Source organism: Odontesthes bonariensis, chromosome 22 (genome assembly GCF_027942865.1).
Source record: "Odontesthes bonariensis isolate fOdoBon6 chromosome 22, fOdoBon6.hap1, whole genome shotgun sequence".
NCBI classification, from domain to species: domain Eukaryota; kingdom Metazoa; phylum Chordata; class Actinopteri; order Atheriniformes; family Atherinopsidae; genus Odontesthes; species Odontesthes bonariensis.
Window position 1 is genome coordinate 16702379 of NC_134527.1, and position 70898 is coordinate 16773276.

Below are 70898 nucleotides of genomic sequence, written 5' to 3' on the forward strand. Positions count from 1 at the left end.
GCAGAAACTGTGTAATGCCACCAGTCAGTCTCAGCTCAGAAGCTAAACATCATAAGCAGGTTATATGATGTTGTGTGGCCCAGCTAGGAACAACAAACCAGCAGATGTAATTTTTGATTGTCTTGTGTCTTCAACTGTCTTACAGATGTTTATGTGATGCAGAGGAAGTAGAATGTGAGGATTACCCGAAATGATCATGGACCATAATGCCACAAAAGGTGGACAACCTCGATAAGCTGGTGACTGCTTACAGCTGCAAACGGAAGACCCTACGATGGCCTCTGGTGATATTCTTTGATATGTTGGATATCTCCTTGTACAACACCTTCGTCATTTGGATGTCACTGAGCCCAGAGTGTAATGGGCGAAAGCTGCAGAAGAGGCGTCTCTTTCTTGAGGAATTGGGGGAAATGTTGGTGAGACCTCAGATTGAGAGAAGACGACATCTTCCAAGAACCCCAATCTCTGCAGCCATTGTGAGGAGGATTCAGGGGGAAGATGATGGTGCCACATCCTCCCAAATTACAGAAGCACCATCTGCAGAGCCTGAGGTAAGTGTTTGATGCTGTTGCCGTATAATAATTCATGTTTCTGAGAGAGAGAGAGAGAGAGAGAGAGAGAGAGAAGTGTTACTAAAGATCCTTATCTTTTCATTATTCTAGATGGCCGGCAACAACAAAAATAAGCACTGTGAAGTGTGTGGACCCAAGAAGGACAGAAAAACACAATATACATGCACCCAGTGCAAGAAGTACAGTACACAAACACAGTGAAACTCAGCCCCTTATGTGTGGTATGGTCTGGTATGAAAATAGCTGTGTTCAATGGGGCTAATGTGTTGTTCAGACAGATGTTATGTGTAAACTGACCTGACTAGGTTGAATTTCTAATGAAATTCAAATAAATAATACTTGCTTCATTTGTACATTTGTTGATTACTTTCCAGTTATGCCTGTTTTATGATGCTTTTTCTTATTTTGTTACATTTGAATAAAAAAATGAACAAAAACGAGTGGCATTTTTATTCATAAATTTAATTTAACAAAGGTAAAGGGAAAAAAATTTAACATATGTGTAGTTTATAATACTTGCAATTGGGATGAAGTAAACATCTGCAGAGTATTTTAACAAAAAAAGGTTTGATTATGTTGAATTAAAAGCCCCAAAAAGCAATGGGTCCACCAGACCCAGCAGGACTCCATGTATAACAAAAAGACGAGGACCCTATGATGGTTAAATCATCCTGCAAGGGTGATTGGCAGTTTCATCTGAGTAGCCGGTCATTTTTTGTCCAAATTTATGCCACATTGGGGTTGTTTTGGTCACATTTTGATAATAAGAAAGAATTAAAAAAAATCTCTTAATTGGAAGTTTAAACTATTATTCCTGTAGGGCAGAAATTCTGTCAGAAGAAACTGTGGGAATCTGTCATTGATTGTGCCATTTCGAGGAAACAAATTTTTTTACCTTTGCAACCAGAACAACAATGAACAAGTAATATGTTTTACCTTTAGTTTAAAACCTGCGAACATTTCAGAACACTTAGATTCTTACAAATGCAGAAAATTACATAATTTTTTTTGTAGGAGGTTACACGTTTCATTAACAGACTAAACCAGTCCAGCAGTTTCATGGATGGCCCAAACACTGTAATCATATTACGGTCTAAGAAAACAATAAAATGATGAAGTATCAGGTGAATAATGTTTACAAACTTTGGTTAAATTTGTGCAATGAAGTATTGGAGTATTGGAGTTAAAAGTTAGTTCCATTATAAATCATATCAGCTGTGTCCCCCGTGTTTGAGAAAATATCATTACCCATATATAGCTCCAATATGCTATTCATTTAAGTTTGTATTTTTTAAGATTTATTGCATTGACATAAATAGTTTTTTCAATAACGCAGTTATAAATGTCCTGGAGAATCCTAGTGAAAATCAACCACTAGGGGGCGATGGTTGCGCTTGCTTGGCTCCGTGCTTTGCTGACGTATGACGCTCTGAGCCGAGCGGATCCAGCCTACACACTGCCCTGCTCATTCTCAGGCCGGGTAAGACCCCAGCAACATCCCCGCGATCGGTTCAACCTATGAAGATTGGGCTTTACAATCGCAATCCATCCTCTGAATTGGCAACATTTTGTGGAATTATATCACTATAATTGATCAGAAGACATACTTAAGTTGTTGAATCCGGTGAGTTATGAGTGCTGTAATGTGTCAAATCGTCTGTTTTTGCTTATCTTCTCCGCTGCCCAGTTTTATTGTTGCTTTGTTCTGGGCAGCAGCCATTTTTAATCGCCTTGTCCTACATTCCCATCGCTGTATTCTACCCGTTCAGAAAGCCAAGCAAGGTTGAAAATGATGACATGGGTTTAAGTGTTTAAAGGTTTAAGTGAAAGAGGAGTGTTTTGGAAGGTAACCGTACATTTAAATGCACTGAAAACCCCCTGGCCTGTAGAGGGTTTTTTTGTAATAGTGTAGTGGAAGTTTAACGGGATTATCGTTTCGCTAGTTTTCCTCCAAGCTACGACTAGTGGAGGCAGTTAGCTAACACGAAATAATGACATTTGCTTGTTTATTTAAGCTTGCACACCCCAGCAAACTAAAATACACCAGTTTGCCTGTTTTAAAACGGTCTGAAAGACGCGTCTGTAATTATGTACGGCTCCATAGGACATGTAATCGTTAGCATACGATGTTTACATAGCGATTTCGGATTAGCCACCAGTTAGCATGTTAGCCATTGTTGTTTAGTTACTACGTCCAGGGTTTTCCCCATCTCTTTTGTTGAACCTTGATAAATATATCTTTATATTGCTAAAAAAGACCACCTTTTGTTAGGTTTCTCAAGATTAAAAGGGCTGTTTTTGCTTCCGTGCAGCAAAGTGACTGTCAGTTTCATGTGCAGGAATTAGCATCAATGCTAGCTACGTTGTGGGAGCTACTAAGAGGTCAAGAGTTTTTAATTGTTATGTTGCTGTAAGATTTGAATTACGTAATCATGGTTAAAAGTCATGTCAATTGATTTTTTTTTGTTAAAGGGGCTTTGAAGTATAAATTCAAATCTGGAGATTAAATGCGTTAGCTGTCACGGCGTTAGCTCACCAATTAGACTTACTTACATGTATAATTATGTAATTTGGATTATTTTCCGTAACTTGGTAAATTCAAAAGACTGTGGCCTTTTAACACATATCTAAATACATCCTGTATATTTTTCGATACAAGTCCCAGTGAGATGCCAATGTGGAGCTTAAAACAAGTAGCCTATGGTGTTAAGGATTGGCGGATTCTTTTCTTAAAGTGTACACTTTCCCGTTATGTGTTGAGCTTTATAAGAGTTAAATTAACCAACAACTGATTGCCGTTGGTTTAATATGCTATGTGTTTGTACACTGATAAGGCTCTGTTTAATTGAGAATTGGTATTAATAATTTGAAAATGATAACACTTTCAGGACATAGCGGACCGTGTATCGTTTAATTAAATTTTTTGTGTTGTTTGTGTATATCACCTAATTGGATTGCATTTATAACTTTCACTATGGGTGAGCATGGATTCCAGTGGCTTAATTGATCACCATTCTTTTGTCTTACCAGATCCAATTGTATACGAATCTGAAAAATCAGAAAATTGCTTGAAATTGTCATCTTGGTCATAAATAATTGAGGAGTCCTCTGGAGACATGAATTGATTAATTTCTCCTGTACCAGGCAACATTACCTTTTCATCATTTTGCGCATGCATGAACCCTTGTGTTTTTTGGTTATTAGGGTAGTATTTGCTGTATGTTGTTGCAATTTTATTGGATGCAGGTTAGCATATTGCTGTTTTGTATATAAGATTTTTGAAGGTAACAATAACACTGTATCTTGATATGTTTTTTTATGTTTGTCAGATGAATAAGCTTGTAAGCTTGCTTAGAAATGATGAGATCGAGATTTTTACAAAATATGTGCGCTTTTTTTTTGTAAACATATGTCTATAGAGTAAAGAGAGTTACTCTTAAGATGGCAACATCGTGACACTGTTTCTCGTTACTGGTATATATGTTTCTTTAAAGAAATGTTTTCAGCATATTCTTGCTCTGGTTTTCAAATAAATTCACTCGGTTTTTGGTTTTTGAAAATCTAGCCAAAGACAGGAGTCTCCTGAGAGAGCACGTCCTTCTTGGACGCTTTGCAAATTGCATGTGACTGTCCATCCCTAAAGGTGGCGAAAGGCCTTATTTGATGGTGGAAATTTTTGCTGGAGAAGTTTTCCAACCCAATAAAAAAGAGGTCTTATATGTTTTTACACCAAAACTGGTATGCAGTGAAATCTTTTCCCATTTTTTTCGTATTAGCATGTTTACCCTGAGTGCGCTTGGGGCTAAACATGTACTTATAGGACTCGAGTTTCATGTAGTAATTTTATCCTACATGCTGATGTGGACCTCAGTTTCTCATTAGCATGACTACTGTTGAAAAATATTTGATTAGCCCAGTCTAGCAACCCAGAGTGCAGCAAAAGGGGCAAAGATTTGCGTTAAACTGCTCACATTACTTTCATGCTATATTTTCACGTGTTGTAATGGCGAGGTTTCAAAAACTACAATCGAAACATATGATAAATACTCGTGATTTGGATTCTCTGGAAACAGGATGAGTCTATTGGCCTCAATTTTAGAATTAATTTTTTAAGGTCTTGAATTGCAAAAAGTTAGGGTCACTTGAGATGTATACATCAGTTATACATTTTACACAGTATCTGGGTAAAGCCTTCCACAAAATTTTGAGTTTTAGGTCATTGATAGCTTTGGTGATGGCAGGTTGGTGACAGTTTTTTTTAGTTAAACAAGTTAAATACATGTTCTCTAGTTCATCTTACTTATCGTCTTTCATTATAAGTTAGCCCTGAAAATGTTTTCTTTGATCATTTTAACCAGCAGGAGCTTTTAAGGCCAAATCATTGTTTAAATGTACTGCCTTAAATTTTGGATGCAGGCACACAGTACTCTGTACTGGTACTATGTAGAATACACCTTTTTCTGCTACCTAATACCATTCAATTCACGGACATGGCAACCAAGAGTCTACATAGCTCTGTATATGACTGAATTTCTATCAGATGGAAACCTGAAGGAGAACTCCTATAACCCATATGTCTTTAGCAACAGAAATTTGCCAGGGTGGAAATCTGACAAATAGTTAATAAATTGAAGCTGTCACAGACCTCAGAAATCCAGTCTTAGACTGAGTATAAGACTTTGAAAAAAAGTGTTGTGCGGAAACTGTTCCAGCAGGTCTGGTTGAGCTGTTTTCAGCTGGTTTTGAGCAGTGTGACAAAGTCAGTATTCACGTCTGGAAACTAAACGCCTCACTCTGATGAATGAACTTTTCCATTAGTGATGTCTTTACTTACACTCTGAATCCCCTCCTCTGTTTTAGAATCAGAAGGCACTGGGAAGAGGCGCAAAGAAAAATTTTCATACTCGATGACATTACATCGCAATGTCCGATCGTTTGGGGCAAATAACCAAGTCCAAGGATGGGAAAAGCAAGTATTCCTCACTCAGCCTATTTGACAAGTACAAGGGAAAATCAATAGAAACTCAGAAAAACACAGGTAAGGTTGATTTGGTTGTGATCCTCTCTCATTATTTTCTGATCATCTGTTATCTTGTGTCCTATATTAATTTGAGCTCCCTGTCTTTAAGTGTCTTTTTTTTCCCCTTTTTTGTCTCCCAGTAGTTCCACGACATGGCTTGCAGAGTCTTGGCAAAGTGGCCGCAGCCCGGCGCATGCCCCCACCTGCTCACCTGCCGAGCTTGAAGTCTGAAAACAAAGGAAACGATCCCAACGTGATTATAGTGCCCAAAGACGGTACAGGATGGGCGAACAAGCAGGAACAACCCGATCAAAAGAAGTACGGAAGAAACTTATGATAACTCATTTTATATCTTTGCTCAGGTTGATCAGCTATGCTACAAGTTCTTTTGTTTTATTTAAAAAAATCTGGCCACTGGTTTCCTCACTGCTGTAGCAGTGAAAAGGTTCCCAGCTTTCTTGGTTTGTGGTTTTGAAATGTAAATACGAGCAAACAAAAATGTCTGCGAAACACTCCGTGTAAACAAGATAACTACGCCGGGTGAAATCGATATTTACGTTCCTAAGAAAACAGTGTCAACGTCGCACTCAAACATTCCTTTCAGAACGAAGCATGAGGCCAAAGTAGAGCTTTGAACTTGGTAGCTGTCAGCTGTTCACCAGGCCCACATGGTCAAAACAATAGTGTTGTGGCTTTTTGTTCTTCTGCATTGAATCAGTCACAGTGCATTTTCCTCTCTTTTGTAGTTCTATTGCATCAATAACACAGCTGCCGGAGTTGCAGCCGCAGCTGGCTTTACCGAAATCTGTCTCCAATCTTCAGAAGCCCTCACCAGTAGCCAGTCAGGAGGTGTGTATGCATGCTTGTGGTTAATTTAAACCTGTAGCTGTTTCTTACTAGTGTAGCAGCTGTGTTTTAACTTGTGTCTTGAAAAATGCCTTAATTAGTGCAATATTACTCCCATTCCAGGATAGACAAGAAAAGTAGTCTATACGTTGACTTGATATTCATTCTTTGTCTCAAATGACACCACGGCTATGTTGTTCTGTGACTTTAATACAAATTTTATTTCCACAGAACACAAACGCAGGTGGACCAAAGCAATGGGCCCAGCTAAATGGAAAGGCAGTAGAGCAAGATGGTGAGTCATCGCGGACCAATCTTATCATTCATTATCAGCGTGTTGCATAAAATCCCTTACCAACGGTGTTGGTCCACTGACTTTGCCTGCCGCCACAATTAAAAGAGGGGGATCCACCACTAATTGTGCTGTCCAAACTTAACTACTTACGAAGTTTGACAAAAAAAAAAAGTTGACTGAACCAACTGTTTTGGCCGATGCATTAACCACCTTTTTCCATGTCGACAGGTTTAAGGGCCTCAAACCGACTTCAGCCCTTCTCTCACGAGGAATTTCCCACGCTGAAGGCAGCTGGAGAACAGGACAGGGTTGGCAAGGAAAGAAGCGGCTTCGATCCGTCGTATGGGCCCGGACCAAGCCTCCGCCCCCAGAGTAAGTTCTGTTTCTTCCCAATTATCAGGAAACAGCTGGCAGGCTAATAGATACGCCATTGCTTTGTGGAAAGCAAATTGTTAAACTGGTGGAATTTTTATGTTTTTTACAATCTGGGAGCCAACAATGGTGTTGGAATATATTGATAACAAACTGAAGCACAGCAATTCCCAGACTACAGAGAACAGGCACAGTTCTTTCCATGTTTTTGTATCTCTGGTGGAGGTAGAAAGAATGTGATCATTGTGTGTGTGTTTGTTCACAAGATTTAGCCATCCCAGTAGTTAGATGTGAAATTCAACCATTCTCTTGGCAGAGAATTCTCTATGAAAGCTCTGTGTTTTTTTTTTTGATGGTTGTTTGAAATTGTGTAATTAGTTTTTATTTCTTTATTTCAGTAACTGACTTAATGTCAGTTTCAAATGGGTCCTATACTTAGCTGCTTTTCAAAATAAAAGCTTCCCTTTTGCTACTTTAAGATGTGACGAGCTGGAGGGAAGGTGGTGGCAGGAACCTTCAGCCCTCATCCCTGACCTTCAGCCTCCCAGCAGATGCTGAAGGTAAGCTCACTGCCCTGGGTGAGTCTGGCACTCCTCCAGCCTCATCTCACCCCTCCTCTGCCACCGGCACCACGTCCTCTACTGTAGTGACGGCTCAGTCACCAGGCCTTGACCCAAAGGAGCCTTCCCTCCGACCCGCCCAGCCTGTGCGCAGAACAACCGTCCCTACTGCCCTGCAGTACCAGCTTCACCACACTTCAACTGCTGTCTACCATGACATGTTGCCTGCATTTGTAAGTACTTACTGGTTTATGACTTTACTGGTCACTAGGGGAAAAACACAAAAAAACATTTTATCCATTTATATAAATAACCTGTGTGATCCTGCTTTTTTCAGATGTGCTCTAAAGACACTCGTGAAGCTACGGGTACAGACAATGTTCCTACCACCGTAGCAGCCCCAGCTCGATTTGAAAGCAAACCCACTTTTAGGCAAAACTACTCTAAACCTGAACTTGTCAAGTAAGTACATTCTGAATATCTTTGCAGATGCTCATAACTGAGCGGCATCGGTAACATTCAGCAGTTGTTGACTTGTCGTTCCATCGTGGATTACAGTGGTGACGCAAGAAGAGAGAACCGCTTTGTCCGTGCTCCTCCTCGGCTTTCTTCTCAGCCTATCCGCAGGCCTGGTGACAGGCCTCAGCGCCCAGCCATTATTAATCCAGAAGATTTGAAAGATCTGGATGAGCTTGACAATGACTGCGAGGATGGATGGGCCGGTCAGTATTGCTTTTTTTTTTTTTTTTTTTTTTTCCCATTGTGACCAGAGAAGACATGTTGTTAGATTTTGCTCCTGTAAGTTTCCTCTTCAACTTCTGCTTATTCCTTGCCATAACAACGTGTATACTAACTACTAACTAAAAATATCACATGCTGATCACCAAGACAAACACTTGTTGATTAAAAATCAATTTTTCTTAGTTTTAAGTCGGTAAAGCCTTTTAAAGTGAGCAAAACATACATCTAAAGAAGTTCAGCCTAACCGTAACTGTAAGAGCTAGAGTAGACAAATAAGATGACTCGTCCTATCTGTCCTGAAGACCAGAAGCAGTCGGTTACCCTCGGTCTCATCGATAAGTTTAGGCCCATTTTTCAAACAAAGTCAATTTAAATTTGACTTGTTTTTAACTTTGCATGGTGTTTAATGTCAAGACCAAGTGCTGTTAAAGCGGCTAACTGTTAAGCTAACTGCTTAAATGCATAATGTACAACAAAAGTCTTGTTCTTTACAGTAGCTGCTGACAACATTCATGTGATAACTGTACTCCTTTTTTTTTTCTTTTTCTTCTAGGGCTTCATGAGGAAGTTGATTATAGTGAGAAGCTCAAGTTCAGTGATGATGAAGAAGAACACTCAAGTGATAAAAACAAGATGTGGTAAGAGCTTTTTCTTCATTGCTCATTCCTGCTCTCATTCACTGTCTCTGTTATCATATTAAGGGGTTCTGGTTTATTTCTTTCTTTTTAGGACTGAGTGGGAGAGGGAGAGGGAGAGAGAGATCCAGCGGGACTGCCAGTCCTCCCTTAGTTCAGGGGAGGCGTCTTACCCCCAGGAGGGCCCAGAGGAAAATTATCCCTACCAACATCACCACCACGAGCCTCCCAGGAAGCCCAACAGTAGATATCTCTCTACGGACAGTCAGGTAACAATACAAACTGCAGTGTTTTCCTACTTTAATCCTCTTTTAGACTACTTAGAGAAGATTAACTTATTATGTTGCTTTCCACAGTTAAAACGCATTTTAAATCCCTCGGTGACTGGTGCATGCAAACCTATACAGCGCACAAATACCAATGGGCCTGAAACACCCTTTAAACGAGGCTGTCATTGACGGAGATGACCTTGCAGTAACCATAGCAATATTCATCTTATAAACACTCTTTAAAAGTAACTATTGGCATAAGTTTAAAAAAAAAAAAGAGAATAAGCCAGTGGTCTAAATAGTTAAGGACTTAGTTTGCTGCCTGTTTTGAACTCATGAGCCTGCATTAAACAGGAGCACTCCCCTTTAAACTGCCTCTGTAAAAACTCTAGGTCCAGCAGAAAAACCACAGCGAGCCACTGGCTGAGCACGACGATCACCAACGGCAGTCTCAGAATCAAGCGCCAGCTAGGGCTAAATATGTGTCGCCTGAGTTGTCGGAGGCTGTTGAGAGAGCCCGCAGACGGCGAGAGGAGGAAGAGAGACGTGCCCGCGAAGAACGGCTGGCTGCGTGTGCTGAAAAACTCAAAAAGTTGGATGAGAAATTCGGGAAGACTGAAAGGCCGACATCAAGGACAGAAGATGTCCCGAAGGAGGTAGAAGGCAAAAAACTCTCAATGTCCCCAAACAGGGAACAGAGTAAAGCTCATCATGATAACTGGCAGTACAGCACTAAAGGTATAAAAAAAAAAAAGATGTGCATGTGAAAGTATATTGTAATACTAAAACCTATGTATTATATTTTAAATGGGAAAAAATACAGGAAATTAACAAATTCAAATTATTTCCAGAAGGAAGTGAGTGTCTGCCAGACAATTCCCCTGGCCATAGTTACCAGGAGGAGCCTGGCTTCTCCACCCATCGCAGTAGTGAGGATGATGGCCAGGAGCCCTTCTCCCCCCCAGGAGACTATAATGGACGTCATTCTTCTAAACCAATCCCACCCCGCTTTCAGAAACAGTCACAGCAGCACCAACAGCAGCAGCAGCAACAGCAACAGCAACAGCAGGTGAGAACTAGCTGATGCTGCTTTCTACCTGTTAATTCTTAATCTCAGACTAATGTATTAGTGGCTTTGTTCTGAGCTGGACTTTTTTTTCAGGAGCTCAAGTAAGCAGGGATTTCAGCATAATGTGAAAATCTTTGAACCATGACCAATTTCTCTTTGATTGTTGCAGATAATCTTAGTTTATTTCAAACTGACATACAACCAAGCATCCTCTGAACCATGAAGTTTGAAGCAAAAACATCTTTCCCTGGCTAACTCAGACTGCCAAAATCTATTTAACTTTTACACAGTGAAAGGACTTTGGATGGATTTCTCCCAACATTTAAAGTGTTTATATCCGCTCTTTAGGAACAAGTGCTCAAGTTGCAGCATTGGCAACAGTCGGGTCATCCTACTTCATCAAGCTCAAGCCATGCCCAGCGGGGGTATTATCCCCCACATGTCCTTGGGTTTGATCCCCGCTGGATGATGATGCCGCCTTTTATGGATCCCCGCATGACCCAAGGACGATCCCCTGTGGACTACTACCCTGCTTCGGTTCACTCTTCAGGTACACACTAAAGCCATGTCTGAACAGATGATCTAGCCTTAGCAACAACATAATATTGTGGAATCTTGTCACAACTTTGCTTCAGGTTACTGAGGTTTAAACAAAGAATATATGCAACTGCATCTGAAACTTGCTTTGGGTTGCATATACAAACATACTGCAAGTCAATTTTGTATTTGTTGCCTGAGCAGACAGCTGGATGCCCTGAGATTTTTCTATTACAGAAAAAGTTTCCAATCTAACCATTGTGATTGATTTGATTTAGGGATGGTAAAACCGTTCATGCATCCAGAGCACTTGAACAGTCCTGGTTCAGATGATGGATGCCATTCCAACCTTCACCAAGAGAGACGAGCCCCATCCACGGAGCCTTACCCAGTGTGGAACCAAGATGGCTACCCCTTGCGCAGCTTCACTCCACCTTACCAGAGACAGCACGAAACTTCAGATAATAGCCAGCCAGACAGGTCAGTTAATGTGTTGGTAAAAATTGGAAAACTTTACAGTTCTTAAATTGAGGCACAAGGTGTTCTTGTATCCTGATAAGTTCCTGGAAACTGTCATGCTTAGCAGAATCTAAGGCCCAATCCCATTTCACCTCTCACTTTCCAATATGTCTCGATTTTGCGCATAGATATGAAGGGTGTCTGTCCTGATTCATTCTAGGTTAGAGGGGTTGGGTGAATTGATGACTTTGTTTTTTTTCAAAGGCATTCTTCAAATGGAGTCTCCACACTGTTCATCCACTATCAGCACCTAGTGCAATAAAGTGATCATGTTATGTGTTTCTTGCACATATTAAACCAACACAAATGGAAGTTACTAATATTGTACATAACTAGCAAGTGGCTGAATGCAGCAAACTTTGTCTCTCATACATACCACAAAGTGATCCACCAGCATTTCCAGGTATCCAGGAATAGTGTTTTTATTTGCAATGCACATCCCTTGTTGTTACAGCACATTAACACATAACCAGCAATAAGAATGGACTTAATTATTAGGTGGTGCATCAGTATGTTTTGGTTAGTATTTTGTTCTAATTTTGGTATAACAATAGTAGAAGGGAGATCACAGCAGTGCATGATTACGTCACATCTGTTAGCAAAAAAAGAAGTCTGTGACTACTAATATTGGGTGTCCAATTTCATAGGGGAATATTTTATCTGATGCTCCACTAATTGTTTCAGGGTGGCAAGAGTACTTAAATTGAATAGGTAGCACAAAGAAAGAGGGCTTGAGTCATTAATTGCTTTAGATTCCCCTGAATGCTGTCATAGTTAAGGAATAAAAGATATGTTGACATTTTTCTATATAAGAGATTACTACTAAGACAGGATGGAACTGTGTAAAGTGTTGAAGGCGTTCATTTTTAGCATTCTTCTGTTTTTTGTTACTCCTAATCTCCACAGAGGTGATATCGCCCCTTCTCAACAAGACTCTTATGAAGATGGTGCCAATGAGTGCTTGGCGCACACTCAAGATGACCTCCACCATCATGCTTACCAGAGCCGGAGCTCAGACAAAAAACACCATGACCAAGGACTGCTCACCACTGCACAGAACCTTTGTCAAAATCTTTCAGAGTATGATTACACAAAACAAGACTCAAGAGACAAGCATCTGAAAGATGGTCCTGAATCTTACAATGAGACTTTGGACAAGGACAACTGGAAAAGAGATGGAAGCCAGAAACAAGATGGGGGGCTCAACAATTCCCAGAACCAGTGGTCTGAGGCCAGTTCCAGTTCCAGCAGCGTCAGTCAGCCATCTGAGACAAGTGGACGGACCTTGACTCGCAGAACTGGTCCCATCAAGAAGCCAGTTCTTAAAGCTCTCAAAGTAGAAGACAAAGAGAATGAAAAGCCTAAATCTGAACCTGAGGAGAAACCTGTCCCCTACCGCTTAGAGAAAGAAGTCCTAACTAATGTTTATGACTTGAAGAAAGATAACCAGCCTCCCAGCAATAGACGTTCAGCCTCCCCTATTGTTGAGAAACAGCCTGAAGAGAGGCAGCGTCAGTCCCCAGCTCCCAGCAAAACTGACAGGCCTCTAAGCACCCATATTGATGACTTTCCCAAGGAAAGCAACTGGGGCAGTGCCAAGAGCCAGTCACCTAGAGATGGCATTGAAAACCGAGAATCCCAGGCACCACGGCGCAATAACTGGATCTTCATTGATGAAGAACAGGCCTTTGGTGCAGTCAGGGGTACAGGTAGAGGCCGCAGTCGGAGCTTTAGGGAATTTAGCTCTAGGGGTGGAACCCGTGGTGGCCGAGGTGGAGATAATCTTAGAGGTGCATATAATAACAACAGTGGTGCTCAGCGGGCAGGTAGAGGTCGAGCACCACCCAGGGAGCTTGTAAAGGCTGAGGAGTTCCAAAGAGGCAAACCCCGCCGACGAAATGTCAGTGAGACCTTGAGTGAAGCCTCTGAGTATGAGGAACTTCCCAAAAGACGGCGTCAGAAGGGATCTGAGAATGGAGAAGGTTACACAGAGTCTGGAGAAGTCCGTAAGGCTGATAGAGACTCTTGGAGATCTAACAAGGTCTACACAGATGAGCAGACTGCTTCAGATGCCAGAGAAAAGACCAAGGCTGGCAGGGGCTTTGGAGGTCGTGTTCTGCCTCCCAGGCTCAACACCGGTGGTAGCTACAGCCGAAACTTTGGAGGAGCCAGGGACATTTCTACATGGAGGGGCCGTGGACCCCAGTTTAGCGGCAACAGTGGCTCCATGCAAGAAAATGGTTATGGCCCTGGAGCTGAGACTACTTACTCCCGCAGAGCCCTGATTGAGCGTGACGCTCTTAAGTACACTCCTAAATTTAGTGGCTCCTTCACGGAAAATGGCACCGAGGACCGTGAAGGGGAATACTACTTTGAGAACGACAACCCTGACAGACAGATATTAAGGAGACGACGTCCTCCACGTCAAGACAAACCCCCCCGTTTTCGACGTCTACAACAAGAGAGAGAACCTGGTTCAAATCAGTGGACGAGTGATGAGTATGTAAATGGAGATTTTGCAAATCCCTGGACGGGTCGCCCCAAAAGCAGTGGGGATGACAACTGGCCCAGTGGCCACTACTCTGGACGTTCCACCCAGCATGCTCAGACGGAGGAATGGGACACAGGATCAGATAATAGTGACTTTGGTGACTGGAGGGAGAAGCGAGGTGGTGGGGATATGGCTGCACAGGGACATGGCGACATTCCCTCAGACTCCGGCCACAGTGAGCCAGGCACTGGTGAGAAGAGGGAACTTTCCAAGAGAAGCTTTTCCAGTCAAAGACCTCTGGTGGAGCGGCAGAATAGGAAAGGAGAACCATCACTACTGGAAGCGAGCAAGATGGTGCGCACACCAGATAATCCCCCTACTTCCTCGTCTAACAGGACTGATAGTTGGCAGAATGGAGGGACTTCTTGTAAGAGGTAAGAAGAAGAATAGAACAATGTAACAGTTGGTTGTATTAACCTATGTCTTGTATATGTTAACTTTCAGTTCTGCAAACAGTTTGTTAATTTTAAAAGAAATGTGCCTAATTAAAACATTTTTGTTTTGCTCCATTCTGTTCCCAGCAGGAGTCAAGATGACTCTGGCCCAGTCTACAGCATAGAGCCACCACCAGAGGACATGGAGCCCAATGAGACCTCTGGGAAGAAATCAGACAAGGAGCTCAAATCAGGACCTGTCAAGACGAACATTGATGAACCTCTTTCCCAGTATGAGCTTAGCAGCTACCCAAGTGAGTCCAACTTTTATTTTTGAATCGACAACTATTTTGTTGATTTGAAAATTGAACAAAAATAGCTGTTGGTAGAGTGTCAAAATAAACGTCTATGCTGCAGTCTTTTAGTTTTAGGGTGGACTTGTTGATCTAATTTGCTACTGCCTCATACATTAACATAGTTTCTCAGAGTCAAGATTGCTTTCTTGGTAGCATTAGTCCTTCAAACTTTCCTTTTATCAAACAAAAAACACATAAATGAACAGCCCTAACAAGTTGACATGGGTCATGGGAACTCCCCCTCTGTCAGTTACTCTACACACAACATATTTAGCTGGTTACCATCATTTATGTCAGCAATGTATGCTTTGCTTGATCATATTACAGTGCTAACAACTTTAGGGTAACAGCAATTATGGGGAAAACAAACATGCATATCACATAACTTTACATTCATAGTGAGCCTGCATTGATAAATCTTTTGTTTGTGGCAATGCAGAGCGCCCTTGAAATTTCACAGAAGACCACACTGTCTTTCATATCTACAGATGTTCTCACTGATGGCACATTTGTTTTTTAGTTGAAGGAGACACAGGGGGACCGGGTCAAAATCCAGATGGATACCAGGATGCTTTGTCCAAAAAGCAAAGACGCCCACAAGAAGATGAGAGAAGGAGGAAAGAACAGGTAGCTGCTCTAAGTTAAACATGTTCAATCTGAATGTTTAGTAATTCTAAGGCTTCTTTCTATCATTTGACTTTATTAACTTTCATTTTATTATCTTAGTCACTTCTGGAATTGAACACACAGAATAAAGAATAGATAACAATAGAATATATAGCAATTTGAGCACTTTTAGCTAAAAGTGCTCACCTACAGCTAAAAGTGTTTACTATCTGTTAGTTTCTGACTATTTTCATTAAGCTCACTGTCAGGTGTGACCGCTAATTAGTGGTATTGTTCTGACAGGATTAGTTAAATCCCAAGCTTAGCTGTGTATCTCTGTAAGCAGGTATTACAGGCAGCCATCCCACCTTTGTAGTTTGACAGCTCACTTCCTCTTTGCTGTTTGCTTTCCACCCATATGTAGGTGATAATAGAAATAACAAATCACACTGAAATGTTTCTCTATGTCTGTTTAAAAATAGATGCTGTGGATGTGAAAATGCTATCTCTTTTTGAAATGTAGTGAAATTTAGGTAGAAAAAAGCCATGGAAATATAAGTACCTCTAAATTGTGCCCGAGTAAAAGCATTCTGTTGCATTTCACCACTGCTCTTTGCTTGACTTGTGCACTAATCTTTTACTTCAACTTTATTAGGTGCCAGTGAAAAACCGGACAATCACATCCAAAATACCACCGCGCTTTGCTAAAAAACAGGGAAGCATGAGCATGGAACAGCCTGAGGAAGCAATTTCTTCTTCCAACAATCTGGGAACTGAAATCTGGGAGACCAACAGCTCAGGTAATGTCAGACCCAGTTTTCTGCTTTTGGTACTGTTAAGCAGAAACCTTGTAAGACACTTGTAACTTGAAATAGAGAAGGTATATGCACTGCAGAGAACATATTTCTTAAAATGAAAGTTCAACTTTAGGCCTTGAGATGCAATTTATGTTCTTTTTTTGTGTAAAATTCAGCATTTGATGTACTCTTTGTAGCTCTTTCAGTACAGTCTTCAGCGGGAGACTCCTGGACTAAACCGTTGTCTTACACTGGAAGTGAACCCAACTCTGAGGTAGTTCGAAGCTCATGGGACTATATATTTTCTTTTGCTTTAACAGTTATTAAACTTGATGCATTATTTTTGTTCTATGCTCGATTGTTTAAAAATTACTTCAAGACTTACTGGATTACTTTGAGAAACTCAAGAAATATGCACCTTTTTCCTCATCATGCTCAGGACTCCGATGCTGGCCCAGAACAGAATAAAGAACAGCACAAACCCGGGCCCATCGGAAATGAACGCTCTCTGAAGCACAGAAAGGGCTCAGAAGGTGTCGACAGGCTGGAAGGTGGCCCCATCACACCAGTCAATGGTGTGGACCTCCACGTGGACACTGTATTGCCTGTGCCGCCTATCGAGTTTGGTGTCAGTGCCAAAGACTCTGATTTCAGCCTACCACCAGGCTCTACTCCAGTGCCCGTATCAAATCCCGTTAAGCTTCAGGATGCACTTAACACCAACGTGAGTGACGTAAACCGCACTTTTGTGGCATCTTGTAAAAGGACAGAACTATCGGTAATGTAAAGACATATAATGATCCCGATTATTTGTTTATTTTTTTTTTAATGAAAATTGAGTCTTTTTTTTCTTGTTGTTGTGAAACTGATTAATTGTATTAAAAAAAAAACGTCTTCCCCACTCAGACATCTCTAAATCAGAGCATCCCCATTCTGCGTTCCAACCACCTGCAACCTGGCATTAACCTCAACACCATCTCCTTCCCCAGCGCTGATCTCACTCTAAAGGTATTTGAAATGAAATCCTTTGTAGACATGGTTTGATGTCTATTTTCATCTAACAAATAAAGAATCATGGTTTTGTTTATGAAACCCTTTTTTTGCACAGAAGTAATTACTGTATTTACTGCCGTTTAAATGTGCAAATGAGCTCAATATTTTTTTTCTTTCCCAGATGGAATCGGCACGCAAGGCTTGGGAGAATTCCCAGTCCCTCCCCGAGCAAGGCTCCCCTGGTGGAGGTGTTTCAGGTGCTCAGGCTCCCTGCAGCTCTGGTTCATCCACTGGTGTCAGTTATAGTTCTTTTGGAGTTTCTATGCCTCCAATGCCTGTTGCATCTGTGGCCCCTTCCATGTCCATGCAAGGTAGAATTACATTCTTCCATCCCTGTTTGACGAAATGCTCAGTCTTGGAAGACTAAACAAAAAGCTTTTTTGTTGCTGTCCCTAATGTAGGTAATCCCATTCCCCCTTTGTATCTGGATGGTCATGTCTTTCCAAGCCAGCCACGCCTTGTTCCTCCTACCATGACCCAGCAACAGACCTATACACAGGTAGAAAAATAGCCCACACACCTACATACACTTGTTTGTGCATCATCATGTTGTTGTAATATGACATGTTCTTGTCTTTCCAGGCAGCTGCAGCCCAGCAGATTCCCATCTCGTTACATACGCACACGTCTCTCCAGGCTCAGGCTCAGTTGGGGCTTCGGGGAGGTCTACCTGTCTCTCAGTCCCAAGAGATGTTCAACTCCATGCCCCCCTTTAGGTACTGGCAGCTACATTTTTTCAAGGAATTTCCGATGTTCAAATCAGTTTATATCACAAATTCATGATTGTCCGTTTCCCGTATATGGTTACATATACATATCTTCCTTCATTCACCCTTATGTCCTCTCTCTTTCTCCTTTCAGATCCCAGGTTTACATGCACCCCAACTTGTCACAGCCCAGCCCCATGGTGCTGTCTGGAGGGGCCCCTCTGAAGGGCCCTTACTCTGCTTTCCCTGGCATGCAGCCTTCAGACATGGTGAAACAACAGTCAGGCTCACATTACCAGCCTATGAATGGCAGCCAGCAGTTAGTCTATGATAGCCAGATGAACCAGGGGCCTGGTTTGGGTTCATCACAATTAATGGACTCACAGCTCATTCAGGTGAAGCTCAGTTTCATTATAGCTCAAGATACAGTTTTCCTCTTGATGCGTCTCAGATTTCAGAAGGATTTTGAATTGTGCGCACCATTCATTTAAGGTCCTGGTTTTGGAGGATTGTCGTTACAAACTATCACAATGTAATATTTTATTTCATCAGGTTACTATGCCCCTGCCTGGCTCTCAGCTGCGCTATGGTTCAGCTCAGCAACATCTCATTCTCCCACAGTCCATCCAGCTTCAACAAGGACAGAACCTGTCAGTGGGAGGGCCACGTCGTATGATGCCACCGGGCTCCCAGCCAGGTGTCATGACTGGCAGCAGAGAGGTGAGCCTTGCCAAACTGATGTTATTAACCTATCTGCGATAACCATGTTAGCCCAGCTGTATACCCAATTTATTATATCTCAATTTCGGCGTGCTGTTTTGCAGGTTATATCCTCTTACATCCACTTCTAATTGAAATAAACAAGCCACAATTGTCTGTGTATTGACAATGTTCTTCTTGTTTTTTTAATTGTCCCATTTTCAGGGCTCACAGATGGAAATGAAAGGTTTTCAGTTTGACAAGCCCAGTCATTGCCACGGCTTATCTGGAGGGTCCTACAGGTGGGTGGAGATTTGTTTGTGTAGTAGAATTTAAAAGCACACGATGCACTCGATTGTATCTGTACGTTTATTTGAGATGGAATCTAACTTAATTTTTGCTCATGCCTTTCCTCTATAGGCCTGGCTCTGCAAGCCCCAGTGGGAAGCCATCTGGTCCAGGGGGGCCTGTTGGACCTCTGCCTACACATTTTACTCAGCAGGCGAGTAATTTCACAAATATGTTGAGACGTTTTTATTAATCGGGTCATTTTTTTTAAACTCGGGCCAACACTTTTGGCTGTTAAAATTTTGAAGTTAATGTATGCTGTCAGAAGTGCATTCTAGTCCATTTCAAAATGGTAATCCAGAGTTGACCTCGAAGTATTACCGTTTATTCACATGACTGGTCGATGATCTGTGTTCCCATTGCTTATTGGTGTGTAGCTGGAATACAGTACAAACTGATAGAATAAGATTAGAAAATAAAACTGAAGAACCTGGACCAAATCTGAAACTGCAGTAAGATATTCAATGCGAGCATGCTGATTATTCATGTTTAATTTATTTCCCACCCCTTCATCCCCTCCCCCCACCCCCCTACCTCTCCCATGACCAACAGGTCCCAACTGCTCAAGGCAACATGGTAATGCACATGCGCCCCCCCACCACAGGCCCTTTCCCCAACCCTATCCAGAGACCTGTCATGCAGGTCAACAAACCTGTCATCATCCGTTCTCCCCCTTACCCTAATCCCTGCCGCGACCCCTCCCACTCTGCCCCTCCTTCGGTCCCTGAGCCCCCAGTCAAAGGGCCAGAGGATGGCATGAAGGTGAGCCACCCACTGTAAATATAGGTAATTTGATTTAATCTACTTTCTTTTTTCTATTTGAAATAATGTGTGTGTTTCTGTCTGTCTTTGACCTCAGATGTGTAGTACTCGTTGTCATTGAATAGATATTGAATACATTTCTTAGTGATGCACGACTTATCTGGCAAAGTATAGATTTATAGTGTTGATACTGGTAACCATTTGTTGACAGAGTAAACTATAGTGTTTTTTATCAATACCGTATTTTCCGCACTATAAGGCGCACTTAAAAGCCTATAATTTTCTCAAAAAACAAAAGTGCACCTTATAACCCGTAGCGCTTTATATATGGATTTATTCTTGTTAGCTTACGGACCCCGAAGCGATTTTGTGTTGTACACGGCGCTCTGTCAAAATGTTTTAGTAAGACTTTGGTAAACTACAAAGCCGCACCGCAGCATTACGGCTACAGTAGTCATGAGCGTAGCGGAGTAATATATATTGTGATTCACCATAATAATAACAAAATTGAACAGAGAGCAGCGGGTAGAAGCGTCTCTACAGTCTCTATTCGACTGAAGGCAACAGCGTTAGCACGGGACATGAATATCAGTGTCAACAGGGCGTTCAAAGTTAAACTGCGAGCTGCGTGTGAGCAGGGGATGACAGAAGGCGAACACACATTCACCAAGGGAGGGAGACAGCGCCGGGCGACTTTCGCTACTATCTGCCAATGGATCGTGGATGCCTGGGCTAAGGTATCAGTCTCAACTGTGGTCCGAGCTTTCACGAAGGCCGGTGTTCAGTCGATTTGTGCTACTTGTTGAGAATTGCTACTTTGTGGTTTTGCGCATGCGCCGAGCCGATTTTATAAGTTTCGTTTTCGAATCATCACTGAACTGCCAGGTAACAGTAACGACACTGTTTTGTTTCGCTTAATGCGCCTTATAGCCCGGTGTGCTTTATATATGAAAAAAGATCGAAAATAGACCATTCATTGACAGTGCGCTTTATAATCCAGTGCGCTCTATAGTGCGGAAAATATGGTACTTACATTTTTTCCCAATGTAATATTGACTGTAACATTTCTGGATTGTCTAATGCTGATAAACAGTTTGATTTGAATGATTTTGTGTTTGATTAAAATTGAGTAAGAGAAAATTGCTCAGTTAAATTAGTTTTTGATCCGGGTGCATTTGCATTTAAGTGTCCATAGATTGCTCTTTTCTACCTCATGTAAATTTTGAAAGGCCAACTGGACCATTACAGTAAGAAGTCATCAAAAATTGTAAAAAACATGAGAATCAACTAATAACAGATGTACTTTGAAGAAACCCCCAAGATAGACAGCTGAAAATCAGCTTTGGACAGTCTAAGCACTTATCATTGAGTAATCGTATAGCTTTTCGGGCACTGTTGTAGGCCTTAGTAAGTCTGCCTTTTCTTTGTGCAGAGTAAAGCATTGCGAGAAGTGCGCCAGGCAGTGGGGGAGGGCAAATCGCCATCTGGGGGCATGACCAGCAAACTCCAGGAGCCCTTACCCTCCGCCGGTCAAACCAAACCAGCACGCACTGGAGCCATCAAACCCCAGGCTGTCAAAGTAGAAGAGGGCAAGGCATAACAATGGACCTTAAAATCCTCATCACCACCGAGCCTGCCAACACAAAGCTCCTTGACCAATGTCCGAGCCTTCCACCTTATCCCAAGGCACTAAGGCAAGGGACATACACATGCAGATATCATAATGAATTACCCTTCTTGGACTTCAAGAACTGGACACTTCTTTCACACGCGTATAGAGATATATAAATATATAAAAAGATATATATGCATACACACAGACCGTCTTTTAAGCAGATCTCTTCATGGTCCTCTTTAATTTATTATTAGTCACTTTTAAGGGGAGATTGGTTAAGAGAAATGATATTTGTGTTGTGTTTTTCTTGTGAGTGGGAGGAAAGGAAAGCGGCCAACCCAGATGGTTAATTTTTCATACTGTTTTGCCAAACTGTATTTACTCCCTGTATATGGACTCTAGCCCTAAAGACCATACAAAACACTTGATATAACTTACTATGAAGCAAACTCTGTTTTTATTTTTAACAAATTTGAAATGCAGTGGGGCACTTTTGTCATTTTCTTTGGTATTTTGCCAGTAAATAAAGGTTATAGTCATGACCACCCATTCAAGTCACTGGTGAAGGACTTATTTTATTAACCCAGAAAGTTAAAAAAAAAAAAAAAAAAAAAACGACAACAAAAAAAAACACCTTACTCTAGTTTTTGAACATCCCTGCATGTCCACATGAAAAAGGTCAAGTACATCACCCCAGAAATTGCTACCACAGCCCGTGAACTGTTGAAAAACTGCTTAGATTGGTAGAAACTTTTCTTCTTTTTTTTCACCCCCAACACTGTCTTTTGATTTTTACATTCTGCTGCTCACTTTCTTCTACTTGTAAATTCAACAGAAATGACGAACACTTTACCAGAATCATGTTGCTTCCATGGGAAATTCACTGGCATTGACACAGCGTGTGCATGTGATGTGCTGAACGTGTGTAAACTTGCAGGACTCCTTATTTAGAAGCTAGCAACATCTCACAAAGACTATGTCTGAGCTCAGCGTTCATTCCGCTGACATCACCTGTTTGGATTTTGATCAACCCAAGCTGGTAACAGTTTTGGACTCATAAAGTTCACGGGAGTTTGGGGGGAGGGGCACATTCACAGTCGCTGTAAAAGACCCTCAAATATCTCAATGAAGTGTTTGCTTTCTTACTGCTTTGCTTGGGTTGTAATGAATCAAATTGTTAATGGACATGTTATGTAAGTGATCTTCTTTTTTCTTTCTTTTCGACATCCCTCAACCTGGTATTTTATTTTCAAAACTCCTTGGAGGATACTCTCAAATTGAAATCCCACTAAAACAATACTGTTAAGAATTGAAGGAGTTTAGGATTATACAACATCTGGTCTCTGAAGTGGCACGAGCAATAAATGCAGCCAAACTTGTAATCGCAATCAGGGTCCAAATCAATCTGTTTTTCTGTTTAGGGGTTGATTATCACATTTTTGTGCGAGCGCATCAGTTTCAGTGGACTTGGAAGGACTTTCAAAGTGTTCTGTTTGACAATGTGAAGCTGTTGGGAGTCCTCCTTCTCTGTTGATGGACACTTCTTTTGAAACTCACAATACCAATGTCAGAACTGGGTAGATGTTTCGATGTTACCGCTTACTATAAATGCTCCATGACACTACAAAATGTTTATCTTTATGACAGTGTTTCACTGGTATACGTGTATATGCATACTCAACTGTACAGTCGAGCCTCGTTGGTGAGGAGAGGCTCAATCCTACATTTCATTTTAGATATTGTGGCGCTTTAAAGGATTTGATGTGGAAAAGGTCACTTTGCTCTCCGAATGGACTGCTTTCACGTGTTGGTAGGTCTGTTGGGCTTGGGAGTGTTTTGGCCTCTTATCCTTTACTGCAGGAGATCTTGATGCTTCTCATCAGTGTATCTGCACCATGTGTCCCCGTTTATTTTCTTATTTTCTTTTCTTTCTTTTTTTTTTTTTTAAACTTGTTAAGGTGCATATTTCATCTTTGTCAGAGGACCAGTGCTTTCTACATCTGATCCAGCATTCTGTTTATCCTACCTGACCTTTTATCCCTTCAGGTATTTGGTCATTACTCTCCCTTGATTTAACAAAAAAGAAAATGGGAAAAAAAAAAGAGCTCATTGGAAGAAAATAAATAAAGCAGTTGTGATTTCTTAAATGTACTGTTGATTCTATATTCTCTTGTTGGTATTAAAAAATAACGCTTTCACTTTTTTTCTTTTGGGGGGGCGAAAGCAGGAATTCTGAGCTGGAAACTTGAGGTTTACGGCAATCTTAACAGTGTACCTCTTTACCATCGTTGGATTTTGAGCCTTGGGTATTAAATTAGTGTTTTCTTAACATCTAATGAAGGAGCTAATAAGCTTGAGTCCACACACCAGCACCCCACTCCCAAACATCTGAGTACTGCCAGCTTGGAAATGTCATCGTTCTTGTCCTGTGTGCAAGCAGTTTGCTTAAAGAACTGCTGAGGAGTTAATCAAAGTTGAAACTTTTTGTCATCGATATGTTGTGTTTATCATCAGTCACTGCCTCAGAAATCACTAAAATGTTTTCAAATGCAGAGTGGGGTTTATTTTTCCTTTTATAAAAGCTTCACTTTTTGTGTACCTTGTTGTCAAACAAGCACTATTAAAAGAAAGTTTACACATTTAATCAATTTTTAATCAAAGCACATTTGGTCTGCTGTAGATGGTTACGCCATGGAAGCACATTTGGAAGCAACCGTTCCCTGCTTTTGTGTGTCTTGTGGTGAACACCATAACATCCTAAACACCACAGGGTTTGACAGAACAGCACACGTTTCTTCAGGTTTTCAGTTCAGTTGGGTTTACACCTTTGGAGATTGTGTGGAAGGAAAGTTGCTATTGGATACCGCACTTTAATTTCAGGGTTGCCTGTATCCAGATTAAAACCTATTTAAGGCTTCATCACAACACTTAAATATATTTATACGACACATGAGAGCCAACATTTGTATTTGATTTAAGAATGGACGAACATGAAGTGTTCTAAAATAATGTTAGATTCGTCTTGGTTTGCTCATTTGACAACAATTTTCTTGTTAAAGTTACTGTAAAAACAGAATAATAACGCACCTGTGCAACACAGGCGGTGTGACGTCAGAGGCGTCATTCCTCGCATTTTTGTGGGACAAAGAGGCGAGTCTGGACGAGTAAAGTTTTTTTTTTTCTTTCTTTCTTGATTACGGACCGTAAGGAAGTCGAGTCCTTCGCCGCATGATACATTTGCGGTTACCCTCGAGCATTTTCGAGCACCTCTTACGTGAGATTGATCAGGTAACTTCGCTTTTGTTTACGTAAGTTTTCGACGCCTGCGTCAGCCTCGTTTGCTCAACCTAAACGAGGAAAGAAATAAACAACATATCTTCGGCTGCATTCGCTGCCTTGCTGCACGCAAACGTCCACAATTGCACTTGGAGAAAAAAAAAATCGTCATTAAGTGATAGAAAAATATTTCTTATTTTTGTTCTCACCGCAGGAACACAGTGAAGGACGTCGACCAGGAAAAACACTTAAAAATGTATTCATCAAGAAATTACGTAGTAGTTACGTATTCACTAGGATTAATGTTACTTAATACTTACTTATTTATCAAAGCAGAAAACATGGCAGCCATTTTACCGTCTTACTTTTTTGCCAATTCCTTAAAAAGTTTCATCCGTGGACTTTTTTCTTTTTTTCTTTACCCTTTGTCACCACTTCTTACACTGGTCGTGAAGCCTCTTACAAAACGTTTGCTGATTCACTCACGGCATGAAACAACCTGGAAAAGGTTCGAAAAGTTTAAGCACTTGTCAGAGCACAAAATGTGCTTCATATGAGCAACCTCTTTTCATTCCTTTAAATAGGTTCTTCCCGACAAAACAAGAAATTAGTGTCGCCTGGCCTGACGATCACATGACCCGAAAGAAGAAAAAACAGAGAATGATGATTTTACTACATAAAAAAGGCCCGTTGATTCCAAATTTCTTTATCACTGTGCTGCTATCACGTCAGTTTCATATGAATGTCACCAAAAGTCGGGATTACTGCACACAAAAGAAAGCTTCATTGGTAAACTACAGTCTATTAGTGGAAACCAGTATTTCTGCTGTTGGGTACAGTAGGGTTTGTCGTGTAGTTATCCGATGTTGCTAGTGTTCAAGTCACGAGAGAAATGTACAAATGTACTTCTTTAAAATGATGTGAAAAAGAGAGCTGTGTTTCTGGTTGTTTAGAAGTCAGTGGAAATTATCCGGAAGTAAACGAGCAAAAAAAGATTTTTATCCCTGAAGATGTGCCTAAATCTGAGCAAATGTTTTGTTGAAGGACTATTAGGCTCAAATGAATTGTCTTGGTCAATGTCAGTACGTTGTTACGGATGTAATGCCATTAGCTGCTGTTTGTTTTTTTTTTCCTTCTTTCTTATTAAAAAGCAGATCTGCGCGTGTCACCAAGGATGGCCACCAAAAGTGTCAGGCCAGATGAAGGCCTGATGATGATGCAGGAGCTTGATGACCGGCTGAAAGAGCAAATTGGCAAACTGGAGCATATTCGCCTGGCTGCCGTTGAACTGAAGGACAATTTGTCTGGGGTATAAAAGTTAGAACCATCTTCTACAATAATAATAGTAAAAAAAAAAACGATTGAAACTAATTTATATTAATGGTCTGCTGTGTTTGGCATGATGTTCTTCTAACACAGAGCAACAGTGATCTAAGCCAGTCAATCAGTGACCACGTCGAGTGGTTGAATCACCTGTCTGAGCGAGTGGAGACTCTTCATATGAACACAAATGTTTTCATTCAGGTGGGTTATTAGTGCAGTTTTTATTTTTGTCTTCCTTTTCGGTCTTCGTGTAGTCTAAATGTAGGCGATGATCTGCACTTTTAATAATCTGTTATTGGTGCATATTACCCATGTATACATCGAACTGTGTGGGGTGCACTGGACTTACAACTGATTTTTTAAAAAATGTTTTCAGATGAATCCAAAACCTCGCACATGGACAGGAAGACAGGGCTCCAGACACGGCTTCCGCTGGGGCCGTCCCCACCAAGCAGATGATACCCTGTCTGAGTATGGCTGGTCCCCCATTCGTACACGACGCAACAGTGACGCTGCCTCTGAAATGTCCTGTAATTGGTGACCATGAAACCTGTATCATATGTCAATTATTGATGCATAGTAATGCTTACAAGAAAAAATCTTGTCATTGTGTGGAATTCTATTAACATTAGAAAAGAAAAAAAACGTTTAAATTGTCAAGCCCAGATGGTATTTGTTTCATGTTTTCAAAAGCAGTTTAAAGATGCTGCAAACTTGTTGTTTTGTAACAATTACATAGTTTTTCCCCCTCTCTGATGTAATGTACGTTTTAAATCTGAAATTGTCGTTCAGCCATGTCACGTGATGTGTATTTTTCGAGCCCGACCAGCAGAGGGCGCTGCTGAAAACATTATGTCACTGTCAACTAGACGGTTATAAATAAAGCTTTGGCAGAACGCGTGGGTGATAATTCTGGAAGGAGCTAACTCGATGAAGTGGCAATACCTTCTGTAAAAGATTCGCGCCCAACATATTTAGTCAAAGTTATATTGTATAGATACTGAACATTACGGGTATTGTGTGAACCCTCTAAAACATGGCAGAAAGCGACTGGGATACGGTAACTGTCTTGAGGAAAAAGGGGCCCACTGCTGCTCAGGCCAAATCCAAGCAGGTTAGTATGAGCACATGAATTCGTTGGTGTGGTTTGCACCAAGTTGCACTGCTATGGGACCCTTAAAATTTGCTTGAATCGAGCTTCACGTTTTAACCAACCGCCCATTACAACGTCACTGTTAATTCTATATGTAGGAACAGCTCTTGTTTACAATTGTGGGTCGAATCGAGCAAACCTTGCCTATACGTCGTGGTTTAGGTTTTAATGACAAAAGATGCGACCGTTTGTTTCTATGAGTTGACCTTTCATAACGGTGGGAAGATTGCTAACTGAACCAAACGATTCAAATTGGCGTCTGAAACATTTGTATCGCTTTTTAAGGACTATTTGTTTTAACAAACAGCTCGTAACGTTACTGTAGCTTAGCTAACATGTTCAGTTAGCCGAGCAGCTGCGTCAAAAGACTGAAACTGAAAACGTGTTTTTAAGGCGTCACTTAGGTAATGTCTGCTCACCAAACCACACACGAAGTAATAAATTGTTAGCAGCTATTGAATGATTCTCACCAAAAATAAGACGATAAAGTGACTCGGTGGTGGAGCATGTCTGGAAACGTGTTGCTATTATTTTTTTTGGAATAGCATGACAGTGTAGCCTAAAATCACAAAAGTCATTACGAACACTCAAGATGATTTAGTGATTTTAAATTCTAAAGTTGAAGTAATAGACAGTATCCCACTACAGTGAGAAAACCTTTTTCACCTCAAATGAACACTTTACATTTGTGTAAGTTGCCTTCCTGGACAAGGACTGGCTTTGAAGGGGTTTGAAGTCGTCACACTCGTGAAATTATAAAGGAGTTATTACCAGGCAAATAATTTACCTTTTATTATTCCGTTGTGTTGATTTCATATACTGGAAGCAGAGCTGTTGGCTGAAGGGGGCAGACGTGGTGATATGGAGGAGGAAATGTAATTTTTCCGTTGGTTTTATCTTTGTCTTCTTTTTGTAGAAGGGAGTGGAAATCATTCAAATCAGTGAGGAAAAGACAATCGTGGTTAACTCCAATAATTATAAAGACGATTATATATGGGCATTTGTGGCATAAATTTGTCATCATCTTGTACAGTGATGAAACACCAGCGTAATATTTTTGTGTTGGATTAAAGCGTGCCACAGTTGGATATGTGAGTGGAAACCAAATTATTGACAAAGCAGAAAGATAACTGGTCAGCCTGTCGTAAACGTGAAGCTGAGAGTTCAGGCAATATTGGTAACCATGCTATCATTTCACATTGTTTACTGCGTCGCCATTCTTTGGTAGGCAGATTAGGTACTTATTAACTACGTTGTGGGGAAACGAGCTAAAATCGGAATAGGGTGTCAAAGTAAGCCTAGTCGTAAACGCTAATATAACTGGAATTTGTTTTTGATGCTTTATGATGTCCCATGTTTTCTCCAGGCGATCACTGCTGCTCAGAGACGTGGAGAGGATCTTGAGACAACAAAAAAATGTAAACTCATGCTTTTTTATTAATAATTGGAAAACCACGGTTGACTTTTAGAACTTAACAGTCTCTTAATGCACTTTTTAGATTGCTCTTTGCACCACACAGGGAACACTACACAGGCCTTAAAAGCCTGTGTCGTGATTGAGCGGAATGTACATGCATGCCACCCCGAATGTGTCGTGACTTTGATTTTTCACTGCTTGTCTTGCAGGGTCTGCGGGGCAGAACAAACAGCATCTCGTGACAAAAAATACAGCCAAACTGGACCGAGAGACAGAGGAGCTTCACCACGTGAGGGTTCCGCTGGAGGTGGGCAAGGTCATTCAGCAAGGCAGACAGGCCAATGGCCTGACCCAGAAAGACCTAGCCACTGTGAGTTGACGCACCTTTCATGTTGTCATATACAACACAATACTAATGTGTTGTGAAGTGTCCTTGAGCGTTGAGAAAGGCGCTTTTTTTAAAATTAAATGTATTATTATTAATAATGCTATTGGACTTTTCCTGAGGCACAAAGATAACATTGATTATGGATGATATCCGGCTAATCAATAAACTGGGAATAGTTTTGAAAATTGTGGTGAAATAAGATCTTCTATCTGGAATGTTTTAGAGGTGTGTGTGTGTTTTTTTTTTTTTTTTTTTTTTTTTTTTTTTTTTTAAATCAAGTAAGCAAAGCCTTTCCCTCTGCAAACCTATCTATTGTGGGGATTTCTTTCTTTCTTTCTTTCTTTCTTTCTTTCTTTCTTTCTTAAATCGTTCTTGTTGTTTCAAATGTGTTGTCGACACTCAACGGGAATGCAAATAATTCAGCCTACATATGGTTCCATCCTCAGCTGTTTGAACTTTTTAGATGCTAAAGGGATATATTTCTTCTTCCTTCTGTTAAAACACAAGTTTTAACAGATTTCCAATGTGTTGCAAACTCTTCCTTCAGAAAGTTAACGAGAAGCCTCAAGTGATTGCTGACTACGAGTGTGGAAAAGCAATACCCAACAACCAGGTGATGGGCAAAATTGAGAGAGTAATTGGTAAGAATGCTGCTTGCTTCCTTTTTAATGAAATGAAATAAAAGGCTTTGTCACACTTGTCTAACCTGCATGTTGATCTTCTGGCCAGGCCTCAAGCTGCGTGGGAAGGATATTGGCCTACCTCTGGAGGCAAAACCCAAGACGAAATGAACATAAAGCCTCGAAGTCAGCCCTCCCCAACCCCGTCTTTACCCTGTAACTGATACCTTACCCTCTCCCCAACCCTCCTCCAAGACCCCTGAAAGATTCTCCTTTATTTGTTCTCTCTCCTTTCCCTTCCCCTACCCGGGCTGATCTCACCTGTGTCCTGCCTGAGGACCTGGTGCTCCCACTGCATTGCAGGCTGCATACAAAAGTCATCTGAAACACTCGGTTGACAACCTAAATGAATGATTGAATGCGTTTTTCAGTATCACAAATTGGAAGTTCCATGAATTTCTTTTTCACCCGTGTCTGTTTAGGCTTTGGCATGACGAGATTCAACTTTTTTGACAGTGATGGCAAATCATTGAAAAGGTGAATTCTTTCTCATGATCAACCAAGTTGGACTAACTTAAAATCTGAGCATGACGTTGAACCAGAAGTGCTTGATTGCATCTTTGTTCCACACTTTTTAGACAGTAGGTGGATGATGTAATTAAAGTGTTGAAATGTTTTAATGCTGCGCTTTGTTTTGATCTAAAAATAAAGTTGGGCAGTTTTGTGCATGTGAATTCATAGCTTCAGTAGCTCAGGATTTAAATGTTTTTTTTTTTTATTATTATTTTTGCCTTTGGTGAAATAATATTCAATGAGGTAATTAAATTTAATCAAACACAATCAAACTGCCTGTGATGCTGTTTTTATGAAGAAAAACAAACTGCATGTTGTACCAATATCGACCACTAGATGTCAGAATAACATAAAATACTGCAGATCTCAGTTGTCACTCAAAGTACCATAAAACTGATCATGAGCATTATACAGCTTTGTTGGAAACTTTATTTTCCATATGAATTTATGTGCTCAGAAATTTTTCAACTGGAAAGGGCCTCATTCATTTACAAAATTTTGAAAATGAGCCACACCTGTCAGCTTGAAATATTTAGCACTGGAGGGTACAAAGAAGGGACTTCATGAAGCTGTGATCTTTAGTGGTTATCATTTCTCCTTCACACCACATTTCCTACCACTTTGGTACTGCTATAAGGATTACATTTGCCAGCAGTGAGGCTGCCTTCTGTTTAAATGAAAGATTCATGGACCTTATTGTTGCAGTATGGCGAACGAAGTGCAAGTGGGACAGATCACATTCCAGTTTGTTTTGTTCCTTTTTTTTTTTACATGTCAGCTTAAAGGCTGGTGGAGGGTGAAGCGAAAGAGGTCAAGTTCATCGATGAGGATTCACTCCAGCAACGTTTTAAGTTGGCGTTGCTGTGGAAACGGTGAAGGCTACAAGCCCTTCAGCTGCTCGGAAGGAAACGTCCGTAGGAAGTTGCCGCTGTGTGCGTCATCCACTTGTTTGGGGAAAGATGGCCCACAGGATGCTGGGTGACTGAAGCGTCTTTGTCTTTCTCAATTATTAGAAAGCAAGACTACCACATTAGTTACTGTTCCTATTCACTTTCATAATGGGCTTTTTTTTCCTTTTTTTTTTTTTACAACAGACAGAAGGAAGTGCTACTTCCAAAATTAGTGATGGCTTTGTATATTTCAACCGTCTCTGAACAAGGACAGTGAGTCAACATGCACGTTAACAGGATCCTGAAACTGGAACTTGACCTACCGCAGCATGTCAAAGTGTGTCCTGTGACAAAACTGGCCCCCCGTTTCTGGGTTTCAGCTAAGTTCTCAAGAAAAACGGCTTCCGAGCAGCACACGGCGTGTTCCTTTCTCCACTGACCATTGATCACTTCTCCCCAGTGTTTAGGAAGCATACTTCAATCGTGTGCTAATGAAGCAGGAGCTCTCTCGAATCAGTCTTGGCTGGGCTTTGACAATGTGAATGGAAATTTCTTGGCTTGGAATGGGGTTTAGGTCAGGATTCTTTGCCGGCCAGTTTAAACTGGTCTGTGCTGTTGGATGTGTGTGTCCGGTCTCTGCCTTGCAGTAAGATCAAAGACTTTTCTGACACTGGGTGACACATTTCTCTCTCATGTGCCTCTGTAATCTCCTTTCATTATTCTGTTAATACAGTCAGTGTAGTCATCCAGTAGCAGAGGCACCTGTGCAGCCCCACAGTATGATAGGACCTTTACCATGTTTCACAATATGGAAGGTGTGTCTTTTACTTAAGGGATTTGTTCCTTTGCCTCGAAACAAACCGGCGCATTACGTTCCCAAAGAACTTTACTTTGGACTACTTCCAAAACTTTTGTGAAAAGTTCCGGAGAGTCTGGGAAATCTCAGTGCGCTGAGGCCAAGACTGGAAGCCACTGTTGGAGACCCTCTGCATGGAAAAACATCATACAAATGTGATCACCATAGCCACATGGGCTGGGAGGTACCCTGGAAAATGATTTTCACTCAACAAAGTTCACTTCTGAAACCTGAAATTGTATTACACAAGATGGAAGCCATGTAACAACATGGTTTAATGGACACAGCGTACTTGGCAGTCAAAACTGATTGTATCCAGAAAGAATTGGGACAGATTTCTATATTTTCTAAAGGCGACTAGGTCGGTCAGTGAAGGCTATTAAATTTTTTTCTTTTTAGGTTTGTGTCAGTTAAATTATGGTTCAGATTTAGGTTTTTGTTTTGTTTTAGAAGTTTTTCTGAATATGGGGTTCATAATTCAAAGAATCAAATCATTTGAGTTGCTACTACCAATGCAAAGATTTGTATTTGGGTTTTTGGAAATATCGATAAAATCTGTCTCATCTTATTTTGCCCATTCTTCTATGGGAACAAGAAAAAACATTCAATACTCAAGTCAATTGTTAAATTTCTAAAGCGAATTAAATTGCTTAAATAATGCCCTTGAAAAGCTATTTCATCATTACCATAATCAAATTGTGCTAAGTGTGCCATGTCTGTTTTTGTGTTCCTTGATTTTGAGGCATAGACAGTTTGGGGAAATGTATTATTTTCTCAAATAAAGTGTACAATCTCCTAAGCAGTGTTCACAGTATAAACAAAGACGGGCCTTGCCGTTGTTACCAGGGGGTTATTTGGATTCTTGCTGAATACTGTGTGTGTGTGTGTGTGTGTGTGTGTGTGTGAGGGAGACAGAGGCTGACTGCGTTCCTGGAAATGCCATTCCATTGGTCAAAGCACCATAGCAACATAGTTCCACCTATGACAGGGGAGCAGTCGGTGGTTTTTAAGGAGTGATGTGAAGCAGAAAGCTGCATTGAGGTTGGAGGCTGGAGGGGCTGGGGGCTGCATGGGTGAAAGATTAGGGTGGGGGAGAAGTCTCGGGTCTGTTTTGGCCGGAGGCTCCAAACTCAAATTGAGATTCCACAACACGACCAACCTGTTGTTGACTGGTACATTGTACCGCATGTCTTTCACAACAGCAAAGGCATCCGCTTTGGCTGACTGGAGATTTCAGGCTTCCTCTCTTCATTAGTTCTGGGCTTTTCAGAGCCGAATTCTGCCTTTGCTAAATAAGAAAAAGAGTTTGAACACATAGTTGTGGGAAAGTGACAGAAACACCTGAAAGACGAAAGCAACAAGCTTCTCAATACTACACAAACAAAAATCTATAGACTGTTAACTGTTGTCACGGACCCTGCCCTGCACACAAATAGAAGTAAAATGTTCCATCAATTGTGTCCAGTTACACTTTGTATTGTTTCAATCATCTACAGGTGTTGTTACATACGTGTAGTGACTTTCTGAAGATTTTATAGACCTTGCACTTGAGATTCAGGGTTTCGAATAACTGACCAGGCCTAAGTAACAAAGAGCAGGCTGCTTTACATGGATCATGCTCCTTGTTGTTCATGAAATGAATAGAAGCCTTCTTCTGTCACAAGACATTCCAATTTTACTCAATGTAGGCCTTTGAGTCCTTAGGAACAACTAAAAATTTTTATAATTTCTGTGAATATGTTCCCATTCTTGTAAGGCTGTAATTTTACCATCGGGATTAATGAGCATTTAACAAGTTACAGGCAGTGCGAGCACCACCTACAACCAAAACACTATTAGTCTATTATCGTTAACATGGACATCTACAAAAAAATGTTCAAAATTCCAGATACTGTGAGAAAATATATGCACAGTTTATTGATAGATGCAAAAAAAGCAGAGGCACACAAAATAATTCAAATCAATTCTGCATTAGTTCAGGCCATGTTTTCCTTCTCCTCGTTAATAACAGTCAGTCATGGACAGAAACCGGCATGCGGGCAGTTTGTTTCTTGCAACACTAGTCTGCATTAGGAAATTTCTCTGTTGAAGATGAAAAGTTGGTAAATTGAAGGTGTCTCTGCAACTGAAAAAAAAAAAGAAAAAAAGAACCACAAATTCCAGTGACTGATACAGGGAAAGAAATGACATAAATATTTTTGAACTGCTCCTCCTGATCATGGCTTTTGAAGACCTTCTTGGGCTCTTTTTTTTTTTTTTTTTTTTTTAAATAATTTTTTATTTTCATTTCTTAAAAATCATCTACAAATCACTGTACAAGGTGGGAACTGGAACGTTCTGTGAAAGGCCAGTTTCACAAAGAACGAGTCGTCAGTAATATTTACATTTGGTTTGAGTCACTGTAACACATACGAGGAACAAAAGGCACTGTGACGAATGACAGAACATTTAAATATGTGACAAAATTAAGCAGGGCAGCGAAAAAAAACTGGGCATCCTCCTTTCAGTAGAAGCGATCTATTGCTGCCAATTGTTTAGCTGGTTAACACTTGAGGAAAATCGCTTTGATCGTTCTGACGAGTAAATCAGCATCCAAAGACATGAGAGAAGTTTGTGTTGGTTACACAGTGCAGCATTATGTGCCCATGACTCAACACAAGAGAGAGAAGGTGCAAAACAAGATTAACTCTACAGGTGAGCCCATATTTTCTTTATCAAGCAATTAACCATATGCTGTAATACAGAAAATGTTAGCTGCACAATTAGACACAACATTACTGGCAGACACAGACTCAGGGTACGAATTGTTATTCTACCTCAGTGTGTAAAATGTCTCCACTGTTATTCAATAAATACAATACAGTGTCAAACAGGGAACTTTGGTAAGTATATTATGTGATTATGAACACTCCGGGCTTCCTCAGCGTCACTGGTACAAAATGATTCTAGCCTTTCTGTTTTCTCCATATTTATGGAACTATTGAATGTACAATTGAGAGTTTTTCACTTTTTTTTTTCCTGTTTGATGCAGAACGGCAAAGGGTAGGCGGCTAGTCTGATTCACGGCTCTCATGCACCATGAAGTAACACCGACGGGTTCACAGTTCTTTGAGAGGATCACACTATCTGGACCAATCCGTAGTGTCTAGACATTAACTTTGACATTATTGGACTTTCGCATACGCACATTCACAAGTTCACACGCGACCTTAGCTCCGCTCAAATATGCTTTGAAACCTTTGAAAGTGAGCCGTCACTTCAGTGAGTAGAGCAGTTCAGCAGTGTGGCAGAGAGACAGAGGGTGAGCTGAGGAAAAGTACTGACAGCACAGCCAGTCCTCCAGCTCTGCGTTCCTCTCTGGCTCCAGGGAGCGCTCAGCGAACTTCATCATCAGCAGGGCCCTTTTCACGTCTAGCCAGTTGAGGAGGCCCTCGTGTCGCGATCCGTCGACAAAGCCTCCCCCTCGTCGGCGTCTCTCCCACTGCTGCTCCATCAGGTCCTTCCTGGGGCCCCAAAGCAGGCTCTGCAGTATGCGCTTGGCCTCCTGGATATGGATGCGTTTGATGGGGTCCGGTTGGAGGAGGAGCTGGGCCAGCCGCTGGAGGCCCAAAGAGTAAAGGGAGACGGATGGGACGGGAGGCAGGTCCTCACAGCGGTAGTCTTGTTCCTTCAGTGCTGGACTCATCTCAAATGGGTTGGGCTGGTGGAGGAGCTCATAGATCAAGATGCCTGTCTGGAACTCGTCAAATTTACGGTACTGAGCTGCCGAGACAATCTCAGGTGCCAGTCTGGAGTGGTCACGTTTGATGCGAGGGTCCCCGCTGGTTGAGGCCGCGTCCTCGGAGGAGCGACGCTTGGCCTTGGCAAAGTTACTGATGAGGAGCCGGGGAAGGTGGCGTTGAATGTCTACTATGCTGGCACCATTACAAGAGCTGCTGTCAGTGGTGGTCTGCTGAGTTAAATGAGAGGGCCTGCGCTGATGTGGCACTAACAACAGGTTTTCTAGGCACAGGTCACGGTGCGTAACCCCATGCTCCTTCAAGTGCTCCAGGCCGTTGCAGAGCTGCAGTAAGAGAAAGCATACGCGGCGTTCGTAGATCTCCGGCTGTATCTTATGGAACCCTTCCCACTCCCGAACAAAGTCGGCTGCCGTCTGCTGAGGAATCTCAGAAGCGATGACCACCACTCGCTCTCGGTCTGTCTGTTGACCCTGCACAGATGTTGAGGGCTGAGGCAGAGAAGGACCAGTTGCGTTGGGTAGAGAGACTTCATCTGAAGGCAGCATGCTTTGGGGCACACAGGCAAGGAAATGGCCACAATCCTGCTGGAGGTTAAAGTGAGAAGGGATGCTCTGCTGCACTGACAGACCATACAGATGACCCTGCTTGGCCTCGATGGACGGACTCTTGCAGATCTGGAGAGGCATGCAGAAAATCAGACACTCATTAGTTAAGTTACAAAGTCGACACCAGTCCAGTTCCACGTCTCATTTCAGTGAAATATGCATTCTTGATGTTTAAAGGTTTATACAAAGAAGGCTGAAAACCACTGTAAGATATGCTCATTTCAACTACTGTGCTAGGTATGGATCAAAGTAAACGACTAGTAAAGCCCTTCAGCTTTCACAAGAGTTTAAATAACGTTTAGTTTGCGCGTTAGGATCAGATTTCTAATCTTTATGACTACCTGAACTGAAACAGAGAAGTTCAAGTTTTAGGAATCAACACCCTGGAAGCTTCAGAAAAATCAATACATTCAGTTATACAGTTGTGCTGTATAACACGATCGTACATCATGACATTACTAGCATTAATATAGAATGCTTTCATACTCCACTGCTTGTGTGTGTGTGTGTGTGTGTTGGCCTTGACAACGAGGAACTGTCTGACTGTAAATCCTTCCAGGAATGTAAAGATTAATTGGGCCAAAAATTATTAAGCAAGAGTGTGGGGAGCCAGACTGTGGCATAACACATAAAATACAAACAGCTGCTGCTTTGTACAGCGGTAATAATTTAAGCACAAGGTTCAGTGAGACTGTATCCACACCCTACTCCCTTCATTGTTTACACTAGATGCCTGGAAGGTTTGTGCTGTAAAGGGACCCTCCCATCAGAAACTGTCTGATTTTTACATCCTCATTCTATTTTGAAACGGTCAAACTCTTGTTTAACAGGCAGATCTATAGCCAGGAGGCAAACTGTTCCCAAAACATCACAAGTGCAAAGCTTCAACAAAGCCAGGATGCACAACGGTTAACAGTGTTAGACCTGTTGACATCTGCACTACGGGGTTACTAGATTTAAACATCAGAAACAGGAAATTCAATCACTTTCAACATTCAATCAAACAGCAAGGAGACAGAAATTTGGATATGGTTGGTTTTCTTAAAAATGAACGATTCTTAAGATCTATAAAAGAAAACGCTCTTTACATTTATACATCGGAATCTGTCATTCTGCAGGACAATTTCCTACCTAATTTTTAATTCCTCCTCACACTTTGCGGTTTTGCACAGGCATGTCACGTGCAAAATCTGACATCAACACAGCATTGTGTTCTTTTACGTGAGCACTAAAAGCTCGCCCGACTGCTCCAGTTTTACTACAAGTTAACACTGCACGATGCCTTTAGAGATGGGCTGACTGAGCATTTACAAACACGTGCCTCCACCTCATCGCTTCCGTAAACGTTCCAGTGTGGGCTAGGTTACAAAAAGTGCATGACCAGCCACAACGTTATGAAGGCACACCTGATGCCAGCAGAAACGTCATTTTTTGCTTTGTGCCACCATTTGTGGAGAGGTTACCTTAAACTTTGCCCCAGAGCGGCATTTAATTACCATCTAACGAACTAACGAACTAAATATTTCCAGCAGCTGCTGGTTTAAAGTGGACATGTTCAAACAGCACAGTGGCTTTCACTGCGAAACCATCACAGGAAATGCAAGGACAAAAGACCTGAAACTTTTAGTCACGTAAACAACTAAATAGCTGTGTGGAAAATATTAAGCAGATTAGATAAAAGGACAAATTATGTCCTGAGATCTCTTTATTAAACATCTGGTGGTAAACAGATGCTCTTTTGTTTTAACTGTGACACTCATGGAGTGCTGGATGGGACCCGTTCTATATTAATACAAAACTTCTTATAGCTCAGTTGTATGGGATTACCTTCACAGCGTAGGAGTTGCTGGGGTCTGAGGCGCAGGCAGCAGAGTAATACACAGCATCTCCTGCGTTGCAGCTCGGTTTGTTAGATGTGAGCCTGAACAGAGACCAGTTGCTCTCCTCAAACCTAAGTGGGTTCTTCTGGGAGCGAGTGAAGTGATCTTCGCATTTTAAAGCCAATCGCCGCAGAGACTCAGCATACAGGCCTCCCAGTTTGGAGTACACCCCTTCTCTGCTGTCTATGTTACTCAGAAGGGTCTGGAGCTGCAGGCTTGAGCCGAGATTCAGTGCTGAGCCCGGCTCCGAAGCTGACAAAGGCGCGCTGAGCTGGGGCGAGGAGGAGCTAGTGATGCTACTTCGGCAGTGCACACCCAGGCGCCCCTGTATTTTGTGCGGCTCATCCAGCGTGCACGACCTCGACGGTCGGCCCAGCGGGGAGTTACAGCGCTCCAGAGACTCGTTGGATGAGAAAACGGGCCGCGGATCAACAGGGCTGGATGGTAAACTGGAGCGGGAGCTGGCATCGACAGAACGGCAAACGTTGTTCTCTGAGCCAGTGAACGGGAGGCGTGGGTAGGCTCGGATGAAGGGTTTTCCATTTGCGCTATCTGGAGCGGACACAGTCCGGTTGACTATTTTCTTCTCTGGGAGAGGAGGCGGCTGGTTACTTGAGCTGTTAAAGGAGGGCGGATGAGGAGACCCCGGGGCTGAGGCCACTGGACTTCTGGGAAATGGCGACGAACAAGACATCCGTGTAGCATCCCGAGAACCTAAGAAGGAAGGAAAAGTTCCATTAGCAGATTTACTCAGACCTGGGTCTGTATTGTTTGTGACAGATCCAAATTTCTTTAAGCATTCTGATTTGCATAAAAAAAAAAATTATAATAAAATAAAAACTCAATTTTGCCTGACAAAAAAATGGAATAACATAAAAACATGTTAAACATAAGACATAAAATTCACAGTATTTTGCTTCATGTCTCAGAGTCCTTGCAGGTAAACATCTCTTGACTTAACAGGATCTAAAGATTCACACGTTCCTGAATGACATCTATGCATGTGACGCATTCACTACACCCATTCTGTCACTGCTCAGCCACAAAACATACCTCGTTTCCAAAAAAGAGCTGGAAATATCCGCAATCCTGAGTTCAAGTCAACACTTAAAACATCTTCCATCCAATTATGATCCATTTATCAATTAAAGACTTAAAGCTGGAACTCGACATTACACTAAAAGAGACAGGCACTGGGATAATTGTGCGGTGCCGTCTTCAATAACTGCTTTTACAGTAAGGAGGAGACTAAGGGGGGAAAAAAAAGTACTCCATAGGATGTAGCCAAGCCCTTTTTCCCTCGTTATCAGAGTCCATAATTATCTCTTCAAACAACATTGCCCAGGAAGTTGCAGAAATTACAAGCATCTGAGCACCACCGAGGTTTAAAGCTGATACGCCAAGGAGAGATGCCACTCATTCTGAGCCACGTCTCAGGCTTGTAAAGTGTAGGAATCTTGAAGTCTCAAGTTTTAAGAGTGGAGAAATCCCTAAGTCTGTTATGAAAATGAAACCCAGTCAAAACAAATTGTGCGAGCACTCCATGAAAGAGGAACAAAAGAGATAAGCAGACTAACCTTGCAGCGCTCGCTTGTTGCTCAGTCTCATTCCAAACTAAGAGACTTCTTTATCATTTAAATCTTAACAAAGAGCAAGACAACCAACATTCACAAGGTTTATAGATGGTAGATACTGCAGTGGACTCGCAGTGCCTTTTTCTGTTGGAATAAATCCCCTTAACTGGACTAAATTCGGTGAGGGACTTACCATTGACAGCAGTCAAGCTGTCAGTGGAGGCAGCTGGGAAGCTGGCGCTGCCCAGGCCCCGTAAGGATGACGTAGGGCTCTCTACCGACCCTCGTTGGCTGCAGCGGTCCAGCTCCATGTTGCTGCCACTCATCTTAGTACTCACTCTGTAAAAGGAAAAAAACAAATCATGGGTAAATTAATAAAAATGAAATCCGCTCCCCCTCCCGCGTCCTGAGGTAGCTGCTCTGTAGGTTTGCTGCAGATACACATGTTTTTTTTGTGCATCTGTTTTTAAATGTGGAACTGATTCACTTCCTCTTGCTTATTCCATCTGCATTGTGCTACTGATAATTCCAGGGGAAAGAGTATATTGTTTCATCTCAAATGATGACGAAGCACTGTCAGGAGCGGTTTCACTTCCTTGTTAGAATGGTGCACTTCTTTATTCAGAGCTGATTTATTGCTGCAACAAACAAGCCCTTTTAATAACAATGCAATGCACAAACTGGTAAACTTGATAAGGCGACCAGTCACATCTCAACCTACAATGGGACAGTTTAACGTCTGCTGAATTTTTGACCAAAAGTAGCAAAACAAAACAAAGCATAGCACATTGCACATTTACTACAATCCAGTTAAGCTTCATTTCCTTGTTTTCTGTATGTGGGTAAGGGCAGCCACAACCTTAAAACCACTAAGAACAAATGAGAGTCCTTATTTTTGAGTATAAAACACCATTTTCCTATGTGACTATGGAACAAGGGTTGTTATTACTTTTCATATGCAAGGGGGAAGCTTTGCCTTTCTTGTCTTTAACATCCTGGCTGCCACGATGGTCTCTTGTAATGCCAATGAAAACTGTTCATGAGTAGAGTTTCAATCAAGGTGACCAATTAGGCTGAGTGACAGCCATTCACTAGTCTCATTATACACGTTAATGGCCCGGGGAAGCAAGGTCCCACTCCTTCCCTTCATCTCTCATTCCTCTCTTCCATCACAAAATGACTCCTCTATCCATTTGTCCGCGAGCCTTTAACTTTAATTCCAACATAAATCAGCAGAACAAACAGACGAGGGGAGAGAAGAAGAGGAGCGCGCGGGAAGACAAAGGGTTAGGTATTCACTGTGGGCAGTTAGCTAAAGGATCCACTATCATTTTACAGACAAAAGAGCCACGATGAAAGGCAGTGGAAGTGCTGAGACATGGGAAAAATTGTAATGGGTGCAGGGATTATGAGTTTCTGTGCATGTGTGCGCGCCTGTCTCGGCTCTAAATCTCGCAGATTTGCATCCAAAACAAGAGATTTTCCTTAATGAAAAAAAAAATGTCTGCGGGAGGATGTGCTGAGATCGATGAGTTTTCTAAGGAAAGGCATGAAAAGACAGATCAGGATAGTTTGATTAATGTGTCGGTTAAATTCACAATTAATTGACAATTTGGTCTGTTCTTCCTGTGCTCGGAATGTCCAGTTTCAGCCTAAACATCCTGTCAGCCAATTTCCTCAGAAAAGATGTAATCACCTTCTTTCACAACATGTGATACCACGAGCTCCCCGGTAAACTTGTCAGACGGGCTACGACAGCAGCCGAGATTTAGAATATAAACAGTCATGTTACAGTAAGTAATACCCTCCATCTGTTTACACATGCTCTACCCTGATGTTGTACTAATAAAGTAGTATTGCAGGAACTGGGCAAGCTTTAAAAAGAGACAGGAGTTACATCTAACTGGTAACAGATAGCAGAGCAACAGCGTTAAAAGAGTCACAAACTAAAATTGCAGTAGAGCTGTTGTTGTGAGTCACACAACTGGTTTCACTTACTTATTTAGACTGTTTTTCTGTGGTGTATGTTTATTTATAAAATGATGCGATCTGAGAAGCCCGCATCTTTTGGGTGTACAAAAGTTCACATACACCCATGCAAAAGTACACATTAAATTCCTGGTGTTATTGTGACTTAACAATCTTTTCTAGTTATATCCTAAGCTGGTTATACAGCATTAGGCAGAATAGCTGATGCAAAATCAGAATTCAGCGTTTGTTTTGGCGAGCTAAGCAGAAAATAAGGCTGGCTCAGATATTACTCTGCCTGTGATGTACAGATGGTTGAGATGAATACCTGAAAAAAATGCAATCTCCTGACACAAGCTCCTTATGAGACTGTGTCTGAGGAACTGAGTGAAATGTGCCTTCTGATGCCATCACATTAGATATGATGTACACTGTTGTGTTCTTTTCATATAAACACTGACAGAAGGTAGAATTAATTGCATGCCTGCTGAGCTGGATTACATTTTATCCTTCTTGTTGTGCAACCCCTATACATTACAATACAGTGTAGAGAAGAAAGACACCCATTGTTTCTTTCCCCTGACTGTAGGACAGTTACCATGGCTATGCAGTCATATAAACCAAAGATCCATTAATGTTTGACACAAATCCTCGTTATCTTTTGCAAACGGCTCCAGGCGTGCTTTGTTATCTACCCCTCCAACAACCATCCCCTTCTTCACTGCAGCCCACTTACATTTATATTCAATTTATACGAGTCCAACATCTATTTTACTGATCATACTCTTCATCACTATTTCAGTTATAAAGAGCTAAAATAGGAAATAACTGAAGCAAGATGGAAAAAAAAATACTATAAATTTCAAGATATGTAAAGGTACAGGTGTGTTGTAGCTACTTAGAACCTGATAAAAGTGTGAAAAAGCAGAGGCCTCTGCTTACCTGAAAAAAACAAAACAAACAAAAAAACATTGTAGTTTAGTATAATCTTTCTTAAGCACACTCTCTTACAAGAATGTCATCATTTCCATTCAAGAGACAACAGAAAACTATTTGTGTCAAAATCTGTGTCCAACTCGAGCCACTTGTTCGAAAGTAGCCGTCAGGTGCCTACCTCATGCTGCAGAAGCAGATGTCCTTGTCGGGCAAGTGGGCACACAAAATAGTCCTGGATCAGACTGGCGGCTTTCTACAGCCCTGCCATGTGTAGTAACACAACCCTGGTTCCACACGAGTCATGTGTGTATTTAAAGTGTCTCAGCAGGCAACAGCATCCATTAGATGCAGGGATTTAAAGCTCTCGTTTTTTTCATATTTAGCATTCACTGAAGCAACTCCCAATTCACTTTAGAGTAGCTTGAAGTCTGTCAGGCAGCAACAAGATGCTATCTGCTGTGCTGCAGAAAAGGGATCAGGACAGCTCTGCAGAGGGAGGGGCAGACCATCTTGGAACACTGGTTTATAGAGCAAAAAGCAGTTCAAACCCAAGTCAAACTCTGTGGACTTGAATCCACGTGGCTGATCTATAAATTCTACTTCTATTGGTGGCAATTGATTGCCAGAATGGGACAGTTTGGGAGTTGCCAGGGGCAACAATCTGTTCACTTAGGCCCCTCCTTTTGGCAATCTTCCGTGTCCTGTTGGCACGCCTTCCGTGTTAAAAAAGAGGGCTTGAACACACACTTGAGCATGACGTAGGCACATGTAGAAGCATACACTGAGGTTGATCTGCCACATGCTGTGGTGGTTGACCTGCAACAGTGAATAAAAGAGCAAAAATGTGTCTCTGGGAAGCAGAGTTTTTAAACCATATGTGGCTTTTAAATGATTCAGAGAATCAAAATGCTGCTTCACAGGGGGGTGGGGTGGGTGTTGGAGGGGCATGTACTGAGTCTTATTGTGACAAATGTTTTTCCATTCCCCAAGCAAATAAGAGTCCAATTTCTGCCAATCATATCTAAATAAAAAGCTTTGACAGCGTCACAGACAATATTTAGATTCCCTGCAGTATTTGGTCTCCTGTGGACGCCTGGTGTCTAGGGACACTTGTTGATTAAACACAGTAAACCCACTGATAAATCCAGAAAGCCAAAACTGTCGCTGGCTGGCTAAAGGCATGTTCCCACATGTGTCTCAACACGGTATTTTTATCAGCACAGAATGCTGGCAACACATAGCAGGAGAGATGAGTCCGTACTAGAATTACCACAAACATAAGGGCCCTTGAAACGTGATCAGCAATTTGACAGTTAGATGTACTCCAGTAAGCTTTTGCTGAGTGTACTGTAGCTCGATAAAACATCTGTTTGTTTTGAGGAAGTTGCAGTGGTGAGTTACAACTCATCCCGCCGTCCCAGAAAAAACAAAGTTTATTTTCAGGGGATCATTTGTTGCTGTAATAACTCCAACAAGCTTCTCTTTTTCTGCTTTAGGTAGCTGACTCACACGGCAGAATGTATTCTTAGCCTCATGGAGACTCAGTAAAGGCTAGATTAAATACACATAACAAGTTGCAAATATAAACAGGATGTACATTTCAGCAGTTAGACTTCAAGAACCAGTAGAGCATGGCAACAAGGCAAATATGTTAACTATTTTGCTCATGGAGGCATCTAGGCACATCAGTCAATAGCAGTAAATAAGCTTTTTTCCAAACAATTGTGTCTACTGCACAGCAGACAAAACTAAAGCCATGTGACAAAGCAGTGGACCATCTACCAGATCCATTTTGTGTGATAATTAGAACTGAAGAACTCACATTGCCAGCATGAATAGAACAAGGCATGCATTGAAGATTATGCCCAACAGTATGAATGATCACAAGGCGTTAGAATGGAAGCTGATTCATGGCTGAATAACGATGCACTGAAAAGAGAAGACACTAAGATTCACGTGGAGATGGCCGCAGTAATGTCCAGCCAGAGGCAATGCACTATGACTTATTCAGTAAGCAGCCCCACTGCCACATATACACCATATGCACCCCCCCACCCCACAGTGTTGTGGCTAAGCTACTGTCTATTCAAGCTCATGCTAGTCAAAGGTACAGAACAGAACAAAATGGTCTCAAATGTCTGCTAATGTCTGATATGTGTTTATGTATCCATTAGAGTTTCTTTCACAATGCTGCCTAAATGTAAACAATCATTTAGACCCTCCTCAGTATGGGGTGTATGCTGCGCTTTGCACTTATTGAGCATAAAGGGGATTATGTTGCTCTCTTCTGTAAGAATTTTAGAAATTTAAAAGCCAGTTATCTGGTCATTACACCAACAGAGAGGATTTTGCATCTGTCATTGTTTTCAGTTGCGCCGGATTATTAAAAAAAATAGCATACGTTTAAAACTGCAAAATGAATATCTTTATAACTTGTGTTTATTAGTGATAATGGGCACGCAGCATTACAGCCTGAAATGGCCTCTGTTAACTTATACTTGGCTTTTCATCTTTGCCTAGACATTTGACTACAACACGATTAACTTAAAATGAAGATTTCTTTGAGTTTTGTTAAATATGGACCCCCTGAGATGCTATGTTAGTATTCTATCCTGTCTGAGGGTTAATAACAAAGTGTAAATGCCAGACAAGAAGTTCTTTGTTATCCTTACCTGTAGAGTTTAGGAGGGGGAGGTGGTGGATTGGGGTCATTGTTGGCAGCTCCCTTTCCTGCTGCCAGCAGCTCTGATGAGCCACCATGCAGCGGTTGCTTGGCCGGCATGCTCCTGTTATGCTTGCCCTCCTCCTCTGTACTGGTGCCCTTAGTTCCCCCCTGACAGGCATCATTGTTCGGGGCAGCTGGGGGGGCCGTGCCTGGCTCTGTCATTGGAGGGGGGCTGCTGTGGGCCTTCCAGTCCCTGGCCTCCTTCCAGACAGCGGCACTATTGACCATTCCTGTCACCAGAGAGGTTGCCCCCGGGCTGGCAACTAGCTGCTGCTTAATCTCCATCCCTGTTCGCCCTCTCTCTTCCTCTTCCTCTTCTTCCACAATGCGGCAGTTCCAACTACGGTGACTGGGCTTGTGCCAGGGTTCAGATGCTGCACTCTGGTTTTCAGCTGGGACCTTGAAGTGGCCCTCATTCGCAGGGACAAGGAAAAGCATGGGGAGTTCGGGGAGAGGGATGGGAGATGAAATGGACGGTGAGAGGCTGGAGGTGCCCAGTTTAGGAAATTCAGGAAGAGGAACTGGAGAAGACATAGATGAGAGACTAGAGGTGCCCAGTTTTGGAGAGCGGATGCTCCTTTTCGGTGGAATAGGTGGGCTAGATTGGGGTTTGGTGTGCTGGGTGGGAGGTTGGGAAGACTCTGTGCCCAGAGAGGATGTGCTGCAGGTGGGGCTGGGCCAACAGAAGGCTGGGTTGCTGGCGTCTTTATGTGCTGTAGGGCTGAAGTGACACTGAGTGCTGATGGCTGAATCTGGGCTGCTCAGATAGAAAATTCTGTTGTTTTCCTCCGTGTGAGCAGCCACTACAGTAATGGTGGCCCGTTGACTTTCTTTGGACTGTTCAAGCTCAGAGCAATGGGACTGCTGAGTCTGGTTTGGGGACTCTGGATGGGATTTAAGTCCATTTCCTTCCGGCCTGCGCTTTTTTTTGGTGCTCTCAGCGTAAATGGGTTCTGAGACCACCCGTCCATCGGGAAAATTGGGAATCGACTGCGGGCTTCCTATGGCTGGTGAGCCTTGTGGGCTACCCGACCCGCCTCGTCTTGCTAACGAGTCTTCGGGCCCAGTAAGTGAATCCGTACTGCTACGATAAGAAGAGGAGGAGTCTGATGAGCTGCTCTGTTTAGACAAGACAGGAACAGAGTGGAGGGCTGTCCGGCTGGTGTGGTTTGTAGTGTCCACACTCGAGGCTGTTGTGTAAGAAGTGGTAGAAGTGCTGAATGTCTTTGTGATAACACTGGTGGCGCTACCACTGCTTACACCATTGCTAAGAACCTTGGCAGGACTAGAGGGAACAATATCCACTGACAGGGGTATCTCCACAGATCCCTCACAGCACTCATAATTTGCCCTGGTAGTCACAACACCTCCATTGTAAGTGCTCTTGGTCCTAATATCGGCTGTACTATTCTGCTGCCTGCGAGAGTCTTCATTGGCATTTTTCTTTAAACTCTGAGAACCCCTTCCTTCCTCTTGGCTGACAAAGATATTACTGATGATCATGGAGTCTTTGGGCAGGATACTGGGGGACAAGGAGATGCAGTTGTTGTAGTCAATATTGGCATCAGGACTCCGAAGAACAACATCTTTATGGGCCTTGTTACAGCCATTGTCATCGATGTAAAGTGGTGGCAGGTTCAGGAGCTTCTTCAAGCCCATCCGCTCAGCTGGGCTCTTTGGGTTATCCTGCAACAAAAAACAAGCACCCATTAGGAAAACTCATGACACAAGGTTCAACAAAAAAGCAACATTCTAGAAACTCACCTGCTCTACGTTCATGTTGACGTCTTTTTGCTCGTTGGTGTCGAGGCTCATCATGGTGGGTTTGACAGCGATGGTCGGCTTGCTGTAGGGTGAAGGTGCAGTTATTCCAGCTTCTTCATCACCTCCTAGGGTGCCCTTCAAAAAAGCAGCAGGCTTGCTGCCATCTGGGACGCCGACAGTCTTGTGCGCGCTTAGAGGGTGGAAGCAGTTCTTACAGGAGCCAGGTTTCCACACGTGTTCTGCAAAGTCACTGCACGCTGACATCTTCGGTTTACTAAAGAGTGTTTTGTCAGTGGTGGCTGCGAAGGTATCTGGTAGATGGAGGATGAAATCTCATGGCTGGTCCACAGAACATCACAATATGGCGATAACAAAAGAGAGAGAAGAGGGAGGTGCGTTAATAGTATCAAGTCAGTAAGTCAAAGTAACTATTTTTGTGGCATGCTGTACCAAAATCATGTGTCTGAATTGAATTGAATGAATTGAAATGAATTACATATAAACAATGACTCATCTCAAACTGCTTGAGAGACAGCTCATTTAGCCTAGCGATACAGCAATCTGACAGACTGGATCATTTTCATGTTAAGTGAGAGAACAGGTGTCAGATGGAAAATAAATATTCTTGTTTTACAAATCTGAGATTTTAACAAAAAAAAATGAAAATGCTTAAATACCCTACACTACACAAAGACATTGAGAAAGAAGTTGAGGGTGACAAGTGTTTTCCAAGCTCACTGAAGGCCTCGAGATGAGGATTTAAGTGTCGTCCATGGATGTAATTCTAGAAGACCTAATATATGCTGTGCTACATGTTCCCATGGCCTCCTAAATTAGAGGGCATGTGGTATCTGCTCAACCAAAAGGCTTGCCGGTGTGAGCCCAGCAACATAAAAGCCCTCAAAAGAGTCCTCTGCAGCCCCCGACGAGCTAGAAGAAGACGGAGGAGCCTCAAGCATCCCGGAGGTCGGAATGTCAGGAATGTCTAAAGGCGCAAGTCTCACAGGGGTGAATCTCACACCCACGACAACCTCCCCTCCCCCTTTTTTGCGCACAAACACGAACCCAAATCTCCCACTCCACATGTGTGTCCTCCTACTCTCACAAACAAAACTGTGCCACACACGCACACACACTCTTCCTCTGACTCTCGGTCCTGTTTAACTCGACTGACAGCAAGGTGATCGACAGCATTTCAGAGATAATTTGCTTCCTTGCAACTAGTGGTCCCTTTAATGGTCTTTACACAGTGTTAATTGACTCACAACAAGGTGCTGCAATGTCGTGCACAAGATTTACCTCCTTATGTAGACTGACCGTCTGGATAAAAAACTGGAAGAGGCAAAACAAAGACAAAAACAGTTCACATACTTCATTTTAATGGAGCATTTAGGCTCGGTGACTCAGGATTCGCTTACAAAATATAAATTACATGAAATAATATGCAGACTTGTGTATGTTTGCGTGATTTGACCCCTGATAATTAATGGCACCAGTAACACAATCTTGCGATCGACTAATCCTTTAGTGGACATAAGGAGTTTTCCTGTTGGCAAAGATAATGTATGTTTACATTTTTCTTTGTTCTGTCTGACTTAGTTGGAGCAGGAAAGCACCCACCAGCTCACTGTTTGTTTAACCGTTCCTGCGACAACAGAGGAAGCTGAGCCTTGCCTAACACCTTGTGGCGTTGTGCATGAGTCATATCAAAAGATGACTGATGAGAGAGGCACATAGATTATTAGGAGAGCACTGCCTCTGAGAGCAGACTTCTGCCATTCGTTAAGAAGAGTGAGAGGACTTACGAAAAGTGCGGCATTCTAGCACCATATGCATTCGCCAGACAAGACCGAGACACACTTCAAACTGTACTCGAGCTTTTGTTGACATGCTCAACCCAGCTTGTTTGAACAGAGATAGACCCCCTCGTCTACATTCCCCACTCCTTCTCAAGCTCAAGGTCCAATATTTCTCACTTCCTCTTGTAAAACAGCAACACACACACACACACACACACAGGGCAGAACGACCCAAAGTTCCACCAGAAATCAGGAGCTGAGGGTGGATGTTGGTCTGGTGTAGAATTTACAGTTTTGGGCCACTTCTCGAACCTTATGAGCCTGGAAGTGACCAGCGCCTTAACCAGATGACCACTAGAGGTCTCAAAACACGTGTAGTTTTAATGGGAAATAAAAACACTACCTTATACCGGGGATTCTCTATATTATTTCCACTGCTTGAATCCAAAGTTCCACATTTCTTACCCTTAATTAACAAGCAGATGGTTTAAACGTCCCACTGATAGGGTGACCAAAAGACGAGATTAAGGTAAAAGGTTAGAGCTCTTGTCTTAACGTAAGCGCCAGACGCATTGTGATGCCCATGTTAACAGGCAACAGACGCCAACCTTCATGAAGTTTAGGTCATCTTATAGTCGCTGGGATTCGCCGCACTTTTTTTTTGAAGGGAACTGCTGAGCCACGTTAAAGTAAAACTTAATTGGATGCCATTTCCGCTGAAAAACAGTCCAGTCATTCATGATCACAATAATTGGACGACCCTAGTCCACGTTACAGTCCGATAAGCAGGCCACATCAGTGTGCAGGCACTCACTTAGAATTCTGTTTTACGAGCTGCATTTGTCACGCCTGCTCGCGCACACAGCCCGTTCATTCATTTAGGGGGTACAACCTGTTCTTTGCGTTACAGTTTTTTTTTTTTTTACACATGTGGGGTTTCCGCGAAAAACTTCTCGCTAAACTTCCAGCCCAGTTTATTCTATCTGTTTGGGTTGTTCATTAGACTTAAGCCCAACAGCCCCACATGTTTTGGCTTGAGCCCCAGTTTTTAGGGGGCGAATGTTTGGTTCAACATTTTGTCTTGGGTGTTGCCAAATTTCATTCAAGTGAGTTATTGTTGCAGAAAAAAAACAACAACACATATTTGTCATTGTAATCAGAGGCAATTTGTGGGAAGATATTTTCACATATACTGTGATCTGCATTACCTAAACACATTCGTTAGACGTATAACGCTGACAAAATTGGTTCAAACCTGCACGACTGAGCCAATAAATCAGGTGTATGAGAGGAAAATAAAGCAGAAAAGACGCCTGCTACAATGTAATCGTTCGGCCAAGGTTATCTACTGCCTGCTTACCTGCTCGGACTTTCTCCTCCCTGGCAACACAAAAGCTTTCTCCCAAAAAGAAAAAAAAATATGAACGGAGATAATCGACACAATTGTATCGTGACTGCTGCTTTGATGCCCGTCTGTCCTCGCGTATTCCACAGGCGACAGGTTCCAGACACGGGAGTCTGTTATTGCAGGCTGGGTTTGGCTCCTGCCGGGCGTACTGCTGTTGCTGCTGCTCTGTGCAGAGGTGGAGTGCTGCTGGAGCAGAGCAGAAGTCCTCTGCAGCAGCGTGGGGAGAGCGCAAGGAAGGTGGGAGGAGCTCCTAACCAGCCGTGCAGTCTGGCCAGTGTGGCTACTAAAACTCACATGCTGCTTTGCTGTCATCATTTTGAGTTGTCCAGCTCACCAAAACATACAAGATGCAACTCTAAACTGCAAAGCATACTCAAAAGAAAAATGTAATACTTCTTGGTTAAAAAAGCCCATGGACATTTGCAGGTTTATTCTGCATGCCATCAATCTTGATCAGAGGGCCCTTTGAAGTGGCGTGAGTGCATGTATACAAGGTCCCCCTTCCCTCCTGCTCCCCCTCCCAGGACTGCTCCTGCTTCTGTGCATCATGGCAAATTGGTGACAGTGATAGAAAAACACACTGGTGCTGCTTCAGAGCCAGGCTGGACCCCTGCTGGTTTCCATTACTGGCAGCAAAAGGAGAGGCAGAGCTCAGGGACTGAAACACAGCCGGAGTGTTGGATGAAACCAGTCATGCATGGAAAATAACCTTTTGACTGGGCTTTTTTTGTGGTCTGCTGAGAAATAACACCAAAACAAAATGTAATCTAATTTGATATAAACATCTGAAAAACCTTTCGAAAAAGGTCTGTTTCGTGTCGTCTTATTTGTCTTCTCATAAGTTCACCATTTGGGTGGCAAATAAGGCTTGCCCAAACAGTGTGGAAAATTCTTGATTCTCCAAATATGTCAGAAAAACTCAATACTGGATCGTTACCCTATCCCATTGATGTGGTGTACTTCCTGTGCATGGTCACATCCATGCATATGAATTGATTGGACACAGAACCCATCAGTTTCCTGAACGTCATGCAAAGATTTATGGAGAGCAGAGACAATCAGCATAAGTGGCACAGCAGAGACTCGATCCAGGAAAAGTGATATCTTTTACACGGCCACCTGTTGAATTTGAAAAGAGCTGCAAACCTCTCAAGAGGATTAAAGATTTGTTGCATTCCATCTATTTTTGGCAGCACAGAGGACGTCATAATTCTGCTAATGGGGATATTCAAATGGCTTGTGCATCCCAAATAAAATGTGGGGTGACGCTTGGGAAAGTTTTAAATGCATTTTGCTATTAGTTGTGGCTCTTGAAGGCAACAAAGCAAAATAAAAAAGAATGCTTGAGAAATAGTTGTCTTACATAAAATTTGTGTGGGAAGTGTTGTATGCTGTTCTTATTGATGTTAACGTGTGCTGAGGATTTTCTTGTAAACTGTATGTGGCGTCATTCTGCAAAGTCACAGGAAAGGCTGCCGTATTCGAATTTGAATTTAAATGTCGAGATTTTCCCTTGCATCCCATTTAATAATCATTAAATCATCTGGACTTATCGTAAATTCTGTATTAAATATTGCTGATGAATTAATGCCATTAGCCTGCACATATTGCACGTCACATATGCACAGTCATTGCTTCTGTTGGCATGAGGTGGTTTTATTAGGCTGTGTACACGAAGTCCCATAAAGCATTTTGAGCTGCTCATCTTCTATCACGCTATCTCCCATGAGTTATGAAGGGACCCAATGCCAGTTAACATTAATCTGGCTGGCAATGAGAGCCTCTGCCACGCTACGCACACTGATGAATTAGCAGTTTGTTGGCGTGCTGCAGGCTGCAGTGGGTTTGTTAGTGAGAGAGACTGGGACAGGGGTAACCTCGCTGCACACTGCAATACAAGGATGCTGTAGAAGAGGAGCCTATCGTAAACTGGCCTGGTCACAGATAATACGTTAGGACAGTAAAATATGAGAAGCACCTTCATGTGTCTATATGATGAATGTTGTTTATCTCTTCTGATGTCGCTGGACTCCTACAGCCCAATCGCTGTGACACTAAGAGTGCTGTGCTAATGATAACAAAGACTGAACCAATTCTACATGGAAAGATGGATTTAGGCTGCCCTCGCCCACATCTTGCATGTGTACAGTGCTTTGCCAGCAGCCCAAGTGCTCTCTATCTGCTATATTTTTTCAGTGAATTATTAAAGGGGCAATCGTCTCAAATTAAATTCAGTGAGGAGATAAATGTGCTTTAATGCAGAGTGGGAGGAAACTACTTCTTATGACCAAAGGCACGAATGAGATAAGGTTGATGTCTAATGTTAGTATTGATAAGAGGAATAATATTAAAGGACATTACAGTGCTGAGAGTTTCAGTAAAGCTGATTGCTTTTTCAACCCCTTAGATTTTCCATATTTCTGCCACTGAAACTGGAGTAATGGGTTTTCAATTCTTCTAAGTCTACATATCTGCTTTGGGACAGTTCTGGACCTTTGGGGGCTCCCCCATGAACAACGTAATCACAAGGGTTTTTTGTTTTTTTTTCTGTATGCACGAGCACCATCAATAGGAATAATGAAGTACGGTAATATCCAGCCCATGGTCAAAAAAATGTTGGTGCTATATTCACATGTTCAACCAGTCACTGTACTCATGTGCCATCTAAATCAATCAACATACAGTTATGTCATGAAGTTTCCCTCATTTTCTGATAGTTAGGTGCTTTCACCCTGCAAGAACCTTTTCACAACTACTGGGGGAAGTCCCCCCTCCTTTTTGTTGCCACACTGCAGAAACCATGGCTCCTCGTAGTTCACAGGAATCTGTTCATGGCTACCTTTCAGTTTGTTTTTCAGAGTGGGAGATTTCTCAACTCGTTGAAAACCTTTTGTAATGTTTCTGTGTGGTTATTAATCCAGATATGTGAGTACATGGTTATTTCTTCAATGTATGAACCCGAACCCACCACTAACAAAAAAACATTGGCCATATAAACAACAGCTCTGAACTTTAGCCTCTAAAATTCAAAACAAAATGAAGAAGAAATAATCGACAGTGAAGGCCAGCATTTACTGAGGAATTATGACTTGATTTTTCCAGGTAACTGTGACATCACTTCAGTCAACATGTTGTCCTTCAGGTATCTCCTCAGTCTTTAAAACCACTCAAAAAATCCCTTGAAGCATTAGGTCTGCATGTGCATCAAGATCCTTTAGAGTTCTATGAGCTATGATCCTGCAGCGTGGACAGAAAAATGAGTTACTTCCTACAAAGTCCTTTTAATACTGGTCAAAAAAACCCACTAACACTTGCTAAGTGTAGCGAGTCCAATTGTACCTGATAGAAAGACATCTCGCGGCTCTCTTGGTTTCGCCGTGTAGGGCCGACATTCGTGGTCCAACCAAAAATAATAAACTAACCTTATTATCTTGGGAATTGAATCACGTTCTGAATATCTACTTGCATCCTTACCCGTGCACAGTGGGATGACACGAGCTTTTGTCACCCAGCAGTGGGAATTAAAATTTGTGTGAACATTCAGTGTGAGTGAACATTATTGCTGTTGAATGTGAAGACCCTTCACACTGCTTGAGCTCCCACCAAAAGGAGAAGTTCAAAGTTTTTGCCCACTCACTCTGTTTGTTTGGGCTGATTTACAAACCAGTTATTGTGCTGCTTAGGTTTCTCTCCGAGTGTCACTTCCCATTACCAGAGGAGGCCCCATAAAAGATTTCCTGTCACAACACCAAAGGTCTTTGTTTGCATTTGGCCCACATGTGAAGAACACTCCTTAGCCAGTCACTGGAGACACTAGACTTTTTATTTGAAACTCAATGCTTGTCTCCGATTTCATTCACTTAAAATTTAAAAAAAAAAGAAAAAATTTCACGTGAAATTCTAACATTTTCAACAGGTGCTTGAGATGAAAGATGAAAGGAAGGACGAGGCTCTGTTTGCAGTCAGTCTTTTACTGCTTGTTGGAAACATTACACAGAGCGAGGGACAGGACGCACACAAGCTCCCTAAGGACTCACTTTCTTCTCTGCAGGTCGTCCCTCTTAAAACCTCAACGTTCAAAGGTAACCCTCTCGTGTAACTGTATGCCTCTGAGAGCCAGGCACCATGGAATTAAATTTGTGTGTGGGAAAGGTGGGTGCCTGATTTAGTGCCTTTTCCCCTCTGGGTTGCCATGGCAGTCATGCAGAGGAGTTGGTTTGGAATGCAAAGATAAAGCAAGATGGAACCACACCTTACATGAACACACCAATGCTCACAAAAAAAAAAAACAATACACACAGACCCACTCTGTATACTTTCTAGCACCTACACTGTGTTAGATGATGTGATTTCTCCACTGTTTATCGTCGCATTCCTTTACCTGTCACTGCAGGCTTGCTCTCTGATTATGAAACATGCTCAACACTGAAGCATTTCAGTTCTGCTCATCATTTGTTGATAGAGATTAAGGGAACGTATTGCATGATGTCAATTTAATTTACCCAATTTACTCTTTATAATGTAAGACACTAAATTGTTATGCTGTTACATATACAATTTACACAACCACATGTAATGATGGACAAACTACCTCTATTAACTGAAAAACAAAGGGTGAGGCAATTGAAGTTCACTGCTTTCTACATAAAGAATATACTTTGTGCAGTTTAAATCATTCATTTTAAGACAGGCAAGTGATTTTATTGAACCTTTATTGTTTTTTCTGTTAACTTCCTGTCCACATATGATGTGGAAGTATATCCTGCTATGAAAACTATTTAATCCTTGTTAATTAGTCAGCTTCCAGAACCACGAGAGCAAGGTAAATTTGAGACAAGAGCCATGCGAACCCCTCAAACTCTTTCCCAGCTTTGAGGAATCCAGTGGATAAAAACAAAGGATGGACTCCATGAGATCGTCAGTGATGAGGAATGAATCTTCATCCTATTGTATCTTACACTTTAACAGTGTTGCAAAGGAGGTGAAGTCATTGTGGGTATGTGGGGTCTAACCAACTTTTCTTTTTCTTCCATTGCTTCCATTAAGAATAACAGCTATTGTAACTTGAGTTACATAAGATAACTTAAAACAAAACCATGTTTTTCCTGCTCTTGGCTTAATTCTACTGTCAGTAGATGGTTAAGGTAAGCAGATGATTTAGAATAGCAGTGTGTTTCAGATAAAAGGTTAAAAAGTTCATGCTTATTCAAACATGTAATGAAAGGGACCGAGCATGGCTCCCATTGAGCTTTTTGCTTTCTTATCATGAGTAGAGGTGAGGATGTCACTGTCTTAAAAAGTAGTTGGAGCCTAACAAACAGCTGCTGGTGGAGTGAATTCCTGTCACCACAGGAATTCAGGAAGTCACAACAGGTAACTTACAATAAAAACACACTTTCTCATTCTTCACATTTCTGTTTCTTAAGGAAGAGCCTAAGTGTGGGTATGTTGAGAAGGTGTTTGTGAACTTTAGAGAGAACTCTCTTTCATGTTAAAAGAACATTTCCAAATAAGTCAAACTTTTCCTTTATATCACAACACTGTATAAAACTAATTGTTACAAATGAATCAGACACAGAGCTGAAGCATTTGAAACTGTAGTTTTGCTAAAATATGCAGGGTGTTCTTGTGAAATCTATCAAATGAAATCTATGAATTCTCTCCGAAAACACATTGTAAAACATTGTTGTATTATCTGTTGCCATGTTTCTGAAATGATTTTGTGTTTTCAACACCGGAGCACCTGATGTCTGTTCCAGAGGGAGAAGGAGATTCCTGTCTGCAGCTCCAGAAGGATTTTGACAGTTACTAACAGTGCAAGGTGGATTCATCCTCATCTCAGAATTGATTCTATACTTAACTAAATTAACACTGGGGACCTGTGAGCGTTAAGGCAGTTGTCAGTTAGTGTCCCCAAGCTTTATTTAGAAAGAGTCTGCAATCAGGCAACAGCTTCAGACAGACCAGTTGCTCAGTTCAATACCTAATGCGTACTCTTTACCTGTTGGTTCACAGAGGGGGTTGCTGTTCTGCTTGAATAGTTAACACGCCAACATACATGTAGAGCCATCTGCTCGGGGCATTAACTGTCTACAGGTCAGTCTGGGGCTCAATTATAGTAGCAGGATATGTGTGTGTGTGAGTTTGTAGGTTCATTAGGAGATTGAAAAATTTGAACAAGTCAGACAAGAGTCCCTCAGAGGAGGCTCACACACACACACACACACACACACACACACACACACACACACACACACACATAATTAAATCTAGAAGATTTAATTTACTTGGATCAAAGAACATTAAAAAAAAAAAAAACTCTCCTTCCAGCCAAGACACAAATCATGGAGGAAGAGACACACATTATGGGTTCTGTAAGATGCAATATTTGAATCAGTCAAAACTTAAGCTAAACAGATTCAGTTGTATTTTCTCTAGAATTAGTCTTCTCAGCTGAGAGAACTTAAGAAAGCAAACCAGACTGATCAGATGCCTTTCTGCTTTGACAGAAACAGGTGTAGGGCCAAAAGTAATTCAATAGCTGGAAAAAAATCATAACATTTGTCAGGCAAAAGATCATGTAACAAAATATGCATCAAAATTATATATATATATATATATATATATAAAAAAAAACAGGAAAATTATTAGGAAAAAACATAATTTCTTTGGCACATCTGGAAATTATTTCTTGAATAACCAAGAGGCACAAAAGATAAGATTAGACACTTTTGTGTTGTTGCTGCTTTTGCTTGTTTTCAAATGAATTTATTTGTTTTTTCATTTCCATCTTTTTTATGTAACACCCCCTCTGGCACACACCACAGCTTGCAAACACATTTGTAATCAGCAAACACTTTTTCCAAGGTGCATCGGGACATGTGTTGGAAAGCTTCTCTCTGATGACTCCTCCATGCCGGTCATAATTGCGCAGGTGTGGTTGCAAAGTAAATCAGTGCACCAGAGTCTGATAAATCTTCTTGCATTCAAACAGAAGTTTGGATTGGTCTTTCTACCAATACTTATTTAACTATTAACAGAAAATCAAGCATGGCATTAGTTCATATATAGCTCAGCCTATGATTTTATAAGCTGATCACAGTGCCAGTCCATTCACCAGCTGATCAATGAGCCGTTTCCCTTCTGTGCATATAGCACTTGGTGGAATAGCACTATTCAAACTGTTCTTACGGACATAAGGCAGCCAGGTATGCAGGTATGCCGGCTGTGCTTTAACTCATTCAGCTGTCAGGTTTATCAATCCAACATTTCTACAATCTAAAACTCAAAATCCCTAACTTTCAATGTTACACGCAACTATAATACTCGAGCATACAGTGTAAATATTGTTTTAAAAGCTGGTATTTTTTTGCACAGTAAGGCATTAAACTGACTCTGATTTCAAAATACCCAAAGTAACACTGCAACATTGTTTGATGATCTGTTGTTTACTCAGGAAGTCTCCTCCTTCTGTCTGCCTCAGACTTCCCAAAAGACTGATCATACTCTGCTTTGACTGTACTAGGACACTGTCAATCTTGCCCTGGCCAATCACTAATGCACCAATACAAGGAGGCCACTGTTAAATTCTCAGCCAAACTTTTCTTAATTTTACTGAGGATTTGTTATCTGAACAATGGAATGTAAAAGTTGATTCTATTAATGGCTCAATCTTTCTTTCACAGTCTCGTCAGCATTGTTTCTTTCGTATACAACAGTGATGCTCAGTATGTGGGGCAGACCCAGTGACCCTTTAACAGAGACGCTGTGCTCAGAAATAGAGCCGGTCCGGAGGCACTCTGCTGTGGCCACTGCTCTATCTGTATTATGATTAGTGATAGCAAGAGGGCATATTTTCAATAAACTTAGGATGAAACAAAGAATTTATGACAAAACAAGGCAGAAAGGAACAACAAAAAGGAGAGAAAGTCACCAAGGAGAAAAATCAATCCACTATTCTATCACCTGTCAGTGACCTCAAAACATGCTTTTCCTTTCTATTTCCACAACATCATAATGAAATTACTTGAGCCTCTTATTGTTCCCAAATTATCTCAATTCTGTTGGCTAAAAAAAGACTCACCTGAAACAACAATTAAGACTTGTGAATGAGGTGGTTAGCACTGAGTTGTGAGCCCTGTGATCAGTCTGTCATCAATGTCGGGCCCTCAACAATGATGTTAAAGACCTTTGTTGAGGACTAGTGCTCTAATTAGCTCATCTGTGTCTAATGACCCTCTTCAACTCGTAACACTTGCCCACTTAGTGTCACAGGCGTCGAAACGTCAGAAGTGAACTACTTTCTGCAAACGCTCCCGCTGTGAAACAGGCAAGTTCCAGATTGAAAGCTGAAATCGGGCAGCTTTATCTTGTCATGCTGGATTCATCGGCTGGGTTTTTTTGTGCAGGGTGATTTGATTGTGACAAATAAGTGAGTAAATTGATACGAGACAAATGAAATGTAAAGTCTTTTTTTAAGAAAAAAAGAAAAAACTCTCACTCACAAACACTCAGAGGACTGCAAACAAAGCCCCCTCTGAGTGAAGCGCCTTAGGCTCTGTATAGAACAGAGCGGTATAGAGATGAGTAGCGTGTGAATCACACTTGGTTCCCAGACGCATGTTTTTCTCCAGACTTCACCTCCCCCTCCTGCTCGCCTCATCCCTCTACCCTCTGATGACCTTCGAGAGGTCAGCATGTCTTCGTATCATGTCAGATGCCAAACACTCGAGAGCTGCATTTAAATAGGAGTTGTGCTTGAACTCATCTGTTTGTTTTGATTATATTCAGGTCAGTTTTCACTCTTATAATTAAACATCAGGCCAGCTGCACTGGTGCTCTTTGCCTTATAAGTTTAATCATAGCACTTTGGTCAAGGCGAGTTACAAGATTGTGGTTTCAGTTAAATACTGATAAAGTAACAATTTGTTCAGAATGTTTTTATCTTTCTTCATTTTGAATTCCAACTTAATTGTTTTGTTACACAAAATGTATTATTGTTGCATTAAAGAAGACAAGCGAGGAAGGAATCTCGCAGCGTTCTGTATCCCATTGCGTTATTATTGTGTTTATGTCAAAGGATATCTTTAATTTGGCATCTTGAAATCCAACCAAAACACTTCAATCATCACTCTAAATAAAATAGTCAAGGGTCAGTCATAGGAAAAATGTGCACTTGTGTTTATTTTGTTTTAACACAGCACCTTGCTGGATGCACTGGATAGCAAAAATCTGAGTTATTATCATTATTATCATTCTGTACGGATCATTCAGGGATACTGTCGCTCTAATTGAGCCTAACTGTGGTAAAGATGTGATCATTCTAAACAATATAATTTCATGGGTGAATGACTCTGTAGAGTAGACCATTGCAAATTATGAGGCATTTAAAAAAAAAAAAAAGTTTTGAGATCCTAAGTGTGAGATGTTAAGTATTTCCTTTTTGTATCTGGAAAGACATTTTGTGTGCAAAAGACTTTTCTAACAGAATTTAAAGAGCTGATTTAATGGAATTTGTAACTTGTTTCTCCACAACAGCATAAAAGACAAACAAAGAATATGAGTGAATTCGTTGGTCAAGTTTAATTGAAGTAGCTTTTCAGATACATGCACTGAAACTGAAATTAAACATTGAAATGTTAATCTGTGTTAATATGTTGTCTCGATCTAGCAAAAAGCTTCAGTTGGGTTAACAACTAAGAAATGAGGTGGGGCATGACCAAAATCAGGCGATTATTAGAATGACAAATTTAGTCTGAGGGCAATGAAAATACAAGAGGGAAATTTAAAGAGAGCAGAAGCAGACTGATGTAACTAAAAGAGCACATGTGGAAAATCCACTTGTTATAGAGTCAGACTTTGGGTGTGTTTCGCTTCTGTCTTAATCTCTGTTAAGTCTGTGGTTTAAAGGACACAGACGTACTGAAATAGTACAGAAAAGGAGGGTGTGCATCGAAGTGGGACAGAAAAAGTTGTGTTTTCAGAAATAACTTGTGTCTGTCTGGGGAAAAGGATGAAAATGGCATATTTGGATTGCTTTGCTTCTCATTGTATTTGGGGGTTGTGGTTTAGTGCTGTGTTTATGCTGCAACTTTATACCTGTATCAGAGTTCACAGAGTTTCACAGTTGCTGTTCTAAGTTTAGATGAGTTTTTTTTTCTCTCTCTCAACAATGACCTGTTTTTTTTTTTTTTCATGCCTAGTTGACTTATACAATAGCATGAATGCGGTCAACTGTGCTGCATGACAGGAAACCTAAACCTACTTCAATAACGCTCAGTGATTGCCACGAAGAATTATCTCTGCCATCATTTAATCTTGAATTTTTTTTCAAAATGCCAGATAGTCATCTACCAGTGACTCTCAAATATACTTGAAACTGGAGCTGTAGTTCAGTAAATCCCTGTGTGCTCCACTTCTGAGATTAGTTCAACCACTGAGCAACACTTTATATCGTGAACCTCTAGAATGCAACTTGATCACTAAACCTTGAAATTCCACACAGGTTAGTCAAAGTCAGGTTGGGTTGCAGGGAACTTGTCAGACCGCTGATTCCTCACAAACTGACATTTGTGTGTTGAACCGGAACCAGGGACAAAGGGCCATGAGATTAGTCATGTCTGCATGAGCTACAAAGTCTTTGTTTACATGCCTTTTCTTGAGGACAATGACATCATTGTTGAAACCAGGTAAAATACATTTGCACGGGAAATCTTTTGTAGGTTCAGATACAGATTTAACACACTAAAAATGCAATAAATGCATATATAATAGAGTTACACAAAAACATGCTTGCAGCAACAATGGCTAAAAAACATCCGTGACTTCGGACCGTTCAACTTCACCTCACTGCAAAACCACAGTGTTGCTTGTGAGAGAGAAACACAGCCTCAGTGGAATGAACATGAGCTAAACGAAAATGAAATCAATAAGGGAGGCTTAGTGCTGTGCAGCGTTGGGCCACAAAATAGAAAAAAAAAAAAAATCAGAAGGCACGAATGACATTACAAATATTTCGACGGTATAAATCCTTCCACATTCTTAATTAAGTGTCAGATGATAGGAATCTGTTTTGTTTCCTTCTTATTACCCAGAGATGACTGATAAACACAGAGAGGAGCGTCTACAAGCCTTCTCTGTCCCTTGTGAGGCTGTCTCATCTACATTCAAATCAACCATAGACTCCTCTTGCTCCCGTTGACCTGCTATGGTAGCAATATTGTGATTCTATAATAATAATTAATATTATCACTACAACAATCATCATTATTGTCAACATCATGTATGCACTGCTATAGAGATATATTTATCCCTTCTTGTAAACACACCAACTAACTAAAAAGAAAATCCCCTAAGGGCTTACTCTTTCTTTAAAATTTTCCCCCAAAAAAATCATGCCTCCGCCCATTGATCGCTAATTCAGAGGAAAATTGCTGTGACAGGAGAAGTTTATTTGTTAGGAGGGAAATGACTTACAAGTTGTGACAATGCCATGGCAATTTTTTTTACTTCTTCAGCTTGACGAGTAATGTTTGAGGATAAAATAGACTGTCATGGTGATTACGAACAAAAGAAGTCCTGATATTTATCTACATTAATCCTAATTAGAGAAACTGTGTGAAAATAACTGAGCATTACTTTGAGTGTTGTGGTCACAAGGAATTGTGGGACAGTAAAACCCAATATCAATTGTGGCCCAGTGTTTCCTATGCTGTGTAAGCTCATTTCCTTAGTATTTAGATCATTGGAGCAGCTCATATCATGACTGTGCAGACAAAACACATTTTTTAAGTGTTTAAGCGTTAAAACGAAGACCAAAACCCAAAGGTCAACTTTTATGCAGCTGGGAGTGTCTTGTTAAAAGTCTTGTAAAAAGTTGTCTGTTTTACAATAGTGGTCTTTTGGGGGAAAAAGCTTTCGGGGCAGGAGAAGACAGTTTTGGTTCCAATAGTACAAGTGGGCACTGGGAAAAATTGGCTGCAATTTTGAATGGCACCACATCCAGATAACTCATCAAATCTAAGTTCAACAATTATATCAAATCACTCAGGTGATAACATTTTGTTTTTTAAATGACAGTAGTCTTGAAAAGCTATTTCAGGTAGAGCATAACTAAGCATAACTGTCAGGTAAAGGTGTGATCTTTATCTCAATCATATTCTAAAACGCGAGCAGTTCATTGACTCACAGAATTTACAGTGTATTTTTATTTGTTAAGGTATCCTCAGCCATATTGAGCAAGATATGTGCCCTCACTTTCAACAGATATGATGCGTGTCTTTATGCCACTATGTGTGCATTAATCACAATTCCTTTTTAATGGAATGAAACAGTGCGGTGGACACGCACTGTGGTCTCAGAGGGGATAGAAGAATGATGCATTAACCTCCTGTGCACCCAAACACCTGCCTACTGCCTACCCATTTATAAGGAGGGGAGGGGTGAAGACTTAAGTGAAGCAAATGACAAAAGAGGAGACAGTCATATTAATTCAGTTGTAAAAGTTAGATGTCGGAATCTGTTTTATGTATGACTTCTTTTTGCTGCTTCCAGACCATATTTTGGAGGGAAACAAGTTTCCTCCCTTTATTCTTATTAAGTTCCTGCTTTTGTATTTAACACATAAATAACTCTTGCAAAAGAGGAAAAAAGGGGGAGGAGAAATAACAAAAACTGCTCTGTTAATTAAAAACATGATCGAAAAAAAATATGTAAGATTACAATAGGCCATATATTTTAAAGTTACAAGACTCTTCAAAGCATTATTAAATTAACAAATGAAACGTATTAAAACTACATGGAACTGCAGATTCTAAGCAATCTAAGAGACAGGTTCAGAGTGACATTCAAGTGGTTACCATATGCAGACCTTATGTTTGCTCGTCTGATCATCTATAATGTATTAGGGCCACATCTGGCACTCAGAGCAGTCATTCTGCTGATGAGTTGACCATACACGCTCTCAGATAATCTTGCACACTTGGAGACTTGAGGTTTTTTTTCTTTTAAAAGATAAGCCACATTGTTCCAACTCCAGCTATGTTGTCTGCAACGTAAAAGACAGAGACTGATGCTTAGTGGTTTAATGCACCATTTTAGATACAGTATCTCGGGCATGAGGAAAATGAATTATGAAGAGAGGTTCACACAAAAATACTTGGGAAATGAAAGTGACAGTGCAAAAGTAATAATGTTTCAGACAAAGGAAATAAAAGAGAGATCTCCTGATGATCAGTCTTCTGACTTGTGTTCGTTTTAATAATTCAGATGAGCATCATCTTTGCCTCGTGGGATTTTAGGAGATGGCAGGGGAAACCACCCGCTTGCAGCCCGTCTCCCCAGGAGATCGTATTACCAGCACAGCATTAGGATGATGAGAGCACCTGCTCTATCTCATAGCTATTATCAGACAGGTCGTCAGCACTTATGATGCTAAAGTAAAATGTGGTGATTAATAATTATGTCTGTTGAGGGAGGAAAAGGTGAGATTAAGCCTTGATTGCAGGAAGCTCAGACTGGAGCATAAATCATTACAGTTTCATTTAACATGAATAATGACAGCAACTACTGCAGAAATTTCTGTTATTTCATACTCTCTTTAATAATCAATCACAGTAGTCCATGGTATCAAATTAACACTGTTTTGCTGGATGTAGATTTACCTTTCTTCCTGGACGATAGATCCAAACATCAATAACATTCTCATGTTTGTCAGCTGAATATGAAGTTACAACATATTTAGCAGCCTACCACTTTGGTTGATACTAAAATAACTCAGCAGCAACTGCATGTATATAACATACGTATTCATGGTGCCCAAAAGTTGAGCTGTAGTCACTCTAATTAGCTACTGACTACACTTCTTATTCTCCAGGATTTCTTATGAATGTACAATTTTCAAACACTTTGACGTTTATGTATGCCTGCAAAACTAATGCACACAGCTGTGAATGCAGTCAATACACTTTTCAAACAAGAACATGGGAATACTACTTGGCTGAAATTGTTTAATTGCTAAAGTTACAATTATTAAAGTACAAGACAATATAAAAGGTAGGTTAATATTGTATATTTAGTTGAGTTGTGCAGACACTTATTATCCCAAATGTTTCCACCCTGAATAAATCTGTAATTTAACTGTATAACTTACAGCGTCTAGTCACAGAATCATTCTTGCAACAGCAGTCCAGAAAAAGTCAAATTAAATAATTTGTGAGCAGCACAAGCATGCATTTCTTTGCCAAGGCTGACTAAAAAAAGTTCTGAATCCATATCAACATCAAAAGATAAATGCTTCCAAGCTGGGCCTTGCTCCACATCTGGTAAATTTTTCATGCAAATCCATCAATTTTACGAGCAATCCAACTAACAAACAAAAAAAAAAAAACTAGCCCACCAACCTTGATGGGCCAGACACATTTCAGACGTCCAAGTAGTGTAGAACAGTTTGATGATGTTACAGCAAAGCTGAACATATTCATTTGACTTATTTCTAGCATTAACTAATTAAGCCATGCATGTCAGCATTGGGTTATCCCTGGGCACAAGTTGCCACATTTGTAGTCTGCTTATCTAATGCTAATTTAGCAGTTACTTTAGAACAAAACTACATAATGTAAATATATCAGATTGAATACAGTGTGAATAAAACTTCAAGACATTACTTTATCTGTCAACAGGTTATCTACCACAGCCATGCTAAAATGATTGTTGCTGTTTTCTAATAAAGCATGTGAGCACATGATGACACACACTATATGTTTTCCATTAAAGTGGTAAGGAGAACAATGCTTTTGAATCAGCTTTGCTGTCAAACTTACCCTAATGTCCACTAGCAGCTGAGCACCCCATTAAACTTAGCTAAGCTAACAAACAGAGAGTAAGTAAAGCAACAAATTCCTAAGATATGATATAAATATTCTACTCAGTGAGTCACTGCTGTTTTTGGAAAAGAAATTTGGAAATGTAAACAACTTGACCGCCACAAGAAGGGGGCATTCATAGGGTGAATGCAATCCCGAGGGATGGCCATTTCTTTGATGATGGCAGTGAAGATAACTCGTATGATTACATATTACTTTACAAGATCAAATAACATCTTTTATTGTTGAGACAAAAAGATCTTAGCATCAGAAATTCCATTGTGCATGTCTAAAGGTCTTACGTTTTAAGTGGAGAAATTTCAGACTGAAACCAAGTGAATACCCACTGCCTCCCATTCCCCCTCCAATGTGTACAAGAAGCCATGGTGTCCACATAAAAATGCAGAAAGCCCAGTAGCACTAGCGTTAGTCACTTCCTGAAGTAAAATGTGCATGCTCCGATGTGAACCCTGCATGCACCATAGCAAACTAAACTTCCTCTTAACATTTACCCTAATTAAAATGCTTGTAATGAAAGCACATCTATGATACTTTACCTTTGTACAGAGCCTAGTTGAGCTAACTGACTGCTAACTGTAGATTTTAGACTGCATCAATCTATGCAGTCAATCTAATCATAAATAGGAAATATTCCCCAGAAGTACCAAGTATGCTGCATAATCTATTTTCTGTACACTGCATAATCCCTAAATAGCTCGCACAGTTTTTTTCTGAGTCCATACACAAGCACTGGGCCATGCTAAACTAAAAATTAATGAGTTATAGTAACCATTCAACCATGCTTAATGAGTGATGTAAAGGGCAGTGGCATATAGTTCCAAAGACAAGCATTCCTGTGATGCATGGGAGGTATGTTGGGGAGCCCACACACAAACTGCAATGCTTGTTAAAAATGCAAAAACAGGCATGGAGTTCTGTTTTATTGTTTTAAGTCTGACCCATTGAACAAACATTTGCTGTTCATATAAGGAGAGAAAAAAACCCAACAGAATAAATTATGACCACAAACCTCCTATCAACTCACAGAGGAAATGCTAGCCTAGCTCCCACACAATCTCACTGATCCCTGATTCAGAAAGAACATACCATTCTTCATCACTACCGACCACAAGAAAAACCCCAAAGTGCCTTGGCTTCACATATCAAACAGCTTCCATATTAAAAGCAGGGCAAGAAAAGCCACAACAATGGCAGGGATCTTAGAAGCAGAGTTTGCTTCAAACTTCTGCACTCAGCAGAACCTAGGAGAGTCCAGACAGAGAATGAGAGACAAATGGTCATATGGTCACGAAGTATAAACATGAGAGGGGAAAAAAAAAACATCTGATAAATAAGGGTTGTGGGAGGAAAAGTAAATCAAAACAGATTTTCATTCTCTAATCTGGTTTCAAAGGCTTCATGAATGAAACAGATTTCCTTCTACCTTTTTGGGAATTCAAAAAGCTTCCCACGAAACGTTGCAATGTGGCAAATCCCTTGTTTTATCCGTGTTCATCTATGAAACAGAAAACTACATTCACTGCTTATTTGTCCTAAACAGAGCTGTGAAGGGTATGTAGTAAACAGCTGGTGAACAAGGGGGGGGGGTAATTTGGCAGCATGTCCCGCTTTACAGATTGTCTATGTGGAAGAAAAAGGTTTTGAGGATTGTTCACTGGGTGGTCTGGATGAAATCTTCACCTCTTCTCCCCTCCATGTGGCATTTTGTCTTATTTTCAGTCCCTTGACCTCAGAGCCAAGTGAGGCACAAAAGGAAGAAGAAAGAAGGGCTTTGCTGTCCTAATAAGCACCTGTTAGGGGGGGGGGGGGGGGCACAACAGAAATTCCAGTCTAGTTTCTGTGATAGTTTGTGTGTGTGTCTGTTAAAACCCCATCACAACACACATTACTGATTACTTGTCATTTGTTGATGGAACAACCACAGGTGCTGGTTTTTCCTGCGCTATCATTCAAAGGGGAGCTCAGCTGGGGATTTGGGCTTTGGTCTAACCAGAGACAAATATTTGGTCACAGTCAAGTCTTTGAGTCAATCTTCTCAGACTCTTCTCAGACGAAGAGTCAGTTAATAGCTCATTACAGAAACAAATGGCAGCTTACAGTAGGCCGGAGAGACATCTCTTGCTTCGATTCTTGTTGTCTGAAAACAAGTGTTGTTGATACATTAAGCAGTGAGCCATTACTATGTGGCGGGAAATCATTTGTATGAGTGCAAACATGCTACAGAGTGATTATGGACTGCTTTCAGAATTTTTTTTGTGTGCGAATCAGAAAATGTTGATGAAAATGCCCAAATCTGATTAAATGTATTCCTTTTTGTAACCTCTAAGTCTTCAACTCTCTTAACAAAAGTCATGGGTAACATGGTTCTCACTTATAGATTAAACTACTGTTTTTACTCAGCCTGTCTTTAGTCTGCTGGGAGCCTGCATACCCAGCTTCAAGATCATGTTTTTATGCATAAACTGTTGGACTAGACTCCAAAATCTTTTTTTTTGGCTTATTTCTACTCCATATTACAAAACCTTGAAGATATTTGTCCATTGCAAGGGAAAAAAACATGTTATTGTCAAGTTACAAAACTATAGTTAATCTTTATAGCCAATATAGCAACTCATAAAGCCTACATGCTATGATTAAAAAAAATAACACACAGCTAAATATATCTGGAAGTATTGTAATCGGTTTAGTTTAATAACTGGACCCAAACAGAAGGAGATCATATTTCAGTATTACATCAGTTTGTTAATTTTGAGCTCTTATACTCAGCCATCTGATGGAAAGATCTATGTAAACTGAAGAAAGAGGAAGAAAAAATAAACTTACAGCCGCCATATGCTTTTAAAACATCATTATGCCTCAATTTTACTTAAGATATCAGAAGAAAATCATTTAGATGCTTTAATGACTGTTAACAGGAAGAGTAGTGCCTCTTTATATCCCACTCTACATCCCGAATGCCTGCTCTTACAATGTGTAACTTAACTGAGATAACTTTGTGTCTCGAAAGGTAAAACTTACCATGTTATGAGAATTTATCTCCTATTAATAAGACAGAGAGTATAATTATATGCATCATTTGATTATATGCAATCACCAGGCCTCTCTATGACATATGCATATCAGGCCATGTGCTTACTCACTTAGAAATGTCAACAACAAATCTTTTTTTAGACTAAGCTAGCTCTGATTTGTGTATTGTACAGTAATTTCTGTTTTTTAAAAAAAAACAAAATTTGCAAACAGCATTTTTTAGAGCTATTTCTTTTTAAGTGGGTGCTGTGAATAAATGTAGGACATTATGTGTTGTAAAACAAAGAGGCAGTATAGTAAATGTTCTCCATATGGGTGTCAATTTGTCAACTCAGAAGGGGTGAGGGTGGAGAGTGTTTCAAGAATTTGATACATCAGACGTTTTCTTACTTTAAAGGATAAGACCGGTTTTTTGACATTGGGCCCTTGATTTCACATTATAGCATGATGTTCTACTCACCCCTGCTTGTTGTTGGTCATTTGGAGCTGTTCCGAAGATATTCGCGAGGCGTCTGGCTGCTCTCTTGAGATATTCGGCCATGAAACGGTTTCCTATGGGCAAGCTCATACAGGCACAAACTATGCTGTTTATAATTTATTAATTACTCTACACTAGCACTGATAACGTGGAGGTGCGTCGCTTACTTAAAAAAATCCGGGTTATTGTAATTTTGATTTTTTTGTCGTAAAGTGGGTGTTACTGACGTCATCGTCGTGCTACTGCCACAGGCAGCCCACAGACCTGCTGCCTATTTATTCATTCGGCTAAAATTCAAAATTAGTAACCCGGATTTTTTTAAGTAAGCGACGCACCTCCACGTTATCAGTGCTGGTGTAGAGTAATTAATAAATTATAAACAGCATAGTTTGTGCCTGTATAAGTTTGCCCATAGGAAACCGTTTCATGGCCGAATATCTCAAGAGAGCAGCCAGACGCCTCGCGAATATCTTCGGAACAGCTCCAAATGTTCAACAACAAGCAGGGGTGAGTAGAACATCATATTATAATGTGAAATCAAGGGCCCAATGTAAAAAAACCGGTCTTATCCTTTAAAAACCACCATGGAGAGGCCAGCACCAGAGATCAGTCTGCCTGTGTTATAGTTGAAGGACAAGTACTTTACTTACTAAACCAGCCAAAAACCCTTGACCTTTATGATAGTCTTGATGTTTAATCCCTTCAACGGGAAAACCAAATAGTGTAAAACAACATGAAAAAAGGGTTTAAAAGGGTTTAGACTTTGAGGTCTTTAAGTCATTAAAAGACCTCAAAGTAGTGTTTTCTGTTGAAAGAAGAGATACAAAATAAAGCATGTGAGCACTTGTACTAAAAGATAAGGAATTTAATTTTTTTTTAAATTGGTCATTTTTTTGTCATGAAGTGTTGCAATGGCTTTAACTGACAAGTATATCCAACAATTGTGAACTTTGGCATATAATAAAGACCTCTTGCGAAAAGCCTCTACAGAAATGCACACTGTGGGAGAGCAGTCGAGTCTAAAATGGATGTAACTTAAGCAGTGCTGTGTAATCTGCTTTAGGACCTGCTGTTTGAGTATAAACTAAAACAATGCATGCGTATGCTATATGTTTATGTATCATGGGTAGCAAGAAAAAAGGACAGAAAAGGGCAAAGTACAGTCATTAAAAGGAGCAGAGATGTAGGGAGGGCAGGAAGGACGAGAGGGAGCAGTCAAGAGAAGATGAAAAAAAAAACGTGTGTGACGAGACAATAAGAGATTCTTATTGTGCAAACCTCAGCAGTGAGGATATCCCCCTGCAGACACAGCAATACGACAAGATGGAGAAAAACTTGTCTGATTTGTCCTGAGAGCATAACTGAGCAATGTTTCACTTGACATCATCTAAAATAAGCTGGAGCAAGCGGAGCAATAAACTCAATTGCTGTGGGACATTTCTGATTGCTTTCCTAACTCGGTGGAAAGGCTGAATCAGAAAATGGGCTCAGTGCAATTACACAAGCCTCCAGCAACAAGGGATGATCTGGGGACAAAGAGGATGACTGACGTTTAGAAAGGGGTTGTGGGTGTGGTGGAGCTTTAAATTCCTTGTAATTATTTCAACAACTCATGGATGGGGTAATACGTCAACATTTTCATGGTTTATTTCTATGCAAAACATTTTCATTAGTGGCTGTCCATGTTGCCTGAACAGAGAGGGTTGTTGAAAGTCGCACAAAATCTTGCTGCCGGTGACCCTTTTGGAAAACAGTGCTGGGTGACCACTCTGGATTCCTGCATCGTTAACACTGTAAACAGTGTGAACAGAAGCACTAAGGTGCATCTGAAACAGTGTTCGATTTCTCTCAGACCTTTGGTGACCGTTCCAAAGTCTTGCATGTGTCGATCTCATCCTCACACTTCAGAAGTGTTGATACATGTTTTTTTTTTTTTTTTTTTAAAGGACCTTACAGTTACAGCCAAATACAGTAATGGGTATGAGGCTGACTTGGTTTTTATGGTTCAGATATGCAGACGTACAGCTTCTTCCCAGACTTCATGTCATAAACAATTTGCTGTATCATAAAGTAATAAAGATGATTACTGCTCAGATCAGAAACCTTGGCTGTGAACACTCAACAGATGCAGAATGGATCATAATGTAAAGTAGCCACCCTCTAAATTACATTTGCACAGTGCAATGCATATCAGCCACATTAATGGATTTTAGATATGCTCTTTGTTTTGTCAGGACCCCTCGCCATCACAAATCAAAGTAACGGGTAGCCTTTTGCATTAGTTTTCAACTTGCTAAATCTGGTGAAACG

General features: G+C 41.1%; 3 protein-coding genes across 11 annotated transcripts; 2 read left to right on the top strand and 1 right to left on the bottom strand.

The window, feature by feature from the left end:
• The first annotated feature begins 2029 nt into the window (after positions 1-2029).
• On the top strand, positions 2030-23499 carry prrc2b (proline-rich coiled-coil 2B). Of its 6 annotated transcripts, none has more exons than XM_075455890.1 (31): positions 2030-2196; positions 5433-5610; positions 5733-5910; positions 6339-6441; positions 6670-6733; positions 6962-7105; positions 7585-7898; positions 8003-8127; positions 8224-8387; positions 8960-9044; positions 9136-9310; positions 9703-10048; positions 10162-10379; positions 10728-10929; positions 11195-11396; positions 12342-14360; positions 14508-14674; positions 15237-15343; positions 15978-16122; positions 16317-16393; positions 16559-16897; positions 17026-17127; positions 17294-17483; positions 17574-17671; positions 17755-17888; positions 18034-18274; positions 18432-18599; positions 18804-18880; positions 18999-19080; positions 19479-19688; positions 21121-23499. In XM_075455890.1, exons 2-31 carry the CDS (start codon positions 5496-5498, stop codon positions 21286-21288), a joined length of 6759 nt encoding a protein of 2252 aa, XP_075312005.1. In that variant the 5' UTR covers positions 2030-2196; positions 5433-5495; the 3' UTR covers positions 21289-23499. The 6 variants fall into 6 exon arrangements, with proteins under 6 accessions (XP_075312005.1, XP_075312009.1, XP_075312008.1 ...); XM_075455894.1 differs by having other exon boundaries at positions 16559-16843; XM_075455893.1 differs by having other exon boundaries at positions 14511-14674.
• Positions 23500-24427: 928 nt separating this feature from the next.
• edf1 (endothelial differentiation-related factor 1) lies at positions 24428-30325 on the top strand. 4 transcript variants are annotated; one of them, XM_075455483.1, is made up of 8 exons: positions 24436-24591; positions 25731-25888; positions 25999-26103; positions 26279-27016; positions 28422-28473; positions 28682-28842; positions 29408-29501; positions 29590-30325. In XM_075455483.1, the coding sequence occupies exons 4-8, from the start codon at positions 26939-26941 to the stop codon at positions 29649-29651; spliced, it is 447 nt and encodes a 148-aa protein (XP_075311598.1). In that variant the 5' UTR covers positions 24436-24591; positions 25731-25888; positions 25999-26103; positions 26279-26938; the 3' UTR covers positions 29652-30325. The 4 variants fall into 4 exon arrangements, with proteins under 4 accessions (XP_075311600.1, XP_075311599.1, XP_075311598.1 ...); XM_075455482.1 differs by having other exon boundaries at positions 25734-25888; XM_075455485.1 differs by lacking the exons at positions 28422-28473; positions 28682-28842; positions 29408-29501; positions 29590-30325 and having other exon boundaries at positions 24428-24611; positions 25734-25888; positions 26279-26798.
• Positions 30326-33691: 3366 nt separating this feature from the next.
• Positions 33692-50374, bottom strand: prag1 (PEAK1 related, kinase-activating pseudokinase 1). Its single transcript, XM_075455439.1, has 6 exons — positions 50151-50374; positions 46992-47330; positions 45175-46913; positions 39792-39937; positions 37972-38738; positions 33692-36213 (listed from the first exon to the last, which is right to left on the bottom strand). Exons 2-6 carry the CDS (start codon positions 47253-47255, stop codon positions 35053-35055), a joined length of 4077 nt encoding a protein of 1358 aa, XP_075311554.1. The 5' UTR covers positions 47256-47330; positions 50151-50374; the 3' UTR covers positions 33692-35052.
• Positions 50375-70898: the final 20524 nt, after the last annotated feature.

Bases quoted from the DNA above. Each gene is read 5' to 3' on its own strand.
- prag1 (XM_075455439.1), bottom strand. From the start codon at position 47,255: ATGTCAGCGTGCAGTGACTTTGCAGAACACGTGTGGAAACCTGGCTCC. The intron at 39,938-45,174 runs GTAAGGATAACA...TTCCTTTTACAG, and splicing joins CCCCCTCCTAAACTCTACAG to AGTGAGTACTAAGATGAGTG. The intron at 38,739-39,791 runs GTAAGTCCCTCA...CTTCCTTCTTAG, and splicing joins CAGCTTGACTGCTGTCAATG to GTTCTCGGGATGCTACACGG.
- edf1 (XM_075455483.1), top strand. From the start codon at position 26,939: ATGGCAGAAAGCGACTGGGATACGGTAACTGTCTTGAGGAAAAAGGGG. The intron at 27,017-28,421 runs GTTAGTATGAGC...TGTTTTCTCCAG, and splicing joins CTCAGGCCAAATCCAAGCAG to GCGATCACTGCTGCTCAGAG. The intron at 28,843-29,407 runs GTGAGTTGACGC...CTCTTCCTTCAG, and splicing joins CCCAGAAAGACCTAGCCACT to AAAGTTAACGAGAAGCCTCA.
- prrc2b (XM_075455890.1), top strand. From the start codon at position 5,496: ATGTCCGATCGTTTGGGGCAAATAACCAAGTCCAAGGATGGGAAAAGC. The intron at 7,106-7,584 runs GTAAGTTCTGTT...TGCTACTTTAAG, and splicing joins ACCAAGCCTCCGCCCCCAGA to ATGTGACGAGCTGGAGGGAA. The intron at 10,049-10,161 runs GTATAAAAAAAA...AATTATTTCCAG, and splicing joins CTGGCAGTACAGCACTAAAG to AAGGAAGTGAGTGTCTGCCA.